This window comes from Aegilops tauschii, chromosome 4 (assembly GCF_002575655.3).
Source record: "Aegilops tauschii subsp. strangulata cultivar AL8/78 chromosome 4, Aet v6.0, whole genome shotgun sequence".
NCBI lineage: Eukaryota > Viridiplantae > Streptophyta > Magnoliopsida > Poales > Poaceae > Aegilops > Aegilops tauschii.
The window spans coordinates 32,340,463-32,410,839 of record NC_053038.3 but is presented as its reverse complement, the minus strand read 5'-3'; the positions used below and the strand labels follow the sequence as shown (position 1 = coordinate 32,410,839).

At 48.4% G+C, this 70,377-nt stretch overlaps 4 protein-coding genes and 1 long non-coding RNA gene across 6 annotated transcripts; all 5 read left to right on the top strand.

Moving 5' to 3' along the window:
• The first annotated feature begins 11,890 nt into the window (after positions 1-11,890).
• On the top strand, positions 11,891-15,698 carry LOC109773180 (protein NRT1/ PTR FAMILY 8.3). Its single transcript, XM_020331881.4, has 5 exons — positions 11,891-12,262; positions 13,099-13,204; positions 13,292-13,509; positions 13,840-14,396; positions 14,612-15,698. The coding sequence occupies exons 1-5, from the start codon at positions 12,209-12,211 to the stop codon at positions 15,432-15,434; spliced, it is 1,758 nt and encodes a 585-aa protein (XP_020187470.1). The 5' UTR covers positions 11,891-12,208; the 3' UTR covers positions 15,435-15,698.
• Positions 15,699-16,739: 1,041 nt separating this feature from the next.
• LOC109773234 (probable protein kinase At2g41970) lies at positions 16,740-18,522 on the top strand. The gene is made up of 4 exons (XM_020331939.4): positions 16,740-16,922; positions 17,010-17,791; positions 17,864-17,950; positions 18,234-18,522. The coding sequence occupies exons 1-4, from the start codon at positions 16,841-16,843 to the stop codon at positions 18,351-18,353; spliced, it is 1,071 nt and encodes a 356-aa protein (XP_020187528.1). The 5' UTR covers positions 16,740-16,840; the 3' UTR covers positions 18,354-18,522.
• Positions 18,523-31,268: 12,746 nt separating this feature from the next.
• LOC109773192 (phytochrome A type 3) lies at positions 31,269-36,213 on the top strand. The gene is made up of 5 exons (XM_020331892.4): positions 31,269-33,330; positions 33,553-34,369; positions 34,746-35,042; positions 35,152-35,404; positions 35,896-36,213. The coding sequence occupies exons 1-4, from the start codon at positions 31,269-31,271 to the stop codon at positions 35,366-35,368; spliced, it is 3,393 nt and encodes a 1,130-aa protein (XP_020187481.1). The 3' UTR covers positions 35,369-35,404; positions 35,896-36,213.
• A 5,711-nt stretch (positions 36,214-41,924) lies between these two features.
• Positions 41,925-49,491, top strand: LOC109773213 (uncharacterized). The gene is made up of 7 exons (XM_020331911.4): positions 41,925-43,765; positions 45,248-46,541; positions 46,735-47,014; positions 47,714-47,821; positions 47,940-48,218; positions 48,621-48,764; positions 48,872-49,491. Exons 1-7 carry the CDS (start codon positions 42,733-42,735, stop codon positions 49,058-49,060), a joined length of 3,327 nt encoding a protein of 1,108 aa, XP_020187500.1. The 5' UTR covers positions 41,925-42,732; the 3' UTR covers positions 49,061-49,491.
• Positions 49,492-50,029: 538 nt separating this feature from the next.
• On the top strand, positions 50,030-55,165 carry LOC109773221 (uncharacterized). 2 transcript variants are annotated; one of them, XR_012181282.1, is made up of 7 exons: positions 50,030-50,639; positions 50,806-50,933; positions 52,191-52,293; positions 52,676-52,782; positions 53,124-53,284; positions 54,753-54,862; positions 54,938-55,165. It is a non-coding gene; the product is annotated as an uncharacterized lncRNA (long non-coding RNA). The 2 variants fall into 2 exon arrangements; XR_012181281.1 differs by lacking the exon at positions 50,030-50,639 and having other exon boundaries at positions 50,663-50,933.
• The last annotated feature ends 15,212 nt before the right edge of the window (positions 55,166-70,377 follow it).

Genomic DNA, 70,377 nt, shown 5'->3' with positions numbered 1-70,377 from the left:
GTAGGAATGCTTTGGGTGTACCAAATGTCACAACGTAACTAGGTGGCCATAAAGGTGCACTACAGGTATCTCCGAAAGTGTCTGTTGGGTTGGCACAGATCGAGACTGGGATTTGTCACTCCGTATGACGGAGAGGTATCTCTGGGCCTGCTCGGTAATGCATCATCATAATGCGCTCAATGTGACCAAGTGATTGGTCACGGGATCATGTATTACGGTACGAGTAAAGTGACTTGTCGGTAACGAGATTGAACGAGGTATTGGGATACCGACGATCGAATCTCGGGCAAGTAACGTACCGATTGACAAAGGGAATTGTATACGGGATTACTTGAATCCTCGACATCGTGGTTCATCCGATGAGATCATCGAGGAGCATGTGGGAGCCAACATGGGTATCCAGATCCCGCTGTTGGTTATTGACCGGAGAGTCGTCTCGGTCATGTCTGTGTGTCTCCCGAACCCGTAGGGTCTACACACTTAAGGTTCGGTGACGCTAGGGTTGTAGAGATATTAGTATGCGGTAACCCGAAAGTTGTTCGGAGTCCCGGATGAGATCCCGGACATCACGAGGAGTTCCGGAATGGTCCGGAGGTAAAGATTTATATATAGGAAGTCCAGTTTCGGCCACCGGGAAAGTTTCGGGGGTAACCGGTATTGTACCGGGACCACCGGAAGGGTCCCGGGGGTCCATCGGGTGGGGCCACCTATCCCGGAGGGCCCCATGGGCTGAAGTGGGAAGGGAACCAGCCCCTGGTGGGCTGGTGCGCCCCCCATGGGCCTCCCCTGCGCCTAGGGTTGGAAACCCTGGGGGTGGGGGGCGCCCCACTTGACTTGGGGGGCAAGTCCCCCCTTGGCCGCCCCCCCCCTTGAGATGGGATCTCCAAGGGCCAGCGCCCCCCTAGGGCCCCTATATAAAGGGGGGAGGGAGGGTTGCGCACCCAAGCCCCTGGCGCCTCCCTCTCCCTCCGTAACACCTCTCCCTCTCACTGAGCTTGGCGAAGCCCTGCCGAGATCCCCGTTGCTTCCACCACCACGCCGTCGTGCTGCTGGATCTCCATCAACCTCTCCTTCCCCCTTGTTGGATCAAGAAGGAGGAGACGTCTCTCCCAACCGTACGTGTGTTGAACGCGGAGGTGCCGTCTGTTCGGCGCTAGGATCATCGGTGATTTGGATCACGACGAGTACGACTCCATCAACCCCGTTCTCTTGAACGCTTCCGCTCGCGATCTACAAGGGTATATAGATGCACTCCTTCCCTCTCGTTGCTAGTAAACTCCATAGATTGATCTTGGTGATGCGTAGAAAATTTTAAATTTCTGCTACGATCCCCAACAGTGGCATCATGAGCTAGGTCTATGCGTAGTTTCTATGCACGAGTAGAACACAAGTTGTTGTGGGCGTTGATTTTGTCAGTTTACTTGCCGTTACTAGTCTTATCTTGATTCGGCGGCATCGTGGGATGAAGCGGCCCGGACCGACCTTACACGTACGCTTACGTGAGACAGGTTCCACCGACTGACATGCACTAGTTGCATAAGGTGGCTAGCGGGTGTCTGTCTCTCCCAGTTTAGTCGGATCGGATTCGATGAAAAGGGTCCTTATGAAGGGTAAATAGAAATTGGCATATCACGTTGTGGTTTTGGCGTAGGTAAGAATCGTTCTTGCTAGAAACCTATAGCAGCCACGTAAAAGTTTGCAACAACAATTAGAGGACGTCTAACTTGTTTTTGCAGCAAGTGTCATGTGATGTGATATGGCCAGAAGGATGTGATGAATGATATATGTGATGTATGAGATTGATCATGTTCTTGTAATAGGAATCACGACTTGCATGTCGATGAGTATGACAACCGGCAGGAGCCTAGGAGTTGTCTTAATTTATTTATGACCTGCGTGTCAACTGAAACACCATGTAATTACTTTACTTTATTGCTAACCGTTAGCCATAGTAGTATAAGTAATAATTGGCGAGACAACTTCATGAAGACACGATGATGGAGATCATGGTGTCATGCCGGTGACGATGATGAACATGGCGCCCCGAAGATGGAGATCAAAAGGAGCAAAATGATATTGGCCATACCATGTCACTATTTGATTGCATGTGATGTTTATCATGTTTTACATCTTATTTGCTTAGAACGACGGTAGCATAAATAAGATGATCCCTCGCTAAAATTTGAAGAAAGTGTTCCCCCTAACTGTGCACCGTTGTGAAGGTTCGTTGTTCCGAAGCACCACGTGATGATCGGGTGTGACAGGTTCTAACGTTCGCATACAACGGGTGTAAGCCAGATTTACACACGCAATACACTTAGGTTGACTTGACGAGCCTAGCATGTACAGACATGGCCTCAGAACACAAGAGACCGAAAGGTCGAACATGAGTCGTATAGCAGATACGATCAACATGAAGATGTTCACCGATGATGACTAGTCCGTCTCACGTGATGATCGGACACGGCCTAGTTGACTCGGATCATGTAACACTTATATGACTAGAGGGATGCCTGTCTGAGTGGGAGTTCGTCAATAATTTGATTAGATGAACTTTATTGTCATGAACTTAGTCTAAAAATCTTTACAATATGTCTTGTAGATCAAATGGCCCATGCTAATGTTGCCCTCAACTTCAACGCGTTCCTAGAGAAAACCAAGCTGAAAGACGATGGTAGCAACTACACGGACTGGGTCCGTAACCTGAGGGTTATCCTCATAGCTGCCAAGAAAGCATATGTCCTTGAAGCACCGCTAGGTGATGCACCTGTTTTCCCAGCAACTCAAGACGTTCTGAACGCCTGGCGGTCGCGTAGTGATGATTACTCCCTGGTTCTGTGCGGCATGCTTTACAGCTTAGAACCGGGGCTCCAAAAGCGTTTTGAGCAGCACGGAGCATATGAGATGTTCCAAGAGCTGAAAATGGTTTTCCAAGCTCATGCCCGGGTCGAGAGATATGAAGTCTCTGACAAGTTCTATAGTTGTAAGATGGAGGAGAATAGTTCCGTCAGCGAACACATACTCAAAATGTCTGGGTTGCACAACTGCTTGTCTCAGCTGGGAGTTAATCTCCCAGATGACGCGGTCGTTGACAGAATCCTTCAGTCGCTCCCACCTAGCTACAAGAGCTTTGTGATGAACTTCAATATGCAGGGGATGGAAAAGACCATTCCTGAGGTATATTCAATGCTGAAATCAGCGGAGGTGGAGATCAAAAAGGAACATCAAGTGTTGATGGTGAATAAAACCACTAAGTTCAAGAAAGGCAAGGGTAAGAAGAACTTCAAGAAAGACGGCAAGGGAGTTGCAGCGCCCGGTAAGCAAGCTGCCAGGAAGAAGACAAAGAATGGACCTAAGCCTGAGACTGAGTGCTTTTATTGCAATGGAAACGGTCACTGGAAGCGGAACTGCCCCAAATACTTAGCGGATAAGAAGGCCGGCAATACCAAAGGTATATGTGATATACATGTTATTGATGTGTACCTAACCAGCGCTCGTAGTAGCTCCTGGGTATTTGATACCGGTGCGGTTGCTCATATTTGTAACTCAAAGCAGGAGCTGCGGAATAAGCGGAGACTGGCGAAGGACGAGGTGACCATGCGCGTTGGGAATGGTTCCAAGGTCGATGTGATCGCCGTCGGCACGCTACCTCTATATTTACCTACGGGATTAGTTTTAAACCTCAATAATTGTTATTTAGTGCCAGCTTTGAGCATGAACATTGTATCTGGATCTCGTTTAATGCGAGATGGCTACTCATTTAAATCCGAGAATAATGGTTGTTCTATTTATATGAGAGATATGTTTTATGGTCATGCCCCGCTGGTCAATGGTTTATTCTTAATGAATCTCGAACGTGATGTTACACATATTCATAGTGTGAATACCAAGAAATGTAAGATTGATAATGATAGTCCCACATACTTGTGGCACTGCCGCCTTGGTCACATTGGTGTCAAACGCAGAAACTCCATGTAGATGGACTTTTGGAGTCTCTTGATTATGAATCATTTGACACGTGCGAACCATGCCTCATGGGCAAAATGACCAAGACTCCGTTCTCCGGAACAATGGAGCGAACAACCAACTTATTGGAAATCATACATACTGATGTCTGCGGTCCAATGAGCGTTGAGGCTCGCGGTGGCTATCGTTATGTTCTCACCCTCACTGATGACTTGAGTAGATATGGGTATGTCTACTTAATGAAACACAAGTCTGAGACCTTTGAAAAGTTCAAGGAATTTCAGAGTGAGGTTGAGAATCAACATGACAGGAAAATAAAGTTCTTACGATCAGATCGTGGAGGGGAATATTTGAGTCACGAATTTGGCACACACTTAAGGAAATGTGGAATTGTTTCACAACTCACGCCGCCTGGAACACCTCAGCGTAATGGTGTGTCCGAATGTCGTAATCGCACTCTATTGGATATGGTGCGATCTATGATGTCTCTTACCGATCTACCGCTATCATTCTGGGGTTATGCTTTAGAGACTGCCGCATTCACTTTAAATAGGGCTCCGTCGAAATCCGTTGAGACGACATCGTATGAATTATGGTTTGGAAAGAAACCTAAGCTGTCGTTTCTTAAAGTTTGGGGATGTGATGCTTATGTCAAGAAACTTCAACCTGAAAAGCTCGAACCCAAGTCGGAAAAATGCGTCTTCATAGGATACCCTAAGGAAACCATTGGGTATACCTTCTACCTCAGATCCGAAGGCAAGATCTTCGTTGCCAAGAACGGGTCCTTTCTGGAGAAAGAGTTTCTCTCGAAAGAAGTAAGTGCGAGGAAAGTGGAACTTGATGAGATGACCCCTCTCGAACCGGAAAGTAGCACAGCACAAGAAAATGTTTCTGTGGTGCCTGCACCGACTAGAGAGGAAGTTAATGATGACGATCATGATCAAGTTACCACTAAACTTCGTAGGTCCACAAGGACACGTTCCGCACCAGAGTGGTACGGCAACCCTGTCCTGGAAATCATGTTGTTGGACAACGGTGAACCTTCGAACTATGAGGAAGCAATGGCGGGTCCAGATTCCAACAAATGGCTTGAAGCCATGCAATCCGAGATAGGATCCATGTATGAAAACAAAGTGTGGACTTTGACAGACTTGCCCGATGATCGGCGAGCGATAGAAAATAAATGGATCTTTAAGAAGAAGACGGACGCGGATGGAACCATCTATAAAGCTCGACTTGTCGCTAAGGGTTATCGACAAGTTCAAGGAGTTGACTACGATGAGACCTTCTCACCCGTAGCGAAGCTGAAGTCCGTCCGAATCATGTTAGCAATTGCCGCATTCTACGATTATGAAATATGGCAAATGGACGTCAAAACGGCATTCCTTAACGGCTTCCTTAAGGAAGAATTGTATATGATGCAGCCGGAAGGTTTTGTCGATCCTAAGAATGCTGACAAAGTATGCAAGCTCCAGCGCTCAATCTATGGGCTGGTGCAGGCATCTCGGAGTTGGAACATTCGCTTTGATGAGATGATCAAAGCATTTGGGTTTACACAGACTTATGGAGAAGCCTGTGTTTACAAGAAAGTGAGTGGGAGCTCTGTAGCATTTCTCATATTATATGTGGATGACATACTATTGATGGGAAATGATATAGAATTCTTGGAAAGTATAAAGGCCTACTTGAATAAGTGTTTTTCAATGAAGGACCTTGGAGAAGCTGCTTACATATTAGGCATCAAGATCTATAGAGATAGATCGAGACGCCTCATAGGTCTTTCACAAAGCACATACCTTGACAAGATATTGAAGAAGTTCAATATGGATCAGTCCAAGAAGGGGTTCTTGCCTGTATTGCAAGGTGTGAGATTGAGCACGGCTCAATGCCCGACCACGGCAGAAGATAGAGAAAAGATGAGTGTCGTCCCCTATGCCTCGGCCATAGGGTCTATTATGTATGCCATGCTGTGTACCAGACCTGATGTAAACCTTGCCGTGAGTTTGGTAGGAAGGTACCAAAGTAATCCCGGCATGGAACACTGGACAGCGGTCAAGAACATCCTGAAGTACCTGAAAAGAACTAAGGATATGTTTCTCGTTTATGGAGGTGACGAAGAGCTCGTCGTAAAGGGTTACGTCGATGCTAGCTTCGACACAGATCTGGATGACTCTAAGTCACAAACCGGATATGTGTATATTTTGAATGGTGGGGCAGTCAGCTGGTGCAGTTGCAAGCAAAGCGTCGTGGCGGGATCTACATGTGAAGCGGACTACATGGCAGCCTTGGAGGCAGCACATGAAGCAATCTGGATGAAGGAGTTCATTGCCGACCTAGGAGTTATTCCCAATGCATCGGGGCCGATGACTCTCTTCTGTGACAACACTGGAGCTATTGCCCTTGCCAAGGAGCCCAGGTTTCACAAGAAGACCAGGCACATCAAGCGTTGCTTCAACTCCATTCGTGAAAATGTTCAAAATGGAGACATAGATATTTGTAAAGTACATACGGATTTGAATGTCGCAGATCCGTTGACTAAACCTCTTCCACGGGCAAAACATGATCAACACCAGAACTCTATGGGTGTATGATTCATCACAATGTAACTAGATTATTGACTCTAGTGCAAGTGGGAGACTGTTGGAAATATGCCCTAGAGGCAATAATAAAATGGTTATTATTATATTTCCTTGTTCATGATAATTGTCTATTGTTCATGCTATAGTTGTGTTATCCGGAAATCGTAATACATGTGTGAACACATAGACCATAACATGTCCCTAGTGAGCCTCTAGTTGACTAGCTCGTTGATCAATAGATGGTTACGGTTTCCTGACCATGGACATTGGATGTCATTGATAACGGGATCACATCATTAGGAGAATTATGTGATGGACAAGACCCAATCCTAAGCATAGCACCAGATCGTGTAGTTCGTTTGCTGAAGCTTTTCTAATGTCAAGTATCATTTCCTTAGACCATGAGATCGTGCAACTCCCGGATACCGTAGAAATGCTTTGGGTGTACCAAACATCACAACGTAACTGGGTGGCCATAAAGGTGCACTACAGGTATCTCCGAAAGTGTCTGTTGGGTTGGCACAGATCGAGACTGGGATTTGTCACTCCGTATGACGGAGAGGTATCTCTGGGCCCACTCGGTAATGCATCATCATAATGAGCTCAATGTGACCAAGTGATTGGTCACGGGATCATGTATTACGGTACGAGTAAAGTGACTTGTCGGTAACGAGATTGAACGAGGTATTGGGATACCGACGATCGAATCTCGGGCAAGTAACGTACCGATTGACAAAGGGAATTGTATACGGGATTACTTGAATCCTCGACATCGTGGTTCATCCGATGAGATCATCGAGGAGCATGTGGGGGCCAACATGGGTATCCAGATCCCGCTGTTGGTTATTGACCGGAGAGTCGTCTCGGTCATGTCTGCGTGTCTCCCGAACCCGTAGGGTCTACACACTTAAGGTTCGGTGACGCTAGGGTTGTAGAGATATTAGTATGCGGTAACCCGAAAGTTGTTCGGAGTCCCGGATGAGATCCCGAACATCACGAGGAGTTCCGGAATGGTCCGGAGGTAAAGATTTATATATAGGAAGTCCAGTTTCGGCCACCGGGAAAGTTTCGGGGGTCACCGGTATTGTACCGGGACCACCGGAAGGGTCCCGGGGGTCCACCGGGTGGGGCCACCTATCCCGGAGGGCCCCATGGGCTGAAGTGGGAAGGGAACCAGCCCCTGGTGGGCTGGTGCGCCCCCCATGGGCCTCCCCCTGCGCCTAGGGTTGGAAACCCTGGGGGTGGGGGTGCCCCACCTGACTTGGGGGGCAAGTCCCCCCCTTGGCCACCGCCCGCCCCTTGAGATGGGATCTCCAGGGGCCGGCACCCCCCCAGGGCCCCTATATAAAGGGCGGGGGAGGGAGGGCTGCGCACCGAAGCCCCTGGCGCCTCCCTCTCCCTCCGTAACACCTCTCCCTCTCGCTGAGCTTGGCGAAGCCCTGCCGAGATCCCCGCTGCTTCCACCACCACGCCGTCGTGCTGCTGGATCTCCATCAACCTCTCCTTCCCCCTTGCGGGATCAAGAAGGAGGAGACGTCTCTCCCAACCGTACGTGTGTTGAACGCGGAGGTGCCGTCCGTTCGGCGCTAGGATCATCGGTGATTTGGATCACGACGAGTACGACTCCATCAACCCCGTTCTCTTGAACGCTTCCGCTCGCGATCTACAAGGGTATGTAGATGCACTCTTTCCCTCTCGTTGCTAGTAAACTCCATAAATTGATCTTGGTGATGCATAGAAAATTTTAAATTTCTGCTACGATCCCCAACACATGTTGCTCCAATCAATTTTGGAGCCGTGGCTGCTCGGCGGGGGTTCTCATGAGGTCGCGACAACGTCCGGGTTTCTGGTGTCCCATCACCTCGCCTTCCATGGCTAGAGTCTGGACCGGGAGGGGGGGTTATGTTCTCTTTCTTCTTTTCTTTTTTTGCATGGCAATACGTATCTCATTCATATCATAAAGAACAAAGTACAAGTCACGTAAAGACCGACATGACAAAACTGAAAAGATAGCAGAACATCTCTGAGCTTGACACCAACGCCCGTCACCTGCCTCCGGCACCACCACAGCAGCCACCGAAGAAAAGAATGACGAATCACCTCCACACCCGAGCTCGACGCGGCTCCATCGCTGATGTGCAGCTTTGCGGACCTCCAAGGTGGCTCACCAAAAGTGAAGCCCTTACCGTTGAACGAATCAGACCGGGGCAACACTCCGGACACGCCATCAAACTTCAGATCTGGCACCCCACCACGACTAAAACGCCGAAGGAGGAAACCATATCTGCCATCCACGAACCACGAGCCCAGCACATGCTCCGTCTTCCAGATGTCGTCGATGCAGACCACAATCTGCATCCGCTCCTGGACTACCTCCCAAGCTCCGCGCCGACGCTGGAGCAAACGTCGTCGCAACGGCGGAGCCCGAGGACACAGGTCCACCACGAGGATGTCGCCGCCGCCACGCCATCCTTGCTTGAACGGACTGGTTTCCAAATCCATCCCCAACCATAGGACTGATGGCCTCGTTAGGGAAGGATCCGAAGAATCTTTATTCGGCATTGTCATCGTCGCCGCCAAAGCAAAGACGATGAACAACCTAAAAACCTAGACTACGAGAGAGTAAAAGCAATCCACACACGTGAATCCGGCGACCCCCCTCACCACTGACGACCGAGGTCGCCGGCGGAGGGGAGCCGCCGGAGAGCGGCGTTGAAAGATCGGCTTCCCCTGGCGGCGGCTAGGGTTCCAGCCGCCAGGGACGTGGTAGCTAATCTGATTACGTATAGCCAAAGCGTGCACGGTTCCGTTACATGTTCTCTTTCTTCTATCAATGAAAAAATAGATAAGCTTTGTGTATTCGTGAAAAACATACATGCGTAATTTTTTTACCCGATTCCAAAATTCTCAAAAATTACCCTTCATCTACGGGAAGATGGCCTTTCCCATAAAAGTGCCTCATCAGCTAACCACCACTATATTCCGTCGCGCCGCTGTCACACCCACCATGCCATCGACCGCGGCCTTCACCGACCACTGCCACCGCTGACCACTGTTGTCGGCTGTCAGCCGCCGCCGGAGTTCGCCGTCACTGTCGTGCCACCGCCAAAAACCACCTTTAGGAGAAGTTTTTACGACAACTATGAAAAACACCCCCACCTATCAACTTCCCCTAAATTTTATGAACAACCCGTAGCCCGTAAAATCACTTTTACAGTGAGTTTTTTACCGGAGCTGTCAGAGATGGTCTTACAAGAGAGCCCGATTTATGCCGTGCGCTGATCAAGGCCGTGTATCTTGGTCACATGAGTGAGTTCTCAACCCTAAAAAAAATTTAAGTGAGTTGTCTGGTGGCTAGAAAATGGCACTATTAATAAAACTAAAATGCAAACAGTGATTACAAATACATGCATAGTTTTTATTGCTTAGTGGCGAGAGCTTGACATTGCCGTTCCAACCGACGGAGCATCGAAGTGGGACTCACAAATGCAACCACTACTTTGGTTGGCATCAAGAATCTGATGAATCAAATAAGGCCAACTCCACCGCGCGACCCTATCCTGTCCGGCCCCGTCCGTTTAGGGTAAAACGGACAAACGAGGCGGCCCAACGCGCGACGGTCCGTTTTATGTCCGGGTCGGCCCATTTCGAGCGCAAACTTGCGCCGGGTTTGGGTCGCGGCGGACAACAAATGGACGCGCGCCTCGTCCGCGTCGGGGCCGCGTGACAGGCGGCCACCTACCTCCCACCCGCCCACATCAATGCGCACGCGCGGGCGGCCCCGCCTGTCATCCGCCCAGGCGAGGGGTCGCGGTCCTTTTTAAATGGAAACCGTGGACCGGTCGTCATCCACACTGCCCCACGCCATCCCGCGGCCTCCTCGAAATCCGACAACCCCAATCCCAAACCCTAGCCAAGAACTCGCTGGCCGGCCGCCCGCAGCCATGGGGCTATGGAACTACGGCCGCAAAGGCAAGCACGACCGCGAGGCTGGTTCCTCGTCGGGACGCCGCCGCGGCTCGGTGAAGAAGGAAGAGCCCGCGTCGCCATTGCCACCACGCGCCGCCCGCGTTCTCCATCGCGCCCACGGCCACCGGCGAGCGCGACCGGCACTACATCGAGGCGGCCGTCTGCCGCCGTTATTGGGAGACGAGGACGCCGCTGCCCTGGAGCGACGTCCACCTCCCCAATAACTGGCACCTGTCGGCCGACCGCGTGCCGATCCCGCCCGTCCCGCAGAGCGGCCGTGCGAGCCGCCAGGAGATCCAGCGCCACCGCCGCCTCCTCCCGGACGACCTCTACTACGACGAGAGGTACGCCCCCGACTCGCCATTGTGGGACACTTGGCTCCGCGATGAGCACGACGTGCGGCGGGCGTCGTTCTTCGCCGGCACGTCGACGGGGCCGCGACGGCCACGTGAGCCCCGAGCGGCTCCCCAGGCGCGCAGGCGTACGCGGGTGCGCGGCCTGACGCCCACGCTGTCGCCGTCGCCATCTCCATCGCCACCCCCACCTCCTCGCATGACGGCGGAGGAGGAGGCCCGGCTCATGGCGCGTGTGCTGGAGGACTCCATGCACACGCACGACGAGCGTCAATGGGAGGGCCTCGAGGAGATGACGGCCCTCTCCGCGGCCGGCGACGTCGCCATCCCCAAGCTGGAGATGGTGCCGAAGGAGGAGGTGGTGGAGGAGCCGCCGGTGGCCGCGTTCCACCCTGACCTGGTGGGCCAGGGGTGGAGCTGGTCGTGCTCCGCTGAGCAGATGGCGGCCGCCCTGGGGGCCGTGAACTGGTGCCCCACGCTGATGCGGTCGCCGGAGCGGGAGGCCTCGCCTCGGGAGGAGGTGGTGCAGGCACCGGCCACCTTCTAGCCCGCCGCCCCCGTGCACCACGGACCGCCGGCCCACCTGTGGACGCCGCCGGACTACGTCGACCTCGTCAGCGACGACGACGACACCGGCGGCCAGTGAAGACGGCGACGGCCACGGCATCGACGGGCGCGGCATGAGCGCGCGAAAGGCGTTTTTTTATTTTGGTTTTAAGTTAATTATAAAACTGGACCATTTAAGTGGACTAAGAAACTGGGCCGTTTTGTGGCCGTAACCCCTATATATGTTTTATGTTTTTTTAACTACGTTTATTTACTTTTTTAGTCATTTCAATTTAAGTTTTTATATTTTTTTATTCACGTCCATTCCGGACAGGTTTTTGGGTGCGGCCGTGCGTTGGGCGAATCCATTACCGTCTCAAAAGAACAGAATCTGATCAAACCGGACGTCCGTTTAGAGTCGCGCGGTGGAGTTGGCCTAAGCGATGGGAGGAATCCTTAAACATTGCCGAGACACGCAAGTGGCACCGATCCCTTCCTTCGTCCCCTTCCCCTTGCTTGCTTATCCTCTTGTGCTCCTCGTTCCAGTCGGTCGTTCTCCCAAGAACTCCAACCACCACTCCGACTCCAGATTCCTTCTCCAAACTAACTCAACTCCCACCCCGAAGACTAGCCGGTGCTCGTGCCGTGCCCTTCACTGTTTCCGGTTGGACTTTGGACCCTACGTATCCAGATCTACAAGTTTCCCTCCATATATTCAGCTTCCGAGCAGAGTATCCCAGCCCCAACCTGCCGTTCTCTCGCGCGCCGATCGGACCGGAGGCTCGCCGTTCCACCATGGCAGAGGCGGGCGACCCCACCCTGGAGCAGGGGCTCCTCGCTAACCCGGAGGTGAGCAGTTGCTCTGTCCGGTCCTGCCGTCTCGTTTCTTGAGTTTTTGTTTCGGTTGGTGCCTTCCGTTCCGTGCGATCGGAGGTCGCGTGCTTAGGCGGGATCCCTAGTCTTACAACAGATCATCGCATCTAGTTGCAGGTGATTCTACAGTTTGGTTTAGTTTAATCAACATCAAAGGCTAACCAGAGGTAGCTTCATAGGCCACCGGCTGCGCTGAATTTGGATTGAGATATTTCCCTTTTATCTGTATCTATTACTCCATATGGAACACCAGATGGAGTATCTAGGACCTGGTATCTCGGTTATGGTGTTCCATATGAGATATGACCATCCGTTTAATGTCTCAGATTCCAATCGTGAGAGATTCGTGTTGTTTCAGTTTAGTTTCAGTAAACGCGATTTGAGGGTGTTCTCTTGGACAGTATCGGATTTCTTGGCCAGGATTTCTGGTGATCAGTATTTATGTATGTTCCTATAATGAAGTTTTCCTAAGCTGGACGTATCAGCCTATGGTACCAGCATAATGAAACATTTGCTACATTTTGCATATATCAAGTTACTCTGAATTTTGTTTTGCTTGGTCTCTCTTAAGCATTATCCCTACGTTGAAAGACAGAGATATTTTCCTCCCCAAAGCCAAAGATATCTTCTTTTTTTTGCCGAAGCAAAAGACAGCAATGCTTTACTGTTGTAAAATGGAGTAACGCAATTCTATCTGTCAATGTACATTGACTCCTACTTTGATTTAAATCACTCTTCAGTCATGAAAAATTGCCCACTAATTAATTATGTGATAAGTTATAACACAGCACACTAAATACTCCCGGTTTCAGGAATCCAACCAACTTACATACACTGGAGACGGATCCGTCGACTTTTCTGGAAACCCTGTCGTGAAGGAGAAAACTGGTAGATGGAAGGCATGCCCATTCATCTTAGGTAATTTTTTGCAGCAGTCTCCAAGTGCATTCTTTTGTTTACAACTAACTATATTTATGCGTAATAACTATTGTAACCAACCTGTAGGTAATGAATGCTGCGAGCGGTTGGCCTATTATGGCATCTCGACAAACCTTGTTACTTACTTGACGAAAAAACTGCATGATGGTAACTCCTCTGCTGCTAGAAATGTGACTACATGGCAGGGAACTTGCTATTTGACTCCCCTTATTGGAGCTATCCTGGCTGATGCATACTGGGGGAGGTATTGGACGATCGCAACGTTCTCCACAATATACTTCATTGTAAGTATTTTTTACTGAAATTTTGTCTAAGTCATGTGTAAGTGCTTATAGATTCCTCAAATTTAAAGGACGTGCACTGTATGAGCTATGAGAGTATAAATTCTCACCCTCCTCAACAGGGTTAGAACAATAGCATACTACTTTGATATGGTGTATGTCCTATGAAATAGTTATGCTTGTGATGCGTCGTTTTCACAATAGATGTCTTGATACTCTCTTAACTGCTGTATGCATTACTGTGAAAGGTGCATATAGTTCTTGTGTACCAGCTGTTGGTTCATATCTGACTGCTAAACTCAATTCTGTCTTAACCTCATGTTGTAATTGTAGGGGATGTCAGTACTGACTCTTTCAGCATCAGTTCCTATGCTCATGCCTCCATCTTGTGAAGGAGCCATTTGCCCAGAAGCCAGTCCTTTGCAGTATACCGTATTTTTTCTTGGTCTTTACCTGATTGCGCTCGGTACTGGTGGAATCAAGCCATGTGTCTCATCTTTTGGAGCGGATCAATTTGATGACACAGATCCAGCTGAGCGAATCCAGAAGGGGTCTTTCTTCAATTGGTTCTATTTTTCAATAAACATTGGTGCTCTTATATCAAGCAGTTTTCTGGTTTGGGTGCAAGACAATTTAGGATGGGGATTAGGCTTTGGCATTCCGACAGTATTCATGGGTCTTGCCATCATAAGCTTCTTCGCTGGCACCTCACTCTACAGATTCCAAAAGCCAGGTGGCAGTCCTATCACACGAGTATGCCAGGTAGTTGCTGCCACTTTGCGCAAGTGGAATGCACATGTTCCAGAGGACAGCTCTCTCTTGTATGAGCTACCAGATGGGGTTTCAGCAATCGAAGGGAGTCGGCAATTGGAGCACACTGATGAACTCAGGTGAGCATAGCAGTACAGCACAGCACCACAACTCCAATCAGTTTATTGACCTGTAAAGATCTAGGGCAAATAAGTATTTGAACTTTATTAGTTTCTGATTCTTATTAACATATAGTTTTGATAAATTCCAACTTAAAAAACTAGATACAGTAGCCTTTTGCTTTCGTGAATCTGTTCACCTTATTTTTCCAAATCCTAACTAGCATTTATTTCAGATGTCTGGACAGGGCAGCTACAATTACTGATCTTGATGTGAAAGAAGATAGCTTCAACAACCCATGGCGGGTATGCACTGTCACCCAGGTGGAAGAACTGAAGATATTGGTTAGGATGTTCCCTGTCTGGGCAACGACAATTGTCTTCTCGGCTGTCTACGCTCAGATGTCCACCATGTTTGTGGAACAAGGGATGGTGCTTGATCCAACAATCGGCTCATTCAAGATCCCTCCAGCATCTCTATCCACCTTTGACGTGGTTAGTGTCATTATATGGGTTCCTATCTACGACAGCATCCTGGTCCCGATAGCCAGGAGGTTCACCGGCAAGGAGAGGGGCTTTTCAGAGCTGCAGCGGATGGGCATCGGCCTGGTAATCTCCATCCTAGCAATGTCAGCAGCCGCGGTCCTCGAGATAAAGAGGCTGGCCATCGCCAGGGAGGCGCACCTGGTGGACCAGAACGTCCCGGTTCCGCTGAGCATCCTGTGGCAAATCCCTCAGTACTTCCTGGTCGGCGCCTCGGAGGTGTTCACCTTCATCGGGGCGCTCGAGTTCTTCTACGACCAGTCGCCGGACGCCATGAGGAGCCTCTGCAGCGCGCTGCAGCTCATCACCACCGCGCTCGGGAACTACCTCAGCGCCTTCATCCTCACGATGGTCGCCTACTTCACGACCAGGGGAGGGAGACCCGGGTGGATCCCCGACAACCTGAACGAGGGGCGCCTCGATAACTTCTTCTGGCTGCTCGCGGGGCTCAGCTTTCTCAACTTTTTGGTGTACGTGCTGTGCGCCAACAGGTTCAAGAGCAAGAAAGCGGCTTGAGCTTTGATGGTCAGAAAAGTTCGATGGCGTCAAGGCAGCTTGCCTGAAGGTCTAAAAGAAAAGACTTGGGTGGTGTCATCGTGTACATGTATACTTCGAAATCTGTATATACGTTTCTCAGTACATGATCCCTCTGTTTAAGCACGTGTTTACTTTTTTAACAAGCTGTAATTCTCTCTGTGTTAGAAGAGGATCCAGTGCGGGTCATGGATCTCCTTTCATGTACATATATTTTATTCACTTGAAGTTGGCAAGTTCAGCCCATCACGGAGCTGCAGTCTCCTGTTTAGCATTCAGTTTTTATGTCTTCTTATTAAGATGTGTACTGATATGTTAATCTTTCGACTCATCCATAACGTTGGATCAGCATGCATGTTGGAGCAGTGATGATTTAAAAGTGTTGAATGCTTAGAAGAGGATCTCCCCACCTTTGCCTGGTGCTGGAGAGGTCTTTTTTTGCTGGTTATATGTTGTTTGTGCCTTTTGACTCCGTTCCTGTGATTTGTTTTCTAGCATTGCTCGTGTGGGTCTTTTGCTTGTCAACACACACAATTGCATGTCAAAACTTCAACTTGTTGAACTTATTTGGGTACATTCGTTCCTGCATGACCGACAATCTGAAACCAACCCTGCATTCCATGAATTGGAGTTGGAGGACATGCATGCATTGCATGGGCATTTTCTTGCAGTTGCAGTCCTGTCCTGCGGTTGGCGGGTCAACAACTTGTGATTAGAAAACAAAAATGATGCAAAGGCAGGGTGGGTCAAAGGGCGGGCGTCGCCATGGAGACGAGACGTGAATGGTGCACGCGAGACGCGAGCACGTCGGGAGTGAGCTGCGGCGCACAAACGTGGGCGATCAGTTTGACCACAGTTTTCTTCTGAGTTTCTGGACCTTCTGATGCATGCATCACCTTAACTAATTTGGCAGTCCCAAACTCTGCCCAGAAGAAATTCATTTTGTTCCATAGATAAACTAAACAATCTCTTCGCCTGGAGACCAGACCACTGTGTTTGCCTGTCAGGGGGTACGCACGCCACGCTTATCCGCTGCCACACATGACAGGAAAAAGGGACGACAGTGGCATCTATGTTGCTGGTTGGCTCGGTACAGAGGGACTAGAGAGAGAAAACGAACGTGTGCGACATCAACTGCGCAGGCCGCACGTAGCCCAGCGGATGATTTGCAATCGCCCGCGCCTTCTCAGGTCGCAACTCATCATCCCCTAACCACCACCACCACCACCCACCCCGCGCAGTCCAGCCTCTGCCATATAGGAGGAGGACGGACCGCCTCAATCTTGTCCAGTTGACATAGCCAGCGGCAGCTCATCATCCAGACGACCAAACCGCCCTTCGGGTTGCTCCTGCTGAGCTTGCCGCCGTGTGCATTTATTGGATCCAGGATGTGGTGCTGCGCCGGTGAGAAGGAGGAGTACCACGGCCCGCCGGCCGGCAACCTTGCCACGCCGCCCCCGCGACCACCAGGTTCTTACAATCTTCGTTCCATTCCTGCACCACACGCATTCGCATTATCACGCCTGTTAGTTTGATCGCTCGATCTGATTCTTGCAGCGCAAGCGCGAGGCCCTAACGCGCCGAGAAACGGCGTGGGGCCAGCCAAGGTGCTGCCCATCGACGTCCCCGCGGTCACGCTGGCGGAGCTCAACCGCCTCACGGGCAACTTCGGCGCCCGGTCGCTGGTCGGGGAGGGGTCCTACGGCCGTGTGTACCGCGCCAAGCTGGTCACGGGGGAGACCGTGGCCGTCAAGATGTTCGACAACAGCGGCTCCGGGCAGTCGGAGGCGGAGTTTTGCGCGCAACTGTCGGTGGTGTCGAGGCTCAAGTGCGACCACTTCACGCAGATGCTGGGCTACTGCCTGGAGCTCAACAACCGGATCGTGCTCTACGAGTTCGCCACCAACGGCTCGCTCTACGACATCCTGCATGGCAAGAAGGGCGTGCAAGGGGCCGAGCCTGGCCCCGCGCTCACGTGGGCCCAGCGCGCCAGGGTGGCCCTGGGCGCCGCCAGGGGCCTCGAGTACCTGCACGAGAAGGTGCAGCCGTCCGTGATCCACCGCGACGTCCGCTCCAGCAACGTGCTCGTCTTCCACGGCCACGAGGGCAAGATCGCCGACTTCAACCTCACCAACCAGTCCGCCGACACCGCCGCGCGCCTCCACTCCACCAAGGTGCTCGGCACCTTCGGCTACCACGCGCCCGAGTACGCCATGACGGGCCAGCTCACGCACAAGAGCGACGTCTACAGCTTCGGGGTCGTCCTCCTCGAGCTCCTCACCGGCAGGAAGCCCGTCGACCACACCATGCCCAAGGGCCAGCAAAGCCTCGTCACCTGGGTACGTATTTCTTCTTTGTTTGCTTGTACTCCCTCTGTAAAAAAATATAAGAGCGTTTAGATCCTGCTGCAGGCCACGCCAAGACTGAGCGAGGACAAGGTCAAGCAGTGCATCGATCCCAAGCTCAACAACGACTACCCGCCAAAAGCAGTGGCCAAGGTGCGAAAATCCAGCTGAAGAAATTGATCGATGATTCCATTCCCCATTGATATATCTATTTTAACCTGTGAAAAAAATAGCGCCCTATAACGTCGTTAATAGCACGCCATAGCATTCTCAGAAATGTCTCGCTAAGTAAATCAGTGTACAATTCCTTGCTAATAGCATGCTATAACACGATATAGCATGCTAATAGCGCAATTTAAGGATCACGCTATTTTTTTCATACCACATTATTTGTTTTCATTGGTTTTAACTGATGAATCTCTTGGCTTGTGTTCAGCTCGCGGCGGTGGCGGCCTTGTGCGTGCAGTACGAAGCAGACTTCAGGCCCAACATGACCATTGTCGTCAAGGCTCTCCAGCCACTTGTCGGTGCCCGTCCGGGAGGAGGAGATCACTAGCTTAGAGAGATATCCATGTCATGCATGTCAAGCCCTCTCCTGCAGCTAGATTTCTTTTGGTGGAACCGTATTCATATGTTTAAATCATACTAGAGTGCTCATATTTTTTCTTAATTTATTCAGTGTACAATCATGTGGGTGCATGTATGCACGTAAGTGTTTACATCTTTGTTGTGTTTCTCCAAAAAAATAGATAGGGTCTTGAACCTCTCGAAATGGGCAACAGAACTTGGCAAAACCAGATAGGATTTTCGAGGGAAGGTATAGCAGTGGCAAATCTACTAGATGGGCTTTTAACAATTAACAGGCTCAAGGACCAGCCTGGCCAATTGTATCCACTTGCTTGTCATCAAGCCCACACAACCACTGCTCGCATGAGGTAGTTCCTTCGTTCCATAGAGGCAGAGACCACATTGGCACAGTGCACGAGCCGCCCGCCAGTGCCCGCCATGTTGCCAGTGCCCTAGTCGCCGTCGACCATCGGAATCTCTCCTTCGCGTCGTCCTCAACAAAGACCAGCCAGCTTCCTCAACCAAAACCAACGTTGGACCTCCCCTAGTCAGCTAGCCTCTTGCTTGTCCCCTCTCTAACTTTGTGTCTGGCTGTTGGAGAATGAATAGGCTACGCTAGCATAAATTAAAATTTTCTACCACGTTCATCCCAAAAACCCCTACAAGTGTAGCGGAAGACTGTCGAGCTGCGCGTCGATGCTGATGTAGTCGTACTGCTCCTCGTGGTCCTAAATAAGACTTCTCGCTAACCCATGAACAATTCGTTGAAGCGTCGGAGGTGAATGCCTCTAAGATATCCACACGTACAAGCACCGAAACATCACGCTCGGGGTGCTAGCTTCAAATGCTTCGATCTGGGTGGAGAGTTTGTGTCCCACACAAGCATTCAGGTTAGGGAGGGCCTTTGTCTTGCTTATAATGAGACGAAAAAACACATCGTCTCACCCCCCCCACCCCCCCCCAAAATGGGTCGGCCCATCATGGGAGGGAGCGTTGGCTCCTAGTGCATGTTTTTTTACCTTTATCTATATTTCTGAAATAGGTAATTATTTATTAAAATCTTAAAAAAAAAATTGCTCATTTAAAATTGTCCATGTGCTGTAAAAGAAGTTGGCGCAACTTTTATGAAACGTTGATAGCATTTGAAAAAAAGTTCGTGACATTGAAAAAGTTCTTACACAATTAAAAAAAAGTTAGTGACATTTCAAGAAAAAAGTATACACAATGTAAAATGTTCGCATAACTAAAACAATGTTCGTATCATTCAATGAATGTATGTGCCATTTCAAAAGAAATGTATGTGATATTTTTTTTGAAATGTTTATACGATGTAAAAAAGTATCCACATGTAGTATAAAAATTGTTATGAACCATTAAAAATGTATGTAATATTTTATATAAATATTCATGTGTTTCAAAAAAAAATCTTGACAGATTAAAAAATGTTTATACAACGTAAAAAAATGCTCACGTAGTTTAAGAAATGTTTAATGCCAATAAAAAATGTTCAACATGTACAGAAAATGTTCAAAATCTATTATAAAGTTCAAAATAGTTATTTTGAAAAAAAAAGTGCATCATGTATTTGAAAATGTTCAATGTGTATCAAAACAATGTTCCACATGTATACTAAAAATGTGCAATGTGTTTTGAAAAAAGAGTACACATGTGTTGAAAAAAAAAGAGAAAAGGAATGAAGAAAAATAGAAAACCGCAGAAACCGGTGAAGAAATGCTTGAAAACCAAAGAAAACCGGTGAAGAAACGAAGAAATCCGATAAGATAAACAAAGAGAAAGTAAAGGCAAATAAACTCGAGCCAGCGGCGCTACAGTGCTGGGCTGGCTCATTCCCTCGCACCTAGAGACAAGACCGAGTTACGTCTCACAACATGCATGAAGTAACCGTAATGTTCACGCTAGCCCTAATGCTACCCACCTCTCACTTGCATAGACCTCCTAATGGGCTTCTACCTTAGAGGCCCATTAACACTATAAATCCAATAAAGAATGAATCACATCTAAACTCTCTGTTCGAGGTCCCTTAAGTATGTGACCCTATAGATTCACGTATACTTGGACAAGACCCAAGTACACCTACTCGACTAATAGTCGGTAGCGGCCTCTCGTAAGACGTGTGGACTCCCAAATACAAATAACGATCATATCAGAAAAACCTTTTGCAACTCCATCGGCCCTTTTGGATGAACTTTGTGGATGTCCGGTGACCGAAATGCCATGTTCTATTTTTTCTCGTATGATCTAGGTACTTTGCATGTGTTTGTATGAAAAAGAGATGGCGCATTTAAGGTCCTTGGTTGTGGAGGGGGCAAAATAACAACTGCTTGGATACTGTCAGCAATTTGTCAGTCCTGGTTGTAGATGCTCTAGATGCCCTCCTATTATCTACCAAACCAGATCATCCGACAAGCGATACGAGAGTGTGTGGGCCCGATCGACACCTACAGGCCGTGGTTGTTGGCGTATAAATGCATATCCCACCTTTTCCTATCGGGCTGGCGCAATTAAATTGCATCCCAGTTTTGATTCACGTTTGGGCATGAGAGAGCCACACGTGAGAAAAAGTGTTGACGTATGAATGCATAGCCCACCTTTTCATCAGCTTGAGCTTTTGAATAAATTGGCCGATAACATGCAGTTCTACCATAGCCTCTCCCTCTCCAACCATTTCTTTTGCTTTGCATCCCTTTTAGCCCAGTAGGGCAGGTCGTCGTGATGGAGGCCACGATTTGAGGCCATCTTTGGATGCCGGGCGCAGCGGGATATCACCGATCGGAAACCTGCACTCCACGTTGTGGCCTTGGTTGAATATATACAAATAGTGGCACTTGTTGCATCATCCATCATGGCTGGATCAATGGCAGCACCCTTGTATATATGCATGAAAAATATATTCGTACAACAAATCGGGTAGGCCAATGGAATGTCTTCTCCCATCACTTGTTCAGTTCGATGCCTAAAGTGAGTTTACAGAGGTGGCGGCATCAATCCTCGAGCAGGAAATTCACCTGAAATGTCAGTGGCGACTTATTATAATAATAAAAATGGACGCGCCCAGCGGCCTCTGGAAGCCAAATAAACAACGCACGCAAGTTGGCCATGAACATTACAATAGCTAAGCACTCGTGTACTGGGACAGGAGTCACTGACTGACAGCGGGGCCCACGTCGCAGAAGGCGCCACAGGTCAGTGAGGCACGAGCCCGGGTGCCGACATGGTCCCCCATCCCTCCGGTGGCCAGCAGGCAGAAGCCATGCAGCTCCCATGGATAAAGCATTGAAGGTTCTAGCCCCCATATGGGGAGGCCCATCGTGGCCACGTGCCGCTCACGTGCCCCTGTCCGCAAGTGGCAAGCCCAAGGGCCACGAGAGACGCCACGCGACTCGGCCAGACCCAGAAAAGGAAGAAAGAAGGATCTCGAGAAAACGGAAAAGGCAATGGCGTCGCTGCCCCGGCCGGGACGTTGCCGTTGCCGAGCCGTTGCCGCCGCGTGGCGTGACAGCGCGCGCAACGCACGCACGCGTGCTCACCTCGCTTGGTTTGCAGCCCCGACCTCTCGGCCCCCGGTGGGTTCGTCTCGTCGTCGGCGTCATCGCGCCCACGGTTATGTGCCATGTAAGAGCATCTATAGCCGGACTTGCAAATCCGCACCCTCAAACACCAGCGGTCGTGTCTAAGGACACTGACCGAGCACTTTTATAAAAATGCAATTCATATCCGGACACTTTAATTATCATATCTCAAATCCATACAAACTCATGCAACTACGTCGACGCACACGCATCGTCCGGCTACTCCATCACGCTACATTAAACATGCCATCGGACTATCAAAATTTGACATGTTTGGCTATGGTGGAGTTCATCCACGGCTGCCCTTGTCCTTCTCGTGGAAGTACCCGTCGAAGACGCAGTACGGATCGAGCCGGATCTGCTCGTCGTCGGTGTTGTCCTCTTTATCCTCCTTCGGTGACATTCCGGCCATGGCACAGATCGCCCGATTCTGCTCACGGGCGAGGACACGCGTGTTCCTCCGCTGCCGTTTCTTCACAATGCGGGCGCGGATGGCTTCCTCCTATGCGGCCGCCCGCGCCACCGCATCGGCCGCCTCCGCCGCCGCGAGACGAGCCTCGGCGGCCTTTATCCTCTCCTTCCCACGGCGGGCCGCCCGTTCCTGGGGGGACTCATACTCTGCCCGACCGATGATGGGGAAGGAGAGGTGTTCCGGCCGGGACCGCGAGGATCCAACACCAAAGGACCCGAGCACCCGGTGAGCCAACGCTATATGTCGCGGCGGACGGATCCGTCCGTCGGCCGGGCATTGTCCTCCCGGGAGCGGCGGAGTGCAATGCGGACTGCCATTGCCTCCTCCAAACCACACGGGACGACACCCCAATCGACGGATCCGGACTGGTCAAAGTCCGATCCGCTGCGTGCCATGGCGGAAGCGGTTGCAAATCGCCGGAGGTGAGCTCGGGTGGCGGAGGAGTGGAGGGGAGTGGAGTGAATTGGCTAGGGTTTGGTCCAGCGAGAGGATGAGGACGAATATAAGTGGGGTCGGGTGGACCAGCGTGGGTCGGGTCCGACCTGGCGGATGTGCCCGGGTGCCCCCATATCCGCCCCATATTTGGGCTGGATATGGGGGGTGCCGGTCAGCCCGGGCGTTTGAGGGGCCCGTCTGGGTCTAAATTTCATGACTGGGCAGCGACCGGGCGGCCTGCCCGGGCATTTGAGACGGGTTTGAGGGGTCCGGTTGTAGATGCTCTAATATGTACGTGCACAATGACCGGATAATCATTAAATCGCCGCGTGCACAGCCTTGTACCTTATATTCTTTTTCTAGAAACTATTAATCTATTCATCTTCAATAATGGCAGAATAACGAACACCAGAAATAATAATAAAAATTATCCATATTTGTAGACCATCCAGCGACGACTACAAGCACTGAAGCGAGACGAAGGCGTGCCGCCGTCATCGCCCTTCCTCGCCGGAGCCGGGCAAAACATGTTGTAGTAGACAGCCGGGGGTCGTCATGCTAAGGCCCCCATAGGACCAATGCACCACAACAAACAACCGCCACCGATGAAGAGAAATTTAGATCGAAAGGATCCAACCTGAGGACACAAGAACAAAAATGAACAAAGACCGGATCCGAGCAGATCCACCAATGACAATCACCAACCGAATCCCGTGAGAACCGCCGGAGACACACCTCCACACGCCCTCCAATGATGCTAGACGCACCACCGGGACGGGGGCTAGGCGGGCAGAACCTTATTCCATCTTCAAGAAGTCGTCGCCGTCTCGTTTTCCTAAGCAGGGCACAAACCGTAACAAAACTTGAAGAAGCACCTAAAACGGAGTTGTCCCACCGGCAAGGGCCGGGATCCACTGCGCACCTATGGCACTAAGGCCACAGGAGACGTGGCAGATCGGCGGTGCCGCCGACGGGAGGCAGTAATCCTAGCCGCCTTTCCTCATATTCAGAACCCTAAGGCCAACTCTAACCGATCTCCTAAAAATAGAGGAGCAAATCCGCAGAGTAAATTTTAGTGGAGGATTTTTACTCCACTAAATTTTGTTCGTACCTAGCCGAACTCCTAAATTTAACGGAGTAAAAAGCACGTTTTCATAAGTTCAGCATAGATTCAATTTAAACAACCGACATTCGACACATAATGTACATAATCACTCGTTTTAAACATAAAAATGAACTTGAACTTAAAACTGAACATGAATTTAAACTAAAACTAAACATCATCGCCGCCCTTATAGAGGACAAGCCAATCCGGGGAAGATGCGCCGCCATTCTTCAACGTTGAACTCATCCTCGTCCTTGCCGCCATTGTCGGAGATGACGATGACCTCCCGTTGACCCTACACTCCAAGAAGATCGTCCGCTCCGCCTCCGCCAGCTCGGTGTACTAGTGGCAGAGGACCGCCATGTACTCCTCATCGACGGCCTCCGCCGCAATGCTCTCCCTCGCCTCCCGGACCTTCCTAGCCATCGCCGCACTCACCACCCCCGGTGGCGGTGGGTGGAGCCCAACGCGCCTCCCCCCACGAGAAGTTGAGGCGCGCCGCTGCGCCGTGCAACCGGACCTGCCACCGGTCGTACTCGAGGGCGGCAAGCTCAGCCGTGTGGAAGGAGCCGAGCCACTTCTTGGTGTGGGTGTCGCGGTCAGTTATCTCCGCCACCCACGTCCCCACTGCCGCTGGCGGGCGCCGATGTACTTCCTCTGCGACTGTCGCGGCGGAGGGAGGTCTGGGAAGTCGGAGAGCCGTCTGGAGGGGGCCGCATCGGCGCGGCGGCAACGGCTTGAGGACTAGCATCCACGCTCATGGCGGCTGGCATCCACGCTGCGGATGGGTGGCGGGGAGCGGCGGCCATGGGATCTGGCTAGTGGGGCGGCGGGGGGCGGTGTCGGAGGCAGGGATTGGGGAGGAGGAGAGGCAGAGAAGGGTGCAACTTTTTTACTCCGCTACCGAGTGGCCGAGTAAATATAGGCACCGGATAAATGGTGGAGGATTTTTTTTGCTCCACTAATGGTTTTAGGGGTTCGGCTAGGTCCCGGTTAAAGGAGTAAAACCGGATTTTTACTCTTCTAATCGGTTATAAGGGATCGGTTAGAAATGCTCTAAAACTATAATATGCATGCAACGTGAAAAATACTGCGTCGATGATCAATGAAATAAACAAACATGGAACAAACACACATAGAACGAAACCCATATCCAGATAATTCGGACCAAAAGAACATCAAAATTCAGACGGCAGACAAAGTTCTAAACTAAAATTACTAAAAATGCAAACAAATACGGAGAGGGTCGAGGATCTTTACCACTTCCTCGCCAGTTCTTTACCCTTCTGGTCACCGCCGTAGCCCTCCGTGTAGGCGTCGACGGCAGGAGGGGTTAGTCGAAATTGTCGGACGAGGAGTCGATGTAGCCGGCCATCCTTCGGACGGCGCAGTTCTGCTGGCTCACCAGATTTGCTGCTCTCGCTTCCGCCACCGCCTTCTCCAGCGCTTTGCGCGTTGATTGCTCGATACCGAGCCTGAGCACATTGGCGTTATTTCGACGGAGCCGGTGGGCATTCGTGTCTGCTGTCGTCAGTGAGCGGTTGTAGACAACCGTGAGGAGCTGCTCCACCTTATCGGGCACCGCAGGCAATTCGTGTCGGAGGCAGGAGGAATGTATGGCTGCCTTCGACGCCGCCGCCCTATCCCTAGCCCTCATGGCGGGCAACGCTCGCCTCCGACTCCGTTGCGTCCTTGGCATGGGCACGAGCGCCCATCGATACCCGTGAGGAGTGGAGAGTGAAGTGAAACTAGGGTTCACTCCGGGCGGGGAATTTTAATGTGGTCTATGCGGGCCATGGTGGGTCAGCTTAACATGGCAAATGCGTCCGGGCCTCCCCATACATATCTTAAATTTGGGCTAGGTTTAAAGGGTGTCGGTTTCACTGCCATTTTGAGAAGCCCGATCGAGTCATTTTTCATGGCGAAGCACTGATTGAACTGTTAGTTTGAAATGATCGGTTGTAGATGCTTTGAGGTTTTAGGGGAACGCCTGGTTGGATGCCACGGCGGTTTTGCCCGGATGGCTTCTTCTGGCAAAGTGTGACAACCCCGTCTTTCTCGTGACGACCGTCGTTATTAGGGAAGTCTTTTGGACCGTTAGCATGTGTGTCCATGGCGATCACCCTGAATTTTGATAAAACATGCATGATTTTTGTGTGGGTGCATTATACTTGTACATAGTTGAAAAAAAAATGCTCGACGGTCAGATATAAAGAGAAAACAAACGAGTCCTTACTTTTTTTACTAGAAAAACCTACGTAAGCTTAAACCGCTTTGGAAAGGCATTCAACAATGCACTAAAAAGTAGGCAGCGAGACGAAACGACTCAACCGTTTGGATACTGATTAGAGCCGTGTCTCAAGCTTGACAAGGTGAGATATGATGTCTCGTCGTTCCAGGTTGCTATGCGGGGTGCTGATTTTTAAAAAAACCGTTTTTTTAACACAATACAATCGTAGATACGCATATGTATGATCGTTTATGTCTATATTGTATTAAAAATTAAAACAATTGCAGATACTCACACACACGTACATACATCTTTTCGTATGAATGCACGCACGTGAACCCTATCTCTATGAACACATCCGACATAACCCTGGTGAATTGGTTTCACCACAAGAATGCTAACCATCTGAGCAACGCTCAATTCGCAACACCGGCTCTTTTTGAAGTACAAACTTTGTAGGTTTTCGTCAATAACTACTACAAGAACGTAAAAGTTAAATTCTGTGAAGTAAATCACATATGGTTTGTATTCAGATGTAATTTCTTATTGTTGTGGTATTTTAGTATGAATAATAACATGCTTATCGCAAAAAAAAAAACATGCCTCTTGACATCGCCTTCTCCACCCGTGTCGCCTTGGTAAGGCTTGCGCAATGCCTGGTGTCTTCCATTCACTTTCCTGAAATCACCACCACTGCCACTTCACCTTCCATTTCCTTCACCAACATCTCTGTAAACCTATAGCACGATGTTGTAACAACTACAACCATTTTAATATTGGCCAAAGTGAGGGATCGAAGGCTATGATCTACACTGCTGGTGGTGGGCGGGTGGGGAGGGAGGGGGTGTGGATAGACTTAAGTGAAAGTGTATCTATCTTTTTTTTACGGGATGAAAGTGTATCTATCAAGGTTACTTAAGAGCCCTAATCATGCAAGTCTACAACAAGATAAGAGCGCGGAAACAAAACTTGCAACAACATAAGAGTAAGAGTAGTGAATGCAAATACAGTGACATGAAGATATTTACCTGAAGTTCAAATAGTTGGTGCTATCCTACTCCCCATTAGTGGGGGTTTGGATACCAAGTCCCAAGAACAAAGAGGTCTCAGTAGCGTCACCCACAAAGAGTCTATACAAGCGACATCTACCTATCCTACCACGACTTGCCACCATGAAGGTCAAACCCTCCCTCACGCTTGATCTTGCATGAAGAAGGTGACCACTGAGCCTTGTACAAAGTCGTAAATCCTTCACAACACTTGACAACTCTCAAGTGACTCCTTGTCGCCTAGGAGTCGCACACCCTCAAAAGATCTTCAATAAAACTCTCTCAAGATCCCATGGGATCTCTCTTACACGAATATAGGCTTGAAACAAAGATAAATGGAGCACGATGATGAGATTCAAGAAAGCAAGGAGCTTGGCCTACAAAGATGCAAGGATTCTGCTTACAAAGATGCAAGGATTCTGCTCTCTAGGCACTAAAAAATCTGTAAGAGCATCTCCAGCCGTTCGGCCCCCCAGGGACTGGAAATAGCGACGCCCTGGGGGTGAACCGGCGATAATTTCGACGTGGGGGCGATCGGGTTCCCAGACGTCGCCCCCAGGTCGCTCCTGTCGACGTTTTGTAAATATTTTTAAAAACATACTAGGCCAAAATTCGGCAAACACGACATAGATTCGACGATATTTAGGCGTTCCATAGTATTTTTTATATTGAAAACAAAATCTACTAAAAGGAAAAAACGGCTATTGTCGCGCCTACAGGCCGAAGAGCTTGCTGAAGGTGTCATAGTCGCCGCCGTCGTCCTCCTCCTTCTCCTTCTTCACACCGCGGCCATCCCTGCTAGACCCCTGCCCGGGGTCGCCCTGGTGGACTGGTTTGGCCAGCGGCGGCGCCTCGTCGTTGCTGTCTTCAAGGACGATGACACCTCCCTCGTCGCGGCCATGACGTCGAGCGGCGATCTCCTCTAGGGCGCGGCGCTGGAGCTCCATCTCCAGCCGGGCCCAGTCCTCCCGCGCCCACTTCAAGGCGGCCCCGTCGTCGAGTGCGGGCATGTCATCGTGCTCGCTCTTCACGGGGACGAGCCCCTGCTCCGTCTTCGGCTTGATGAGGCGGGAGGTAGGAGCCGACGAGGCATGGCCGCCCTCATTGATGACGAGGGCGACGCCGCGGCTGCGCCGACCGAGCGGCGTCTTCACGGGCTCGGCCTTGACGCTCTGCGCCGCCCGTGTGTACACGTGGCGGGAGGGGGAGCGTCGCCGCACTGCGCCGCCCGTGAGGAATCAATGAAAGGCTGACTGGCGGCAGCCTTGGCATTGATTCCCCACGAGAAACCGAGGCGATGAGGACGACGATGCGCGGGGGTCGCTGACTCGGCGGGCCCGCCGTTCTTTCGCGCCAAAAATGATTCCCCCGGCGCCCCCAGACGCCCCACAGCGCGCCAGGTTCGGCCTGAGTCCGCCGGCACCAGTTTCGAGCCTAACCGGCGAAAATTAGGCTTCTGGGTGCACGACTGAACCGTTTTTTCTACGCCGGCCTTAATAAATGGTCTGGGGGGCCTGTTGGGGACGCGGCAGGAGATGCTCTAATAAGTCTCAAGTCATCTCATACAGGGATATGATGATGCATTAATATAGAAAGCAGAAATCTAGCTGAAAAGAGAAACTAGCTCGGAAATGCTAGAGAAAGATCTTGGGCACTCCTCCTTCCGTTCCAAAATATAAACAAAAACGCTCTTGTATTATGAGACGGAATAGTACCAAATAGCATAAACGTTTGAAAAAGGAAGAGAAGTCAGAGTAGCACAGATCGAGCAGCTAGCTCGTTGAGGAAAGGGCAACGGATATCGCGTATCGTCTGCAGTTCCACAACGGGTTAACCCCCGATGGGAAGCAGGTGAAGTTATTAGGTTAATCAAGTCGACATGGAAAGGCTGCGGCCAATTAAGCGTCGACAGCTCCCATCGCTCTCCCATCCGCGCCGGTCATGGGCGCGGCGCGGAGCAAGGGTCGGCGCGCCACGCCGCCACTGCCAGTATTTATTTGCTTCGCGTCCACCACCCACGGGCCTCACTCACTCCGCTACTCCACTCCTCCCCTCCACCACGGCCCCGTCACCTCACCTCTCCAGTGGCTCGCCGCCGGGTAGCAGGTACCCTCTCCTCTCATTCCTTCCCAGCTCCCCCCTCCCTTGTTCCACCTGCGTGTATGTATGTATGCTTGCTTGGAGCTTGGATTGAATGCTTCCTTCCCAGTTTGACTTTGGATGCGTGATAGTGATACCAGAAGCTAATTCGATCCTGGGAGGTTAGAGAGGGCGACGTTCCTGCTCTGTGTCCGGTGATCAGGGCTCAGCATCATGCTACTCCATGAATTTGTGGCGCTGGGAAAAGGTCGAGAGAGTGACGTTCCTCTTCTGTAGGAGTAGTAGTAGTGGTGGTATGCAACTGTGGCGATGCAGAATCCCCTTTCTAGTTGACCAGTGAAAGCAGAGCATCTCTCTGCTCAGTTGATTTGGGACCGAGGGAGGCGTTCTGGTGCTGTTGTTCCTTCCACTTATAGGCTTTCCGAGCGCCGGGTCGTTCTTGATTTCCGTCCATCCATGTGCCATGTCAATGTCACCGGAATGACAGAATCGCCGAGCGGTTCGTCGATCCCCGGGGGCGCTTTCCTGAGACAGAGACCCTTGTAATCTGCTTTGCTTGGTTGTTTGCGGTGATACATATCTCGATGGTGGTGCCGTTGCTGATTTTTTGTTGTGCAGGTTCTTCCTGTTGTCTTGTAGGGTTTTTTTTTTTGGTTGCGCTGAGTCTTGTAGGTTTAGTTGCCTTTCTGAACTTTTTAAGCTTTCAGTCTTGCACAGCTAGAAAAGCAGGAGATTTTGGTATGTGAAAACTCAAAATCCACACCTCTACAGTCCGTAAAAGAGTGAGTATATGTGAAACGGAAGCATCACCAGGGAAGGCATATTTACTGGAAGTACCAACAAGTGTTGGCCGTGCCTTGCTAGTGTTTTTTCCTTCTGAATTTTGGCATGGGGGTATACTGTATTGTTGAAATAATACAAGTACACTCTTCGCAAAAAAAAAGGAAAAGAGAAATAATACAAGTTTTATCTTTCGAAAAAGGGGATAACCCCGGCCTCCTCTGCATCAAGAGAAATAATACAAGTACACAACAGAAAGGCCAGAACTAACCTTCCCAATATTGTGGCCACATTCTTTTTCTCCAGATGAGATAATTGACTCTCCTATATAAGAAATTACCAACTGTTCTACTTTTTATTAAGCCATACAATTTGTTTGGAAAAAGGATCATCTGGTTACAGTAATGTTGAGAAGAGTGATCCTGACCCAGCTAAATCACATCCGACTGATCGCTTTGAAAATCTTCAAGTGATGAATAGGATAAGTTACACCGTTGCAGATACAAACTAGTGAGCTCCTTCCCTATGGTTAGCATGGGAAGTCTCTTTACTAGTACCTTTTTGGGTTTGCAGGAGATGTGGTACTTTATGGATCTTTATTCTTCTAGTGTCTGTCAAATTTGTTCACGCTTCTGAAACCAGGAAAAGAAACACATCTTTAGTACCACTAAGCAAATATATTTAGCCATTATGATCGTCCCTGCGTTTTTTTGCAAGCTGTTAATGGTTTACCGTACTTTTATGTTTTACTACTAATTAGTGTTTGCCGCTTCTCATTTATTTATGTCTTTACAGTAGGGCGCCTGTACAGTTCTTTTGCTTCTCTGTATTTTCTTTCTGTTCTTCTAATATACAAAGACGCACACTTAGGTGCGTGTTCGATTAAAAAAAATGCCTGTCGAATTTGTTCACGCTTCTGAAAACAGGAGAAACGCGTATTTAGTAGCACTTCATCATACTAAACAAATATATTTAGCCATTACGATCGTCTCTGTTTTTTTTTTTGCAAGCTGTTAATGGTTTACCATACTTTTATATTTTACTACTAATTAGTGTTTGCCGCTTCTCATTTATTTATGTCCAGCAAGAGTGGCACGCAGCAGATACCGCTGCTGAGAGCGGTTCGAGTACTCGAGGCAGGAGATGTCTTCCTCAATGCCTGCCTCCAGTTCTTCCAGCAGGAACCGCCAGAGCACCCAGGAAAGGGTGTTGGCACAAACAACCCTTGATGCTCAACTCAATGCTGAGTTTGAAGAATCTAGTGACTCCTTCGACTACTCCAAGCTGGTCGAAGCCCAGCGGGACACTCCAACCGTGCTGCAGGAAGGGCGGTCGGAGAAGGTCATAGCCTACTTGCAGCACATTCAGAGAGGGAAGATGATCCAGTCGTTTGGTTGCTTGTTGGCCCTTGATGAGAAGAGCTTCAATGTCATTGCATTCAGTGAGAACGCGCCAGAAATGCTTACAACTGTCAGCCATGCAGTGCCCAGTGTCGACGATCCCCCGAGGCTCGACATCGGCACCAATGTACGGTCTCTGTTCACTGACCAAGGTGCCACGGCTCTGCACAAGGCGCTAGGGTTTGCTGATGTTTCTTTGCTGAACCCTATCCTGGTTCAGTGCAAGTCCTCAGGCAAGCCTTTCTATGCCATTGTTCACCGAGCAACCGGTTGTTTGGTGGTAGACTTTGAGCCTGTGAACCCCACAGAATTTCCTGCCACTGCTGCTGGGGCCTTGCAGTCTTACAAGCTTGCTGCCAAGGCAATCTCCAAGATCCAGGCACTGCCAGGTGGAAGCATGGAGCTGCTATGCAATACTGTGGTCAAGGAGGTCTTTGAACTTACAGGGTATGATAGGGTTATGGCTTACAAGTTCCATGAAGATAACCATGGCGAGGTCTTTGCCGAGATCACAAAGCCTGGCCTTGAGCCTTATCTGGGCCTGCACTATCCGGCCACTGATATCCCTCAAGCAGCCAGGTTTCTTTTCATGAAGAACAAAGTGCGGATGATTTGCGATGTCCGCGCAAGATCCATAAAGGTCATCGAAGATGAGGCACTCCCCTTTGATATTAGCTTGTGTGGTTCAGCACTCAGGGCAGCACACAGCTGTCACCTTCAGTATATGGAGAACATGAACTCGATTGCGTCCCTTGTCATGGCTGTTGTGGTTAATGAGAATGAAGAGGATGATGAGGTCGGATCTGAACAACCAGCACAGCAGCAGAAGAAGAAGATACTGTGGGGCCTTGTTGTTTGCCACCATGAGAGCCCCAGATATGTCCCTTTTCCGCTGCGCTATGCTTGTGAGTTCTTAGCACAGGTGTTTGCTGTCCATGTCAACAAGGAGTTTGAAGTACAGAAACAGTTACGCGAAAAAAGCATCCTGAGGATGCAAACAATTCTCTCTGACATGCTGTTCAAGGAAGCCTCTCCCCTGACTATCGTATCAGGGGCACCCAATATCATGGACCTAATCAAATGTGATGGTGCTGCTCTTTTGTATGGGGGCAAAGTGTGGCGTCTGGGTAATGCTCCAACCGAGTCACAGATACGCGATCTTGCCTTGTGGTTGTCGGAAGTTCACATGGACTCCACTGGCCTGAGTACTGAGAGCCTCCATGATGCTGGCTACCCAGGAGCCTCTGCTCTTGGTGATATGGTTTGTGGGATGGCAGTGGCTAAGATCAATTCCAATGATATTCTTTTTTGGTTCAGGTCACATACAGCTAAAGAAATCAGATGGGGAGGTGCAAAGAATGATCCATCGGACCAGGATGACAGCAGAAGGATGCACCCTAGGTTGTCTTTCAAGGCATTCCTTGAAGTTGTCAAGATGAAGAGCTTGGCTTGGACTGATTCTGAGATGGATGCTATTCATTCATTGCAACTTATACTTCGAGGGACAGTGGATGGTGTCGTCAAGCCAACCGGAAAAGCTAGCTTAGATGAACAGATTGGTGATCTAAAGCTTGATGGGCTTGCTGAATTGCAGGCAGTGACCAGTGAAATGGTTCGTCTAATGGAAACAGCAACTGTTCCAATCTTGGCGGTAGATGGCAATGGATTGGTCAACGGGTGGAACCAGAAAGCGGCAGAATTGACTGGGCTAAGGGTTGATGATGCCATAGGAAGGCACATACTTACCCTTGTGGAGGAATCTTCTGTATCAGTTGTCCAGAGGATGCTATATCTAGCTTTGCAGGGTGAGTAAATTTATTGTATTTCTTTTCTCTATCTATTTACCTCCGCGCCTACTTTGCCTTCCTCCTTAGTCAGAAACTTTGTGTTATCTTCATTTATTGATAATTTGTGTGTTGAACCTAGCTAACTGGTTATTGCGTCAACTGCTTACACAATTTGCGATTGATAACTTAGTAATATCGATCGTTCATGGGTCTCTAATAAATATTTCGCTGATCAAACAGGCAAAGAAGAGAAAGAAGTTCGATTTGAGGTAAAGACTCATGGCCCAAAGAGAGATGATGGCCCTGTTATCTTGGTTGTGAATGCTTGTGCCAGCCGGGACCTTCATGATGATGTTGTTGGGGTGTGCTTTGTAGCCCAAGATATGACTGTCCATAAGTTGGTGATGGACAAGTTTACTCGGGTTGAGGGAGACTACAAGGCGATCATTCACAACCCGAACCCACTTATTCCTCCTATATTTGGTGCTGATGAATTTGGATGGTGTTGTGAGTGGAATGCTGCAATGACCAAGCTGACTGGGTGGCACAAAGAAGAAGTGCTCGATAAGATGCTTCTCGGTGAAGTGTTCGACAGTAGAAATGCTTCCTGCCTTTTGAAGAACAAAGATGCATTTGTAAGCCTTTGTGCTGTTATCAACAGCGGGTTAGCCGGCAAAGAAACGGAAAAGGCTCCATTTGGCTTCTTCAACCGAAGCGGGAAGTACACTGAGTGCCTTCTGTCAGTGAACAGAAGGCAAAATGAGGATGGTCTCATCACTGGAGTATTCTGTTTTATTCATATTCCTAGTCATGAGCTGCAACAAGCACTGCAGGTGCAGCAAGCCTCCGAGCAGGCGTCACTAAAAAGGCTGAAAGCTTTCTCCTACATGAGACATGCAATCAACAACCCTCTCTCAGGCATGCTTTACTCCAGAAAAGCACTAAAGAACACAGATTTGAATGAAGAACAGATGAGGCAGATCCATGTCTCAGATAATTGTCACCACCAGCTAAACAAGATACTTGCCGACTTGGATCAAGATAGCATCATGGAAAAGTATTCTTCTTGCCAAATCTTCTGAATTGTTCTATTACGTTCTCATGTTTACTTATGGCTGTCCCTGTTTTTTGTCAGTTTGCGGACCTCGTATGTTGATGTCGTTGTTCGTTGTCCTAATTTGACCTGCTTTCTAGTATATGCCTACTTATGTGATTAAAATGGAACAACAATTAAACATGGTTACATTTACACAACTTGTTGAACTAATTGTTGTTATTATATTTGTACTGCTTCCGGAAAATTTAGCCAGTATATATGGTTTCACTTACTGCTCGAGCTTACTTTTATATTTGAGAGGTATTATGTGCATAATAGTTCACTGTTATCATCTTCTAAAAATAACATAATTGTTTTCTATCATTTGTGGTCACAGATCTAGTTGCTTGGATTTGGAGATGGCTGAATTTGCGTTGCAAGATGTGGTGGTGGCTGCTGTAAGCCAAGTACTGATAGCCTGCGAGGGAAAAGGCATCAGAGTCTCTTGCAACCTGCCAGAGAGATTTATGAAGAAACTGATCTATGGAGATGGTGTTCGACTCCAGCAGATCCTTTCTGACTTCCTATCTATTTCTGTGAAGTTCTCTCCTGTTGGAGGTTCCATCGAGATCTCAGCCAAGGCGACGAAGAACAGCATCGGAGAGAATCTTCACCTTATTGACCTTGACCTTAGGTAGTACATCGGTCCTGCAATATGCCTGCTAATTTCTGGAAAGGAAGTTTTGAGGTCTTCTTTTGGGAAATGCTTAGTGATGGTTATTTTGGTCTCTGTATGTTTTCAGGATCAAGCACCATGGGTTAGGAGTCCCGGCAGAGCTAATGGCGCAAATGTTTGAGGAGGACGACACGCAGCAGTCAGAGGAGGGCTTGGGCCTCCTGGTCTCTAGAAACCTGTTGAGGCTCATGAACGGCGATGTTCGTCACCTAAGGGAAGCTGGTATGTCAATCTTCATCCTCACCGCCGAACTTGCTTGTGGTCCAACGGCAATGGAGCACTGATGAAGAAGCCAGTGCAAAACGTATGCTCATCAGATGGTATGTGAAACAACTCTAACGTGCACTAGTTCAGTGTGTTTCTTTTGTCACAACTGCTGGCTTTGCATCTTTCCTTGCTTTCTTAATTCATACTCCATCAAAAGAATACTACTTATGGAACGCACGGCTGAAATCTGCAGCCTTCCAAATTAATTATTGATACAAAAAAGATCATTGTTTCCCTAACACATTAGCTACGGATAAGACGCTGAATGAGGGAGTATGGATAGCATTTTTTTTTTACCTAGAAGCTCATTCCAACGGGTGGCAGAAACTTTTATCGCTGAAAATTAAGAAGTTTTCTTTGGATCCCACGTACTATTTTCCGTAGAGTCCTTATTTTAATTCAGAAGAGTGACAAACATGGCTGATTCAGTTTCTGCACTAGACCTTGTTCCATGTGTGACCTTGTCTTTAAAAGAATTTTGGTTTTCAGAACAGCTGATGGGAGTGTGGCCCTTTTGCTAAAAGAATTTTGTTTTCCTTTCCAGCTTCATTTTCGAAAGAACCATGAGCGAGGGATGGTGACGTCTTTGCGGGGAAGATGCGACACGGTTGCAGCAGGCTGTGGTAGAGTGTTAAGTGAATGCAGAAAGAAAGAAGCAAAGGTTGGCTTGTAGGATCGCTTATCAGTTCCAGGATAAAGAAAGGTTGTGTGGCACGGTTTGGTCATGTACTATGTTCTTTTCGTCCGTCCTACTATGTATGTGTAAGGTTCAAGTTTGATGCCTCATTATCAGTTTTTTATTATGGCTGTGCTATGTACTTTTATAAACTTGGTTATGAGATTATTCAAGTATGGTTATCTACTTGTGCTGTGTTACTATAGCGTTGGTCTTTTATGGCTTTGCTGTTTGCCGGCGTGATCCCGGTGTGCGTGTTAGTGTTGGTTGGGTGCATCCTGACCTCGGTTGTAAAATGTCTGTACAAGAATCTGCTAAAAAAAATGAGCTCGGTTGCGTAGTTGTACGTACTCTACTAGAGAAAATCTTCGGGCAGGAGAGGCGACGAGACACTGCGAGCTGTAGAAAATTATGGCTGTAGCGGTGCCGTGGATGAATCAGCATGGGCGCGAGAATTGGTCGAGCACATCAGTAGAGTCTGTACAGATATACGATGATGATTCGGAGGCCTAAGACAAAGGGAAGAAGAAGGGTGACGTTTGAAGCAAAGGGGAGTCACCGATTAGAGCCTGGGCGTGAGCTCCCCACGCGGCGGCGGTTGCAGACGCCTAGGGCCGACGAGAGCGCCGGCGGCGGCCGGGATGGGGGTGGGCGTGCGGGAACAGAAAGGGCAGAATGGTCTGTGCCTTCTCTATCGAGGAAAGTTGGGTCAAAGTTCTGGTCTGCAACATTTGCCTCTGTTCCCATATTAGTTTTGGCGGTGGCACTTAAATAAACCTTAAAAGATCCGTTTTAAAATTTCATTTTAAATCCTTTTCTATGAAAGAAATTTTTAACCTATCCATCAATTATGGCAGTACAGAGAACACAAGAGGTAATAAAAATTACAATCGGGTCTATGGACCACCAAGAGTCGACTAAACCCGGGCATGGACAGCTCGGCCCGACGACCCGGGCCGGGCTTGACATTCGGGGCGGGCTCGGGCTTTATTTTGCAGCCTGAAAGATAGTTTGGGCCGGGCTCGGGCTTTCCTTTTTCTATCTTTCGGGCCGGGCTTGCACGTGCGCATACTAAAAAACAGCATTCGGGGCGGGCTTTTGGGCTTCGGGCTTGATTTCGGGCCGGGCTTTTGGGCTTCAGGCTTGATTTCAGGCCGGGCTCGGGCTTGAAAAACAAGGAGTATTTCGGGCTTCGGGCCCGGCTCGGGCTTGAAAAATGAAGGTCGGGCTTTTATAAGCCCGGCCCGGCCCGACGTTTGCCCGGGTTTAGAGTCGACTACAAGCACTGGAGCGAGCCGATGGCGCGTCGTCGTCATTGCCCCTCTCTCACTGGAGTTGGGCAAACATTATCGTAGTAGACAGTCGGAAAGTCGTCGTGCCAAGGCCCCAAAGGGCCAGCGCATCAGAGCTACAACCATCGCAGATGAAGAGATTTGTATATCAGAAAGATCAGACCTGTAACCACGCGAACAAAGACGAAAAAAAGGGTCCAAATAGATCCACTGAAGACCAGCACCGACCGAATCCCACGAGATCCGATGGAGACACATCCTCTCGCACCATCGGGACGAGGATAGGACGTGGGAGACATTATTCCTACCAAGGGACATCGTCACCGCCACATAGCCCCAACCTAACAAAAACGAGAATGGGGTCCCTCCCGCCGGCGGGTGCTAAGATCCTCCGCACCACCAGGGCCCAAAGGCCATCGGAGGTGGGGCGGATCGGCAACGGCGCTGATGGAAGGGGGAAGGAGACTTTTCTTGAGGAAGAGGAAAGACGACTCTGCTATAGTTTTAAGCCTTAATAACTCTCAAATAATTAGTTAAGAAAAGTGTGGTGCTAACAGAAAAACAAAATTAACATTAATTCCTCAAATAATCAGGAGATAAAAAATGTGGAGCTAACAGAACCACCAAACTTAACTCCTCAAAATCAAAATTGTGCACAAAATCATTTCAAACTCGGAAAATTCATTAGACCACATAGTGCATAATTATACATAATGGTTCATAATTAAATATCATACTTCTAAAATTAAGCTAGATAGAACATTAATTATTGATGAAAACAACCTAATTAGAGCTAACAACACGCTAAACGAGCTACTCCTCCTTGTTGAAGAGGTTGTAGATGACCGGCGTTGTTCCAAAGCCTGATGCCTCTGCCGTCGTGGGTGCCCCCAGGTATCTTCGGCACCGGTTCTATGGCGGCGGTGTCACAAGGTTCGCGGAAACCAGATGCACGACGCTCGGCGACACTCGAGATGCACAGAATTCCCGGCGCTCGGCGACACTTGTAATGCACAGGATGCCCAACACTTGGTGACAGTCGAGATGCCCCACCCTCGGCGACACTCAGGATGCCCGACGCTTAGTGACACTCGGGATGAAAAGGATGCCCGACGCTCGACGCCGCTGCTCCACCACCACCCGCAGGGTTTGCTAGGAGGGCGATGCTCCACCACCACCCGCAGGGTTTGCTAGGAGGGCGACGAGGACCGCAGCATCGACGTGCTCCAACCCCCCCCCCCCCCCAGTGCACGTTTGGAGGGGCACCAGGACGTTGCGGTCATGCACCATCACGCAGGCGTGGGGCTGCTCCCCCTCCTCTTCTAGCGATTCAGCTCTAGCGGCCTCCTCCACGTCGTTAACATCGTTAGAGCTCGGAGAATTGACCGACACGATGGCGGGTGGAGGTGCTGGCATGAGTAGGCAAACCGGTGGGTCGGAAGCAGCCTCAACATGGTGATGTCAGGGGCGCGGCCTTGGTAGATTGATCGGCGCGAATATCCCGGACCCTATTCCGGCACGATTTGGGAAAATAGGAGACCGCGGAAAGAGCTAAGGTTTGGGATGTCAAGGGCACAGGTGGGAATTTATAATTGTGGGGAGGTCAATCGGGCAGTGCGTGGATGATTGTGCCATTTTTTCGAATGGGAGAAGTACACAGGAGATTTGTGGAGAATGAATGTTTCCTGGTCAAATTTGAGCAGAAGAAGAAGAAGAAGAAGAAGAAGAAGAAGAAGAAGAAAGAAAGAAAATATTTCGAGGCTCAACTTCTTAAATCTCTGAGGAGTTCTGAGTTTGAGGGTTAAGTTAGCTGATGTTTAATAAGTCCCAAAAAATGTCAACACGAGGAGTTAAGAATTTTTTAGAGTACGATCAGAGAGTATACTACTACTACTTTGCTATCTGGCTTTTATTTCTCGTGTTGCCGTTAAAGTCCGGTAAGCGCGTACCGATTTGTGGCGCAGGACGATGCCCCGGCTTTGGTCTCATCTCATCTATCCTGCATTGATTTGATATTTGATTTGATTGTGGCCGGTACACCTAGTCCAGCCAGGAAGAACAAGTGCTACTCCGTAACAGTGGGCAGCAGAAAATATGTAGTCTCTCCTGCCATCACTTTGCAGAAGAAATGGGACAGTTCAACCGTTACCGTTGTCCCTAACGATATGCAGGACTGTCCAACACGATGCTTTGACTAGACGCATCGCTCAACGAACAACAGGTAGGACGTCCGGACAGCCTTTTTTTTAATATGAACACACCTATTTTAAATATATATCTAGGACCACAAAAAGAAAGAGAGTCTTCACATAATTTTGGGGTTACTATGCGTCGGCCGGTGTTTTTTTTTTAAAACATCGGCCGCTTCATGAGTCGTTGCATCTGCTCATCGTGATTTTCATCATTGCAACAGCACACAGACCCTTGTTGCAAAACCTTTTTTTCGAGGCTACACATAGGACCCTTGGTGAGCGTTTTCTACCGTAAACTTTGCAACAAAGCTCGTGCTGTAGAAAACCTTTTGCAACAAATGACGTGTTGAAAAATGTTGCCACGTCTGCCGGCGATTTTTTAATAATATGGTTGTATGCATCGATTGATGTAGAGGCCGGGGGCTTCCTTCCTTTCAAAAAAAAAAACTGCCGGCAAACTCGCCGGAGAAGCACGCCGCTGCACCTTCCTCTTCCTCTCTCATCTCCATCTCTCTCTCCCCCCCCCCCTCTCTCTCTCTCTCTCTCTCAACACACTATGTAGAACGCGGCATGCATGTCGACGTGCTTGTCGGCGACCTCATCAGCGTGCTTGCCGGTGGCGCCGGTTGGAGAAGCGCAGGCAAGCGTCAGCTTGATGGGAAGCTAGGGAGGAGCATGAGAGGTGACTCCTCGTGCTTGCAGACGACCTCACCAGTGTGCTGCCGGCAGCCTCGTCCGCATTCTGCCGGCATCGAGCAACGGTTGCTGCGGTCGGGGCAGCGCATGGAGGCGTCAGCTTGACGGGGAGCTCGGGAGGAGCATGAGAGGTGACTCCTCGTGCCTGCAGGCGACCTCATCAGCGTGCCGCCGCCGGCCTCGTCCGCGTCCTGCTGGCGGCGAGCAACGGTGGCGGCAACCAGGGCCGCCTATGGAGGCGTCAACTTGATGGGGAGCTCGGGAGTAATGTGAGGCGACTGCTCACAATGGAATCCAGATCCCGCAACACACCAGATGTTGCGGTGGGGGAGATTGCAACCATGGCTCAGTTGCAAAATCTAGTATAGGTAATACGATGCTCCCGAGCCATCTGATTAAAATCAGACCAGGCGGCCACAGAGGTGACAGACGCATGTGTCATTATCAGTCGGGTGATTCGAATCATTTCCCTAATGTTATTCTCTTCTACACCACACTCCACCGGTTTCTTTCTCTCTTTTAAGGAAAACATTAAGGTCCTCGCAAAAAAAGGAAAACTTTAAGGGCTTAAGGAAAACATTAAGGTCCTCGCCAAAAAAAAGGAAAATGATGAGGGCTTAAGGAAAATGCCCATCAGAAAAAACAAGGCGCCGCAAAAAAGCGATGATCATTCACGAAGCTAAGCGTGCGGTCATCATCCCTCCCGCCCCTCGACACTAACAACTTCATCACACCTATCGTGACCTGACAGAAGGCACCACTTATAGTATCATGATGCTTTGTCACCATGTTTCACAACTTTCTCATAGGCTAGATCTCCATCGACAAAAGGGAGAGGGTGCGACAAAAGAGGGATGCTCATTTCACAAAGCAAAGCATGCAGTCATCACCCCTTACACACATACTAGAATGTCCGTCGACAAAACGGAGAGGGTTCGACAAAAAAGGGATGCTCATTCACAGAGCAAAGCGTGCGGTCATCACCCCCTACACACATGCTAGAATGTCCGACGACAGAAGGGAGAGGGTGCGACAGTGGAGGTGGCTTCACAAGTATCGCAGGGAGTCTGGATAGAAACAAATAGCGTGGTGCCGCCACTCAACCCCACCGAACATGACTTGCCTAGCCAAGCCATGGAATCCGCCGTCCACGATACTTTCTACGTGTTGCGAAAGGGTTTTAATTTCTCTTTTTTGGTGTCTCGACTTTTTTTTTCCGAGGAGGATTTAATTTTCTCTCCATAGAGCTTTATGTGAAATCCTAACATAGTAGACACAAATCCCTCTGATGCAAAAAAAGAAAAACCCGGGCATTCACGATATTTTCTGCCCAAAAGAGCTCCCATTTTCACTTTCCCACGGTCTATTTTTTCCATGGAACTTTTACGCGGAGTCACAATGCATCAGATGCAAATTATATAGACGCGGACAAAAGTCCCATTCATGGAAGGGCTTGTATTTCTACACAGCCCTTTTCATGTGTTTCACATAGAGAACGTTGCATGGGATCTCAATGAAGGGGCACATTCTTCTTCACTTTACACATAGCCGGAAATAAAAAGCCGCACATTTCGTAACCTCTATACTACTAGTCCAGAGTCCAGAGTATCAAGATGCACTTTACAGCGAGATACCTGGGATACCTTTTGCTTAGGGCAATCCATCAATCCATCCCCGCGAGACCAATGAAAGCGCCGAACGGTCACAGCCGCCACACGGAACGCAGGAGGGACCGATTTTGAACGGCCGCCCAATCGCCCAAGAGAAAAGGAAAAGGATTTATTATCATCATCTCCCCACAAATCCCTCCTCGATTCCCCGTTCCCCATCGATTCGATTTCGATCCCCACCCCGGGCCGCAAACCACACACCGCAGCCGGAACGGGCCGAGGAAAAAAACCATTTCTTTCTTTTCGCTTCTCGCCACACCACCACCACTGCGAATATGCTGTCCCCAGCCACGCCGGCCGCCCCCTGATCCCCAATGCCCCCCGCGCCGCCGCGCCGCCGCCCCGCCCTCGATCTGCCCCGCGCCGCCCCGCGCTGACCGCCCGGCCCCGCCTCCCGCTCCCTGGCCCCTCCCTCCCTTCCTCCTCCGCCCCGCCCTGCCCGGTCACTCCTCCCCGCTCGCGCCCGACCCGGACGGGGTTGAGGCTGGGGTCCAGGGGACGGCTAGGGTTTTCCTCCCGCGACTCGAGCGCCGCCGGGCTCCCGCGGATTCGTGCTTCCTCACTCACTCGCTCGCTCTGCGGAGCGGCGCCCGCGGTTCCGCTTCGCCCTAGGGATTGGCTCTCGCTCTTCTTCTTGCTGCCGCGGAAGCGCGGCTCCGGGGAGCTCCGGGGCTCGATTCGCGAGGCTTTCGGCGGCGGGGCGGCGCATTCTGTGGCCCCGCAAGTCCCGGGGGCTCGAAGCTTCGATTCGGCCGATTCGGCCGGGTCCGGGCTCTGCAAAGCGCGGCCTTTTAGCTTGACGGCGCCTCCCGCCAAGCATTCCGCCAGGTCTCGCTGCTGATATTGGAGGGAACCATGGCGGAGAACATCGATCTGGTGCTGGAGTTCCTCAAGAAGAACCGGTTCGCCAAGGCCGAGGCCGCCCTCCGCGGGGAGCTCAGCGCCACCACCAACGGGCAGACGCATAGGCGTGCGCCCTCGCCCTCGCCCAAGGAGGAGGACGAGCGGGAAGGCTCTGAGGCGGGCTCCGCCGCGGGGCCGAGAGGCGCCGCTTCTTCCGTGAGAAGCGCCGACTCGTCCAGGGAGTTCATTGTCAAGGAGATTGACGTCGGAGGCCTGGCAAATGGATCTGATGGGAAGAAGGGGCTCGGGATTGGCCTGCCTCTGGAGAACACCAACACAGGGGATCTGTACCCGTGGAACTTCAGCATTGCCAACAGCACCGTGGAGCAGCTGGCCGAGCTTCTGGTGTCTGAGGAAGTGCCAAGGCATCGCCGCACATCGTTACCTGAGAAGAGGGACCGTGGTGTTGGGACCGAGCAGCCTGGTCCGGTGCTGGAGCAGAAGGTGTCGTTTGGAAGAGGGAAGGGGAAAGTTGATACTGCAGGGAGAAGTGAAGTCAGTGAACCAGGACATTCGAGTGACAAGAATCTGGTCCCAGAAAAGGAGGAGCCCTTGAATGGCTATGCAGTCAAGACGGTGCTTCCGTTTCCTACGGAAATCCCGTCGTCTAGTTACCATAGTGCGCACCAGGATGGAAACGAGAGGAAAGATACGAAGAAGAGCGTCAATGCCGATGGTTCGGGAAAAGCAGCAAAGAGGCAGCCTGATGAGGGGAGCAGGCAGTATTACTCAGGGAAGTCCCAGAGTAATGTGGATCACGTTGCTGACCGTTGCTTCGACCTGCAGCTTATGGGAAATAGCCAACGCGAAGAGTTTCCCAAGTTGCCTCCTGTGCGGCTCAAGTCCGAGGATAAGCTTGTTAATATGAACTGGGAGGAGAAGATCGATCATCATGGATCTGGATCCAATGACCCTAGTACTGACCATGTCTTTATGATTGGGTCTTATCTTAATGTTCCCATTGGGCAGGACATTACATCATCAGGTATGTTGTTTACAAATTTGATAGTGACATGGCAACATGATCATCTTTAATTACAACAGTAGCTGCAAATTGATTCTACCTTACTCTTGAGCCGCGCAGCAGATTGCTCTGTGTACATATTTACAAAACCTACTATATTTTTTTCTACAGAACTGCGACTGTGTAGCTCATACCTACCACAGGAAACTGCAACTTTTAGACAATTCAGTACATTTGGCCCTTCTTTATGTGAACAACTGAACATTACAAAGATTTGTAGAAAATTGTGCACATTACAGCATCACAATTAGGAAGATGACTATACAGGCACTAGTTCGAGATATTTGTTCCATTTTATTTTGTGTTGAACATGAGCATATGACAATAGAAATTGTGAAGTCTCTTATGACTTGAATGGTTTTGTTTAGAGTTTTAATGAACTTGTAACAGTTGTCTTGTCCACTTTGCTTCTTCGGTAGTAATTGTTCTAGAGTCATTGCCATTGCCCCCTTCTGTGAACTCTGCAGCTTTATTTTATGTCGGTTTGTGCCAAACTTGTTTGTTTATCCTTCTAATTGTCTATTGAGAGAATAACAGCTCTCCTTGACCTAGAAGTTGTCCAGACCAAATCACCACAATTGTCATCTTGGTTCTGTGGGACAGCAAGCTTCAGAATAAGCTAACATAAACATGATTTGTATTGTTTATGCCTTTGTCAGAGTTCTTGTGTGGAGAGTTTTTTGTGACAAAATAAAAATCACATTTTCTGACAAAACTCTGCTTTTGTTGAAGTTTCTAGAAAGACATATTAACTTGTATCTTTGCTATGCTACATACTACATACACATAGTTACATGTATCTTTGTCTCATCCTTCAGTAATCATGCATAGTTTGACGGCATTATCACATGAGCCAAATAAGAGACCTTTTTTACATTTCAAGGACACTTGCCTTTAAAGCATATGATCTTTAATATATTTTGGCAGCACTATCATATGCCATACTTTTATAATTGTGTTCTGTTCCTTCTTTTTCCCAAAGGAATATTTAGTGGTCATTTCCCATTTGCTTGTTGATCTTATGTGAGATTTTTAAAATTCAAAACTCAAGTCTTCTGGAAACTTTGATCTTTGATAGTATCAGTAGGCAAATTGAATCTTCGATGGTAAGTCTTTTTCTTTGCATTTGAAGGGCACTTGTCTTTTAGAGTATATGCTCTTGTAAAGGGATATGTGCCGCTCATTTCACATTTTCCTGTAGATCTTATGCGAGCTAAAAGATAACCCAGGACTCAACCTGCGTGAAAATTTCATGTTTGATAGTATGGATATTCAAATTTGCAACAGTGAAATGTTTCTTGCTCTAAGATGAAAATACTGAAACTATATAGGAGAGTTTTCCCATGCTTCAGAGCTGCTATAGTGCTCTACTGTATGTTCACTTATCTGAGTTTGGCTAATCTTTTGGCATTTAACACTTGACCTACATGTTAACACATTCAGGTGGAAGACGCACGGTTGGCAGTAGTTGGTTATCCGTCAGCCAAGGCATTGCAGAGGATACCCCTGACATGGTTTTTGACACACTTGGTGATGATTTGCTTGAGTATCCAAATGAGTATTGGGACTCTGATGAGTATGACGATGACGACGATGTTGGCTACACCCGACAACCAATTGAGGATGAAACTTGGTTTCTTGCACATGAGATTGACTATCCTAGTGACAATGAGAAGCCAACTGGTCACACAAGTGGAGCTGATCGACATGATCGTCCTACAAAGGATGATGACGATGACCAATCATTTGTTGAAGAGGATTCTTACATATCTGGTGAGCAGTATTTTCATGGGAAGAACATTGCACCAATAGGTACTTCGGAGCGGCCAATAGGACATGGGATTCCTGATAATGATATGATAGCTCAGTATGATGGTCAACTTTTGGATTCAGAAGAACTAAATTTGATGCATTCTGAACCAGTATGGCAGGGTTTTGTGTCACAGAATAGTGAACTAGGCATGTTAGGAAATGGGAAATTCCTTAATGATTCTGCACGACCTCATCCCGATGACCCTTTTGTTGAGGATGATCAGCACGGTTCAGTCAGGTCAATTGGTGTTGGTATAAGCAGTGATGCTGCTGACATTGGCAGTGAGGTGCGTGAAAGTCTGATTGGAGGAAGCAGTGAAGGAGACATAGAATACTTCAACGAAAGTAATCTGAGTGTTAGTGGAAAGAGACACTCTCAGCAAGAAACAGAAAAGAAAAAGGTTAATGCGAATGGAGCAAAACAGGACCAAATAAACTATGATATCCAAAAGGGCAATATGCCACCAGGAGCAGCTTATGGTGATGGTGGATTTTCTTTTCCACCGCCACTGCATTCTGGAAAAAATACCGAATCAGATGTTAAGTCTTCATGGTCAAAGAAGGATGATTATTCAATCAATGATCCCGATGACTGTCAAAATGGCACGGTATCAGATGATACACTTGCCACATGGAAGAAAAGGAATAGTGTCTCTTCCCTAAGGAGCTCTCGAGATGAAATGACTTCTGATGTTGTTAGATCAAGAAACTCGAGCGCATCGTCTGCTCTGAATAATACTTATGATGAAGTGGAGGAAACAATGAATGCTCGCCATCAGAAACTAGATGATGCACAAGAAGAGGAGACCGGTACCACGTTAGATGACGAGGAAGCAGCAGCATTGCAAGAACAAGTAAGGCAGATAAAGGCCCAGGAGGAAGAATTTGAAACTTTCAATCTGAAGATTGTGCATAGGAAAAATAGGTATCTTTTTTAGTCCTTGATTCCTCGATCCCTCTTTTTGATTCCTGATTTGTGTTAAAGCTTGAAAGGAAATGAAATGCCTAGCTCTCTATTTGTGCTTGGTGTTTACGTTTAGAATGGAACAATATCTATTTGTTTTTGTGTAAAGATGCTTGTTTACTCTGACATTTATCTTCTGTAAATGTTAAAACAGAACTGGTTTCGAAGAAGATAAAAATTTCCATGTTGTTCTCAATTCTGTTATTGCTGGTCGTTACCATGTCACGGAGTATTTGGGATCAGCAGCGTTCAGCAAAGCTATCCAGGCACATGATTTACACACAGGAATGGACGTGTGTGTTAAAATCATTAAGAACAACAAAGATTTTTTCGACCAGAGCCTTGATGAGATCAAGCTTCTGAAATATGTAAACAAGCATGACCCTGCGGACAAGTACCACCTTCTGCGTCTATATGATTACTTTTACTATCGGGTAAGTATGAGTATTTTTAATCTTTCCCTGATCCCTTCTTGGTCTCATTTAGTTCTCATTGAGCGTATACATTTTTCAAGTTTAGGGTTGATATATATGTTCCCAATTATTTTACTGAAGCATTTTCCTTTTTTTTTTACTGAAGATGCATATATGAACAGTACATTATGGTAAATTTGAGATCTTGATTATAAGCTGTTAGTGTTAATTTTGTTGATACATTATTTCGTTTGTTCAACAGTTTTTCGCCTTCTCTTTGTAAACAATTCCTCTCCAGTTATCGTGGCATTGATTTCTTGTGTAGATTAGCATTTATAGTTCCTACGCATTAAGGCTGGGTTGGAGATCCTCGTGCCATTTAATCTATTAGAATTGCCACATTTGTTGGTTTTTGCAATCATTCACATTTGCCAAATGATCTAATCCTTTATCCTCAGTCCATTGCATCTTGTAATGAAATTTGCCATGTTTGGTGTTGCACTTGTTTCAAACACAATTGGAGGATTACTTGTTGATACTATGAAGGTCTAGGAGTTGAGTTTATTTTGTAAATAAAAAAGGCTTTGAGATTCTTTGTCAAGTCGATTCATTAGAATGATTGGGTTGCTATCTTTAGTCATTGTCAAATTTAGATTAGGGCGTCCTGTGACGAAGTCAGCTCTGTTTCCTGTCGAACTTACTCGAAGTATTTGTTTGCAGGAACATTTGTTGATAGTTTGTGAACTTCTGAAGGCAAATTTGTATGAATTTCAAAAGTTTAACAGAGAATCAGGAGGCGAGGTTTACTTTACGATGCCAAGATTACAGGTATCATTAAGCTTTATCACCCATTAATGCTGATTCAGTGTTTTCGCTAAGCAATTGGACATGAATCAACTTTTCATGCTGGTAATTGATTTATTTCTTTGATGGATCCGTTTTGCAGTCAATAGCCATTCAGTGTCTGGAGTCACTGCAGTTTTTGCATGGACTTGGTCTTATTCATTGTGATCTGAAGCCAGAGAACATATTGGTGAAGAGCTATAGTAGATGTGAAATTAAGGTCATTGACCTTGGCAGTAGCTGTTTTGAGACTGACCATCTATGCTCATACGTTCAATCGCGATCTTACCGTGCACCTGAGGTTATACTGGGCCTACCTTATGACAAAAAGATAGATATATGGTCACTTGGATGTATTCTAGCAGAACTTTGCACTGGAAATGTAAGTGGCTATTGCATGCTGATGATTACTGTTCTTAACAGTTTCATTAATTGTCATTCTTTCATTGTTTGTTTTTGTAACAATCTTCTAGCGACATATAATAGGAAGAGCCTGTAATGCAAACACACAGTTTAATCAGATAAAAGGAGAACTTTTCTTTCAGTGCCTATTTCTTTAATGTCTTTACCATAGCAAGGTACATACTCGCTGGTCTGTACTGCTAACAGTACTAGTATGGAAATAAGGCAATTAGAAACTATATACCTCATTAACAGAAGCTATTTTTATTTTTTCTTTCTCCTATGATATGTGTTTAGTTGTCAACAGTAAAATATATTTGGTGTTTCTTCTTACACGTGAAGAATGTGTTAGCTGATCTTTCTATTGATCTATGCTCTTCAGGTTCTATTTCAAAACGATTCTCCTGCGACATTACTTGCACGTGTGATGGGCATCATTGGTTCCATAGAACAACCCATGCTTGCACAGGGGCGTGATACTTATAAATACTTCACAAAGAATCACATGTTGTATGAAAGAAATCAGGTTTGAACTCTTCAGCCATGTTTCTTTTTCACTCACGCGCACCTCTTTCAGATTCCTCCTTGAAATATTTTCATTTCTAAAATAAGTTGCAATTGGTTGTGCTTCAGGAGAGTAGCAGGCTAGAATACCTGATTCCAAAGAAGACATCATTGCGGCACCGCTTGCCCATGGCTGATCAAGGTTTCATCGAGTTTGTTTCATACCTTCTCGAGGTGAATCCGAAGAAGCGCCCAAGCGCCTTGGAAGCATTGAAACACCCGTGGCTTTCTTTTCCTTACGAGCCAATATCGTCATGACACGGTTGCTGCTGTTGGATCATCATGTTTGCACCATATTGAGTGCCTTAATCATCTGTCTTGGCACCTAAGCAAGCACCATGAAGTTTTGATGGAAGATCAAGATGATGAAATCTGTTCTAGCACGAGCCACCCATGGAAACAAATGTTCAGGTTTAAGCGCGATCCTGATTCAAATCGATCACGATGTGGCGCCTGCCTCTGGGATGGTCTTTTGCTCCCTGTACTAGAAATGCCCTGTGTTGTGGTGTAATATAACTCTGGGTTTTGTCTATTGTCTGGCTCCAGTATAACAGGCCATTTGGTTAGGTACATTTTGAAAACCCATTTTTCTTGTAGGAATAGGGCTGTCATGTTGTACATGGTGTGATTATTACTGTCCAACCTTGTGGTGCCATGCTGTGCACGTCTATTCTTATGGTTCTTCTGTACATCTCGCGCCATCAGGTGCTTGTTCTGCAGAGAAGCATGATGCCAGGTTTTACACATGCTAAATTTAGTCTTAGGATTGGGCCAAAATCGAGCTACCTTCTTTTTAACATGCCGGGGATTCGCAGAAAATCGAGTTGTGAAACTCATGCGAAGTTCTTATTTGATCTTTTTGAAAAACTTGAGTTTTGATTCTTTAGTTCTCCCGTAGTTGATTTTCAATCTTACCTGAACCATTCAGTTTCCATCATCTGCAGCATCCAGATATAAGTTAGTTGGGAGAACATGAGGCTTCTGAGAGCTCAGCGACTCTCGGCTGTCGGATCGTTTTGCTTGATGCGTTTGGGACCGTCAGATCGAGCCCTCAGGCGCCCCCAGCCGCCGGATTGAACTGAAAACACAGTTGCAATGAATAGTTTGCTTCCCAGCTAAAATATCTTGTTCCACCGCCGTTATTACAATGCTCTGCCGAGGGCGTTTTCGTCTTTTCACATGTTGGCCCATGACGCGTTGATCCCTGGTTGGCCCGTCAATGGATGAGACGAGGGAGGGCGTCTGCCTCGCCTCTTCGTCCTCCCAGTCGCCCCCACCATCCCCGCATTCGCCGCTGCCGCCACCCTTCATCCCCCGTGCTCCGCCTTCTCCCCTCCCCTCCCGTCGCCCGAATCACATGCCCGCTGGCCGGGCCGCGGTGGACGGATTCGAAGACGGCCGGGCGGCGACCATTCCCGTGAGGCCCGGCGGCGAGCAGCGCGCGCCGAGGGGTGGAAGGGCGCTCTGGATCCGGGCGCGATGGCGGCCATGGCCGAGCTCGAGCCCAGGCGTGTGGGTGCGTTGGTGAGCGCGGCGGTGGTCGGGGCCGAGCTCTGAGCACGGCGGCGGCCATGGCCCCGTCCTCCCGCATCCCAGCCCCGCTCGCCCCAGCCCTCTCCCCGACCTCTCCCTCCACCAGACCTCTCCGCCCTGCCCACTTCGTCGCCACCAACGCCCCGCAGACCTCGCCGCCGCCGACGCCCCTCAGACCTCGCTGGCGTGGACCTCTCTCCTCGTCTCCCTCGCACCACGCCGCCCGCAGCCTCCCCCGCTCGTCATCAGAAGGGAAGGGAAGGGAAGAGAAGAGGGAGAGGGAGAAGGGCAGGCGGCGGCCAAGGTGCTCACAGATTCGCCGGCTATGTCGTCCGACCTTGGCCTTCGAGTGCTTGTGCTCTGCCTGCTCCGGGCCCACGCAATGGCCTGCTCGGGATGCCACCCTCCCCCCTGCTCCAACCCTAATCCCCTCCCCTCCCCTCACGATGTTGCTGCTTTTGGTCACGCAGGTGCACGCACGCGTCCCTGCTCCTCTGGTGGACAAGGTCGGTTCCGATCTGGATGAGCAGCAACTGTTGCAGGTGGACGAGGCACGATCCCTCATGGCTCGTCCCTCCTCCTACTCCCCCTGAACGTGGTGCGCTCCACCCTCTCTTCCTACCCCTGCACATCTATCTTATCTAGCCAATTTGATTGCAATTTATCACAAAGTGCCAAGCAACAGGGCTCGAACATCCGCTAAACATCTATTTGGCATTTGTGCTTCTCTTATTGTTATACCTGAATGCTTATTGCCTTCCAGCTCTATGTTTCATGTGCCAATGGCCACTGGTGTTAATTGTTTGGTCAGTGTGCGCTTTAATTTTCATAAATCGCGAAAACAATATATGTTTACCTATTTTGGATTTTGTATCCTATCAGCATAAGGGATAATATTTGTCATCTGCTCTCAAATTCTGATATACTTCCTATGTTAGTTTGCACTTCCTCCAGTCAAAGTGTTTAATGTATGCTTGGCTGCATGTTACTTGTATTGAACGTAGATGAATGGCTGCAAGGCGTAGTAGCAGTAGGTCGGTTCAGTCCTAGCCTTGGATCTAGGACGATTCATCCAAAGTAGTTTTTTGTTGTCTTCCTGGTTCTATTTCTCTGTCAAGAAAGGGACAAACTTTTGTTTCTTTCTGTCCAGGAGGAGCTTGGATCTAGCTACATCCTTGGAAGGATATATTTCTGTCCTATGTTCTTTGGTTGGTATTTCTTTTTTCCTATCCTAGAGTATAAAGCACGAATCTCGAGTCTGTGCTATGATGGTTAGTGTGGCTCTTGCCAATTGTTTTTTGGATAAACTAAGTGGATCTGGTTCAAGATTAAGGATAAAATAATTTTAGAGATCTCAGGTTTGGTGTCATTGCAGACTCCACTATTCAGCCTTAGGTTAATGTTGGTGGGTGGTACCAAATTAGGTGCACACTTGTGGCATGTTATATGGTCTAGGTAGGTTCTAAGGAAGGGGATTGTTGGACAGATGGTTGTGCAAGCTTGCTCTTACAATTAGGTTTACTTCATGTGTCTTGTTGTATGTTGGTGCCCCATTATGGCTTCAGGATGAATCTTCTTTTCATATTGGCCTACATTATATGCTGGCGCCCCATTATGGCTTCAAGATGTGGATGCTTGCTTAGGGTCAAATTTACTTCTAGCTTTGTCTTGGCCTTTTCCTGAATCTTGTTCAACTGTTCATTGCAATGTGGGATATACCGTGTCTCTCTTCCAATGCAACCTGCAATTTTTTTAGGAAAATTGTTCTAATACTCTTTTTTCCATTTCTAATACTCTTTTTAGGCCCACATATGCTGGTTTCTAATGCTCTTTTTTCCTTCTTTTCGTGTTCAAGGAAAAAATCGAGTGCTGGATTGAATCATCTAATTCAGGGACGAAACACAAATCAGATTGTGCTTATGTCGCTACCTCCTACGTCTACAGCAGTACAATTTCAGGTCCGTATATATGGATCAACCTGTTATTTGTACCATGTCACTGATTCATACTGGTTGTTAGAATTTAGTTGCTTGTCAAATGTTCATTGTATTAAGAAGTATGATGTAGCGTCTGTATCCAATGCAACTTGGCTATAGCTAGCTCTGCCTGGTGAAAGCATTCTTCCATGCTAAGTAGCCAGTCATTTTGCATTTAGTTTTGTCGTAATATTAATTCAGGTTCTACAGTCTGCTAGGTCATGTTTTTTATTTACTTAAGTTCCCATCTAATTGACTGAATTAGTCACGTATGGGAGAGCAGTCTGAAAGTTATAACAGGGTATGCAATAATAGTGTGATTTATGTTGCTGGAAGTACTGCCAATGCTTTTGTCATTTTTCAGGTTTGCTCCCGGTTCTGTTGGCAAGGGATATTTGGTCATGCATCAATTGTAGAATGGCAATAGTTGAGCATCAAGGGACAACCGAAATTACTATGATGATATTTCAGGTAGTAATTACTCGAACATAAACTTTTCCTGTTCTTCTTTTTTTTCTCCTTTATTTTGGTATAATGATGTGTTGATGCCCCCTGTCATGTAATTATTCCAAGATAGCCTGACTGTAATATTTCTGGGAGAAATATTATTATGAATAGAGAAAGCTTTATTTCAGGCATCTTAATATTTCATATCGTCCTAATATTACAGTCAGGCTATCTTGGATGAAAGACATAGTTCGTGTGAATCATGACCTTCTATGCAATATTTCTTTCTGTGTAATCATTCATGTGTGTATATGTGGGTATGTTTGTTGGTATCTACTCACTATATTATATACCGTGTTATTCAGAGATCCCGGGCCCTGTGGGGAGATCAGAGGCTGGCAGTGCATGCAACAGGGCATGTTAATCAGGCAAATTATCATTCAAAGACAGGGTCTATGATGCTTGGGGCGAATGTCCTATTTCTCTCATTCCTCCCTTCCAACCCTCAACTTTCTGGATCATGGATGTAAGCTGTGCACAGTCACATTTTTTTGGTAAATGCACATGAGCAATGAACTTGGGAGCATTTTTATTCTGGTGTTAGTTTGCTTGATCTAAATATATGATGTATTGATCTGTACGCTGATGAACAATTTGGCTGATGCATATTGTTCCTTAGCTGATCTGTCTGACCACTACAGTTATGTGGCTTGATTGGCTTTGTGACTTGATTACATATTGTGGTTCGACCAGATTGGCTTGTGAGATGCGATATTATGCAGGGTAGTCCTATTTTTATTTCAAAAGCTCAGTATTTTTTTACAATGGATAGCACAACTTAGGCACGCTTCACTTCTTTGCCAACCTGTTCCCAGAATCTTTATTTTAGTTCCTTCCTGCATCAGATCTTTTTTATCTTTAGGCTGAATGATAGAGTGGAGATGTTAAACTCCTTCATGCTTAGAACATGGTGATAAGGAGAACATCTTTTTTTAGTTATGATTTATTTGAGATGTTTAAACAATGATTGCTACTTTTAGTTCAATTGGCATGGCCTACTGATGTGTGTGCTGGTCCTGCGTGTCCTGTGTCATGCCAGTGGCGTCAGTTTGTGAGGATTGTTTGATAGAACATGCTCGTCATAGTGTGTTGTCAGGAAGGTGTGGATGCAATAAGACATGTGCCCTTTAGTTTAGTCTCTTTTTTTCTGGTACATTTGAATTAGTCTATTAGTCCGTGTCCATGTATTCTTTTGTTTTTGGTTGGCACTTTCAGGTTTGTTTGCCGAGAGACAGAGAGTTGTTTGTCCATTCACACATGATAAACAGAGGGTTGGATTTTTTTGTGTTGGATTGATGCTTGTGAAAGAGTGTGGAAAGGATAGGATGTTTATTGGGTTCTTTTGTTGGATTCGGTCTCCCGATGGTGCCATTGTTGGTCTGGTTTGGTTAATCCTTGCTTATTCATTTATCTTAGGGATTGGATCGCTCACATGGTTTGTTAGGAAGTAAATGGAGGTTGTACACCTATTGTGGTTGCAGTTCTGTTAATCAAAGTGCTGTTTAGTGGGTTTTTTGTTTGGTGCTAACTTTTTGGTAGGAATTTCACTTCTGCCCTGAAAAAGCAACCTGCAAATGTCCAATTGATAATAGTTCCAATGTGCATTTTCTTTCTCAGACCATGAAACCTCTTACAACAGCGACAATGTGAGAGATAATCGTAAAAATAAACAGAAATACCGGGTGAATCATGTATGTTCATACTATGGCAGTTATCTTCAGTCAGTGAGCGAGAATGGACCTGAGCTACAATCCTTGCTTTTTTCTATTCCTTTTATGAAATTTCATTCATGGTGAAAATGTTCTCTCTTAATACTGTTGTTGCATCACCATATGAGATAAGTTACTCCAGTTGTACATAGGTATCCATCCTTTTCCAGCTCAAGTATCAAGTGGATGATATGTTGCTCTCACCTACATCATCTTTTCTTGCAGGCACCTTCTTCTTTCAGCTGCAATATTTATTTGGATCTCTCGGTTGTGAAGTGCCATATTTTCTACTTATACTCTACAGGCACAATGTTACAGATTTATTTTCAATCTCAGTATGCCATCTATCCGAATTTTGTATAGCTTGCATAGTGCCTAATATCATGAGCTAATGCTAATATTGTTTATAGAGCTTTCATATTATCATGATGACACCTTGGACCTGCTTGGCAGCAAAAAGATGAACCAAACCCAATGTGGTTCACCATGTAGGCTTTTTTGGTGGAGCAAAATGACGAAGGTTCTGAGAATCAGAGGTAGTGTAGTATAGCTTATGACTACAAAGCTACCTTGTGGATATGTTGGCTATAGAACCAAGTGTACAAACATGTTTCCTTGTGATTGTTTTGTTTTGGTTATGTTCTGGTGCAAATGGTTTTTCCATGTGAGTTGCTCGCTATGAGGCGGGCAACGCGCGGCAAGGCGCGCCACTTATCTAGTGCTAGTGTATATAGAGACGTGATTTGTACTATTGATATTTAGGGACGTGATTTGTATTGCCGTTGATATGTAGGCACGTGAATAGTTTGGGCTAGTATCGGACTCGGAGAACGAACACGACGTTTGTCTGGAATTCGACACTCAGAAGCTGTGTACGGTACGGTTCTGATGCTCCAAAGTTCTGCTTGATTAGACGGAGAATATAAAGGATTGCGTCGAACTTCTCGAATGGAAACACAGGGCTACATTTGGCAGCTCAGTTTTTTTCTTGGAGTTTCAGAGGAATACCGTGTTTTTTTAGAAACCACGGTTCAATAGAATAATTTAACGTATTTGGTATCAACAAACACTGTAGTTCCATACGTAATTGTTGTGTTTTATACTAGTATTTTACAAAGAGGTCTAATTTTTCTAAACCAAACTGAAAAAAGCTGCGGCTTTTTAGAAACAGAAGTATTCATCGTTTTATACGTGGTTCTGTGCAGTGTGCAGCACCGCAAGTCACCACCTGCTGATCTAGCCGCCGCCACGAGCCAGGCGACTAGGGAGGCGGATCTTCTTCCACCGATCTCCACCGGCCAGGGCGCTGGCCCCCTCTACCTCCGGCTGCTGCTCCGGCGGCAGGAGGAAGGGGGGGACCCCGTTCCTCTGCTCTATAGTTAGGGTTTGGATTTGTAGCTCGTGGTGCACCGTTGGGGTGGTGGGAGTGGCGCCCGGGCGAATAAATTTGCCTCAACTCCACTCCCAGACCGGCGATGCTCATCATGGCGGCGTCTCGCAGTTGATGGCATCGTGTATTTGCCGATCCTTCAGATCGACAGCGTTAGGGTTCATGGATGGTGTCGGCGAGGCGGCGGCGGTGACTCCATTAGGTGTGTCTCTCCTTCTGCTCTGTCCACGTTGCTGCGGCGTTGTCTCCAACGTCATGATGGAGCATGGAGGTTTTGTCGTCCAGGAGTACGTGCAGATGGCTGTCTACGCAAGTGACAGCTGAAAGATGGAGCATCTTGTGCTAGGTTTGTGGTTGAAGGCTGACAGTTCTGGTTTCCTCCTCCGGCATCGTAGTCGTGTGGGGGTGTCTGTTCTGGACTTCGATGGCGTGTCCGGGGACAATGTTGCCCCGATCTGATTCTTTCAACGACAATGTTTTTGCTTCTACTTTGGAGGTTCGTAAAGTTGTTGATTAGGGATGGAGCCGCGTCGAGCTCGGGTGGAGAGGTGATCTGTCTCCTTAGTGGAGAGGGACAGGCGCTGTTTTTTTTTTGCATATGATTATCCTATCTTTTCAGTCCTGTAATGTCGATGTTTACGTGACTTGTAACTAAATCTTTATTTTATTAATGAGACACGTATTATCATGCAAAAAAGTCACCACATTTGATTTTTTTTCCGCACATCTCACAAAAAAATCGTTTTGGGACGTGACATTCCAAACAGTTTTCTCGTTCCGTCTCAGAAAGGTTCAGTTTTGGGACATGGCATCCCCAACAGTTTTGGGGTTTGTTCGAACTTATACATATGTTAATCTAATCACAATAGCCGGATGTCAGTCGTCTAACTTCCGTTTTTGGTCGGTCGATTTTGAAGTTTGCCGGAGGGAAGGAAGGAGCTCGCCGGAGGGCTACCCATCATCTATCTTAGGGTGGGGGTGGGGGCCCGAAGAACGGCGGTGATAGTGGGGGGCGGTGGTGCAACTTCGCTGGAGAAAATCTCTGTCGGCGCCAAGGCTAGAGGGATGGCGGTGCGATGAGGCTGCGCGGGAGCGCCGCCGCCCACAGACGGTTAGGACGGCGGCGGATGGGCGGTTCGAAGGAATGAGATGAGCTGGAGGAAGAGGAAGAGCTGCTCGCCGTTGCATCTGCATCCAACGTTCCAAAACGGTCGACTGACCCAAATTCGAAAATCAGGCGACTTGCATGTAGCCATTCTTTAATATTCCAAATGCAGTTTTGAAATCCCACTGGAAAATGAAGCACAATAGATGTACAACAGTACTGCTCTGAACTTCTGATGCTCCAAAGTTGTTTTCAACGTGAAGACTAGGAAGAGAAGTGACCATTCTCGAATGAATGAAAACAAGGTTTCACAAGGGGATCATCAGGAGCAATAAAGCAATTAATAGAAACAAGGGATAAAAAGCAAATACAAAAACAAGTAACTCTCACGCCATGTGGACTTCCATCGGAAATTACACCGTGATGGTTGTACCACAATATTTTTTCTGATGCTCCAAAGTAGTTTTGAAGGTCAATGCCTCCTAATTTGACAGAAGAGTGACGATTACTGAATGAAAACGACGTTCGACAAGGGGGTCATCACGAGTAATCAAGCAATGAATATCAACAAAAAAGAGACTAGCATCAACTACTGAAACAACATAAACAACAAAGGTGCCCCGCCGGCGCGGAGATTCCCGGCGGCGGCGTCTTGCAGCGGCGTGCGTGGGCGCCCAGATCCATGGCATGCGGGTCTCCGGGCGGCGGCGGGGTCGGGCAGCGGCAGGCTTGCGCGACGACATGGGCCCCGTGACAGCGGTCCGTGTCCCACCGGTCCTCGCGGAGGAATCTGGACCCGGGGTGGCAGCCCCGGTAGGCGTGGCGGCGTCCTCGACGGGCGGCGCCCGCGGGTGGTGGATAGACGGCTTCTTGACCGCGTGGACGGTGAGTTGCCGGTGGATCTCCTCCTCGTTGCATCCTCTCTCCCACTGCACTTGGTGGCTTGCAGTCTTGGCCGTCGGCCTGGTGCGTTGGCGGGAGTTGGTAGAGTTGGCTTTGGATCGGAGGAAACTCTGGATGGCCCACTCGTCCCGACGGTGGCGACGACCACGGTCGTTGCTTTCCTTCTTGCAGGCGCCATCGAGGTCCTCTCCTCCGCTCCGACACCATGCCCGGGTGAAGACCCCAAATCCCCTTGGATTGGGCGCCGGCGGCACAACATGTGTGGTGTCCTTCTTGGAGGTGTTGGAATTTATCTAAAGGCCCAACGAGCTGAGAAGAAAAGATAGCATTAAGGGGAGGGGTCACACACCAACGTACGTACCCCTCTGTGATATCTTCCCGTGAGTTCCTGATCTTGATCGTACACATTTGCGTGCATGATTAGTGTACGGTCAAATCGGGGGCGTCACAAGTTGGTATCAGAGCCGACTGCCTGTAGGAATCCCCCTTTCCAACTCTTTGGCCGAAGTCGAGTCTAGACATTGCAAAAACTTTTACTAACATGGTTGTGTGGCTTACGGGCCCACGTCGCCATTGGTGGTATTAGGATCTTTTATTCCTCAACCTATACTCTGGGACTCTGACATCTCTTCTATTCGGGTTAAATGAATTTTGCTAAATCTAACATTAGGATCTCGTTATCACTTTCACCCGGAGAGCCCCTTATTACGGATGATCGTCTGCTGCACGTGAAGACCCTGAAGATACTCTCCGCTGATAACCCGAGAACTTGTGTTCATCGCTTTTGCAATTCCCTTCCATCGATAAACCCATGTGGATAACCACGTATACTCGCCATTCATACATTGCTCCCCAGTTGATCTTGTTATTACAAGGTACCCCGAAATTCTCTTTGCTGCTCCGAGAATCCTTTGAGCTTACTGCCTTGCTGTTCTTTGCCACATGAATACCACTATGTATAATTTCTAGCACTCACCGGATATTTGCTCATCCCCAGTTGATTCATGTATTTCACAAAAGTCTTCAAAATACTATATGAACTTCCGAAATCCTGAGTAGCCTATTGCTCTTGAAATTCTTACTTGCTTGCATTATGGTTAATCCCATAAGTCAATAATCTTATTGGCATCTCTTGTCATTATCATTTTGAGTCCGTTGATTCAAGTTGTTGCGAATGCTCGCCATCCTCAATCAGATCCTAGTATTCATCCTTCCGGCTCAGACGTCATTTTAAACGTGAGCTGGATCTCGACCAATCAAATTTGCCATCGATTATACCCGTAAGTTTACTCGACTTATCCATCCTCAATCAGAGCGTTTGCTTCTGATCCCTTGAATTTGAAATTATAATTCCTTTGCCTTTGAGCTTTGAGTTAGTCAGTTGTTTCTATAATCTGATCTCCTTGCATTCTTATTCCTCTAGTGAAGTACCGTTGCTCACGTCAGATCCCTTGTGGACCACTAGATCCTTTGTTGGATTTTATCCGATAGCGTCCTTCATATTCAATAAGCCTGTGAGCTTTTCCTCGGATACATAATGCCTTTGGTAAATTGTATCCTCTGTTTTGTCAACCATGCTCTACTTTCGAGCTTGTATTATTTACTCCGAAGTTTGTGGTATATGTTCCTAAGATGCCCTGATGGGTTGAACCTACGCCTTCCCTATTCCGTGTGAACCCGAAAGATTTCACGGGTCATACTTATCTGGTATTGCATCAGGTAAAAAATTTCAACAACTAATGTCATCTTCGAAATACGAGAGGTAAATGAAAGGTTATGCGTTGAACAAGTGGGAGTCGACCTTGAACCCTGTGTTCATGCCCATGGACACGATGTATACGTTATCATGGAAGCTTCTCTTAAAATAATTATCCCCTTGTAATAAGTTCATCTGGTATCCGTGGACGTGGTTCCGACCATGTTCTCCTTTAAATACCATTTCTCGTACAAGTTTAAGCACTTGTCTTCTGTAAGAGCAGTACCCCAGTCCAACCTCTACTTTGGTTTGTCGTCGAGTATTACCCCCTGGTATCTCAAGATTATCACGGAACTGCATAACTTCTTATGAGTTCTCCATCAAGTATTACCTTCTCATTGATTCCAATTTTTCACAGGCTCCGAGTTATTAAACACTCAAGGACATCGATAACTGAATCGAGTCCGCATCACGATTAAACAACTCTTAGTAATCTCCTTTGCTTACGAGTTTGTACCCGATCACGCCATTCCTAGCCTGTTTGGCTATATCATTATCTTGATGATTTTAACTGTGCTACCTGGTCCTTATTCCCGGAGCACCACTTTCGACGATGAGCTAAGCTTACGTCGATTTTCCTCGTCATATCGTTTCACCTCGAACAACAAACTTGACCCCGAGTTTGTGTAGTATCTGTGGCTCCAATAATCTTTTGTTGCGTCAGTCCTTTTGCTTGATGCAGTCGCTGATCAATTGCTTCTTCGTGGATCCCCTCGACAACAAAATGTCGTGATCATCATCAAAATTTGGACTCCTTCCAGGATATCAATGGAATTCTTGATGATAAGTGCCATCCTCGTTCCTTGGTAATTTGAGTTACCATTGACAACATCCTTACATTCCTTTCATCACAAACTTGATCATGTTATGGAGCTCCTTGCTAACCAGCTTATGTTATGTTCTACCTTGGAGTATTACCATCTTTTATGTCAAGGATATTGTGAGAATTTCTCCACCTCTTGAGAATTCTTGATATAGTAATACTTCTCGCCATCTCCATTTGTTTTCTGATCCCCGTGTTGTTTCTAACCTGAATACTGACAATTGAACTATGATGCGTGAATTCAAAACTTCTAGCAATCCTATTGCTTTGGAGTTAATGGTCGATAGTTCATGCTTAGACTATTGGTTATCGAATCACCGTTCCAACATTGATCATGCTACCTAAGCCCATATTTTGGGTGCAGCTTTCCACCAATGTTTAGTTGGGTATGTTTTCCTCGAGCATACCTCATTATATCATTCGATCTAGCTAATGTTATCTCCTTGGTCACATAGTTGTGGAAATCCATCTTTTGGAAATCTCAATGGATTGTCGCTGAGTCAATCAGTCACCTCCTCACCTCCCCTTGATTTAATGATGAACCCTTGTTCAGAACTCGCTTCCATAGTTCATTTCCAGAGAATCTTACAATGTCGTCTCGTCAATTTGTTTTGCACCTTTTCTTCTCAGGCACCCTGAGTCTGAGGTATCCAAACACCGATCATATCTGAATCTCGGTCATATATGATGGTTGGAACATTTTTCCAAGAGTTATAACACTGGTCTATTATGACCCAGTAAGGTGATGATACCCAGCACACCTGGCGGGAGGACATATTGTTATAAGTTTTCCTTTTTAGCAAGGTTAGCTATTCTTCCATAAGGAAATTGTAAGACTTATTCTATAAGTTGTTCCTGATGGATCCTTTTTGTTTCCAAATTCTGATCTTCACCTGTTGACCATGTCAATGCTATCTCGAAGCATGTCTATGATACTCCGATTTTCAACAGGAACATTTGAAGCCCAAAGCTAATTGTTTCCTGCTCAATTATCCAAACACCGTTGTATGGGTAATGTCATGAAATTTCTCTCCCCTACCTAAAGAGTTTTCTACCTTATATCCTGACATGGATATCATGCTCAGCTTGTCCTTGGGAAGGATATACCCTTAAAATATGTGTTTAAACACATTTTCCTTTCCATTGTTCTGTTTAATCTGATGATCACCCTTTTCCTTTCCATTATTTTATTTAATCTTTCTTGTGGTCTATATGATCTAAGCAGTAATAATTCACTGCTTATGTAAACACCTCGGTGTACTACTCTGTCAATAAGACCCTGTTACTATTGTTGATGACATTCCGGTAGCCACCGATGGACGAGAACCTTGCCTATTGGTCCGCCTCGTTCAACGAGCAGGAAAATGGTTCTCTTCGTCCCTCGCCCTTGGTATCGATATTGTCGCCAACATAATTGACAGGCTATCCTCTGACATGCCTTGCTTACATGATCATGCAAGATGTCAGCACCCTTTCTAGTTTAACCACATGGTGGGCCCATAACCCACAGTTCCACAGGATCGAAACCTGACTCTCCTGTACACCCCTATTTTGAAAGTTGTCACTTACGCTTGGCTTCGTATGCAATTCATGAGCCACCTTCCTAGTGATCTGTTCTGGTGTCAGATGCAATACTTAATCTCGATGCTCTGAACCCCTTTCACACACTTTTTCAGACATTGAACGATTGCCTATCCGCTTGAAACTTCTTATTGCACCTTCTTACCTAGCTCTCGATGACTTTCTTGAATTTCAACTCGAGAGATGCATCTACGCCTCGTTCACTGAGATAGCCCCCAGGTACCTAGCATGTGTTGAGCTTCGCCCTTCCCGAGTCTTCCCCCTTAACCTTTTCCGTAAGTACGATGGTGGCCCTGAAGAAAGGATGCCGGCTTCATCATGATGAATTCAAGCAGAGAAATGAAGACATCGACATAGTGGATCGACCTCTTCGAGAGGAGCAACCAAGACCGAGGAGAATCATTAGAATTTTGTAACCTAGTCTTTCCCCCTTACCCCACCGCTTAAATCTCGGGACGAGATTTCTTGTAGTGGAGGAGAATTGTGACGCCCGGATAATTAAGCTACAGTAAACCTCTGTTAACGATGCCACGTCACCATGATTACTGTTATTAATCTGGTGTTAGTCCGAAACCGATTATAATTCAAAATTCAAAATCAAGCAAACAATAAAAATTTTCAAATATTAAAACTAAAATGTTCAATAAATAGTAGATAAATCAGAGGTTGTGATAAATTGTAAAAAACATTATTGAAATTTGATAAGTGACATAAACAACCTCAAACAGTGGATGAAAACATTATTTAATAACCTTTTATTATACAAAAGAAATATGAAATGATATTTACCCCAAACTAGTTTTTGGTGGTAGGATATATTGGGCTGTGAATTGTGGGCCAGCTCTCATATTTTACAAAACTCACTTGATGCCCAAACAATTAGCCAAAACAGAAAAGAAATAGAATAATAATAATAAAAGAAAAAAAAAAGAAGAACAAACAAAAAAAAGGAAAATAACCCCCCCCCCCCGCGCTGGGCCTCAGCCCAGCTGGCCATCCAACCAGGCCGGCCCACCTAACCCCTCCATAACCCACCCCACTCCCCGAACCCTAACCTCTCCCGATCCCCACCCCCCACCCGCTCCCCGCACGCCTCTCTCCCCTTTCCCCGCCTGGATCGGGGCAGAGGGCCCCGACCCCTTTGCCACGCTGCCGCCGCCCGGCGCCTCCGGCCACCCCCTCGCCGGCGCCACCTCGCCCCGACGTCGCCCCGCTGCCTCATCCTCATCACTGCGCCGTCCTCGACCTTCTCCTCAACCGCGGCTCCTCCGAGCCTCACCGGCGTTCCCCTGCAACGGGGGTGAGCCACCGTCCGTCCTTCTCTTCCCCCCTGCGTGCCTCGTCCATGCGCGGCCTCCTGCCTCGCGCCGGCGCGCTGACCCGTCGCTCACCGCGCCGCCCCCCTGCTCCGCTGCTGCGGCCTCACCGGCCGTGTGCCCCCCACCGTGCGACCACGCTCACCCGCTCACCCCGCCTCGGCCGCGCCCGTGGCTGCGTCCAGCCGCGCCGTGGCCTCGCCGTCGTGTCCTTCCCCTGCCGTGGCTCGCATCCGCCCCGCTCGCCGCCCCTGCTTCACTCCCCGTCCGCCCTTACGCCACGCCCGTCTCCAGCTGTCGCCGCCTCCTGCCACGACCCTCTAGTGCCGCCCCCCTCCACTCAGCCACGCCGGCCCCGAGCGCGACGGCCGCATCCCGCTCGCCCGGCCTGGCCGCGCCTCCTACCTCCCACTCCCCGCCTATCCGTCTGCGCCGCCGCGACCTTGGGCCCGCCCACACGGGGACTGCACGCGCTAGCCGCTGCCGGCAACCGCTGCCGGCTCCGGTCGCCGTGGCCCTGGGCCCCCCCTCCGCGCCTGGTGCTGGCGCTCGTCGCCGACGCCTTCTCTGTGCAAGAGCGCACAACCAGGACGCATGGCCGTGTGCCACTGGCCAATGGGGCCCGTTCCCTGAAAAGGAAAAGAGACAAAAACAAAAGAGAAAGAAAAAGATTTGGTAAAAAAATAAAAAATAATAAAAATAAATTTAATTAATTAATTAACTAAATTAATTAAGTTAATTAATCCTGTTTCAATTAATCTAATTAATTAGTAATTAGTTTAACTAAACCCTAATTAACCTATCAGAGTATGACACGTGGGTCCCACTGGACCCACGCGTCAGTTTGACCCAGTCAACCCCTATTGACTGCTGACGTCAGCATGACATCATGCTGATTTCATAAATCCAATTTCGAATTAAATTAAATAATTAATTAAATTCCAGAAATTAATAAAATCTTTAGAAAATCATATCTTTTAATCCGTAACTCGGATTAAAATACTTTCTACATGAAAGTTGCTCAGAACGACGAGACGAATCCGGATACGCATCCCGTTCGTCCGCCACGCATCCCTAACATATCGAACTCGCAACTTTCCCCCTCCGTTTCATCTGTCCGAAAATGCGAAACATCGGGAATACTTTCCCGGATGTCCCCCCCCCCTTCGTAGGTATCACCTCCTACCGCGTTAGGGCATACCTAGCACCGCATTTTCCTCCTTATGTTTTGTGACGCTTTGTTTGCTTCGTATTTACTGTTTCTTGCCCCTCTCCTTCTCCGGTAGACTACGAGACCGACGCTGCTGCTGCCCAGTTCGACTACGGAGTTGACGACCCCTCCTTCTTGCCAGAGCAACCAGGCAAGCCCTCCCCCTTGATCACCAGATATCACCTATTCTTCTCTATACTGCTTGCATTAGAGTAGTGTAGCATGTTACTGATTTCGGTTAATCCTATTCTGTTGCATAGCCTGTCATTGTTGCTACAGTTATTACCCTTACCTGCTATCCTACTGCTTAGTACAGGATGCTAGGTTCCATCAGTGGCCCTACACTCTTGTCCGTCTGCCATGCTATACTACTGGGCCGTGATCACTTCGGGAGGTGATCACGGGTATATACTATATACATTATATACATGACACATGTGGTGACTAAAGTCGGGTCGGCTCGAGGAGTACCCGCAAGTGGTTCTGATGAGGGGGCTGAAAGGACAGGTGGCTCCACCCCGGTAGAGGTGGGCCTGGGTTCCTGACGGCCCCCGACTGTTACTTTGTGGCGGAGCGACAGGGCAGGTTGAGACCACCTAGGAGAGAGGTGGGCCTGGCCCTGGTCGGCGTTCGCGGATACTTAACACGCTTAACGAGATCTTGGTATTTGATCTGAGTCTGGCCATTTGGTCTATACGCACTAACCAGCTACGCGGGAACAGTTATGGGCACTCGACGTCGTGGTATCAGCCGAAGCTCTTTTTGACGTCAGCGACGGAGCGACGCGCGCCGGATTGGACTGGAACGCCTGCTAGGCTAGGTCTGCTTCCGGCCGCCCTCGCAACGTGCAGGTGTGCAATGGGCGATGGGCCCAGACCCCTGCGCGCATAGGATTTAGACCGGCGTGCTGACCTCTCTGTTGAGCCTAGGTGGGGCTGCGACGTGTTGATCTTACGAGGCCGGGCATGACCCAGAAAAGTGTGTCCGGCCAAATGGGATCGAGCGTGTTGGGTTATGTGGTGCACCCCTGCAGGGAAGTTTATCTATTCGAATAGCCGTGTCCCTCGGTAAAAGGACGACCCGGAGTTGTACCTTGACCTTATGACAACTAGAACTGGATACTTAATAAAACACACCCTTCCAAGTGCCAGATACAACCCGGTGATCGCTCTCTAACAGGGCGACGAGGAGGGGATCGCCGGGTAGGATTATGCTATACGATGTTACTTGGTGAACTTACCATCTACTCTCTCCTACATGCTGCAAGATGGAGGTGGCCAGAAGCGTAGTCTTCGACAGGATTAGCTATCCCCCTCTTATTCTGGCATTCTGCAGTTCAGTCCACCGATATGGCCCTTTACACATATACCCATGCATATGTAGTGTAGGTCCTTGCTTGCGAGTACTTTGGATGAGTACTCACGGTTGCTTTTCTCCCTCTTTTCCCCTTTCTATACCGGATAGTCGCAACCAGATGCTGGAGTCCAGGAGCTAGAGATCCCGAGGATGATTCTACATGGAGTTCGGCTTCGAGGAGTAGTTAGGAGGTCCCAGGCAGGAGGCCTTGCCTTTTCGATCGTTTCTACTTTTGTGCTAGCCTTCTTAAGGCAAACTTGTTTAACTTATGTCTGTACTCAGATATTCTGGCTTCCGCTGACTCGTCTATGATCGAGCACTTGTATTCGAGCCCTCGAGGCCCCTGGCTTGTATTATGATGCCTGTATGACTTATTTATGTTTTAGAGTTGTGTTGTGATATCTTCCCGTGAGTCCCCGATTTGACCGTATACAAATTCAAAATCAAGCAAACAATAAAAGTTTTCAAATATTAAAACTAAAATGTTCAATAAATAGTAGATAAATCAGAGGCTGTGATAAAATTGTAAACAACATTATTGAAATTTGATAAGTGACTTAAACAACCTCAAACAGTGGATGAAAACATTATTTAATAACCTTTTATTAATACAAAAGAAATATGAAATGATATTTACCCCAAACTAGTTTTTGGTGGTAGGATATATTGGGCTGTGAATTGTGGGCCAGCTCTCATATTTTACAAAACTCACTTGATGCCCAAACAATTAGCCAAAACAGAAAAGAAATAGAATAATAATAATAAAAGAAAAAAAGAAGAACAAACAAAAAAAAGGAAAAGAACCCCCCCCCCCCCCGCGCTGGGCCTCAGCCCAGCTGGCCATCCAACCAGGCCGGCCCACCTAACCCCTCCATAACCCACCCCACTCCCCGAACCCTAACCTCTCCCGATCCCCACTCCCCCACCCGCTCCCCGCACGCCTCTCTCCCCTTTCCCTGCCTGGATCGGGGCAGAGGGCCCCGACCCCTTCGCCACGCTGCCGCCGCCCGGCGCCTCCGGCCTACCCCTCGCCGGCGCCACCTCGCCCCGACATCGCCCCGCTGCCTCATCCTCATCACTGCGCTGTCCTCGACCTCCTCCTCAACCGCGGCTCCTCCGAGCCTCGCCGGCGTTCCCCTGCAACGGGGGTGAGCCGCCGTCCGTCCTCCTCTTCCCCCCTGCGTGCCTCTTCCATGCGCGGCCTCCCGCCTCGCGCCCGCGCGCTGACCCGTCGCTCACCGCGCCGCCCCCCTGCTCCGCTGCTGCGGCCTCACCGGCCGCGTGCCCCCCCACCGTGCGACCACGCTCACCCGCTCACCCCGCCTCGGCCGCGCCCGTGGCTGCGTCCAGCCGCGCCGTGGCCTCGCCGTCGTGTCCTTACCCCGCCGTGGCTCGCATCCGCCCCGCTCGCCGCCCGTGCTTCACTCCCCGTCCGCCCTTACGCCGCGCCTGTCTCCAGCCGTCGCCGCCTCCTGCCACGACCCTCTAGTGCCGCCCCCTCCACTCAGCCACGCCGGCCCCGAGCGCGACGGCTGCATCCCGCTCGCCCGGCCTGGCCGCGCCTCCTACCTCCCACTCCCCGCCTATCCGTCTGCGCCGCCGCGACCTTGGGCCCGCCCACACGGGGGCCGCACGCGCTAGCCGCTGCCGGCAACCGCTGCCGGCTCCGGTCGCCGTGGCCCTGGGCCCCCCCTCCGTGCCTGGTGCTGGCGCTCGTCGCCGACGCCTTCTTTGTGCAAGAGCGCACAGCCAGGACGCATGGCCGTGTGCCACTAGCCAATGGGGCCCGTTCCCTGAAAAGGAAAAGAGACAAAAACAAAAGAGAAAGAAAAAGATTTGGTAAAAAAAATTTAATTAATTAACTAAATTAATTAAGTTAATTAATCCTGTTTAAATTAATCTAATTAATTAGTTATTTTAATTAAACAGTAATTAGTTTAACTAAACCCTAATTAACCTATCAGAGTATGACACGTGGGTCCCACTGGACCCACGCGTCAGTTTGACCCAGTCAACCCCTATTGACTGCTGACGTCAGCATGACATCATGCTGATTTCATAAATCCAATTTCGAATTAAATTAAATAATTAATTAAATTCCAGAAATTAATAAAATCTTTAGAAAATCATATCTTTTAATCCGTAACTCGGATTAAAATACTTTCTACATGAAAGTTGCTCAGAACGACGAGACGAATCCGGATACGCAGCCCGTTCGTCCGCCACGCATCCCTAACATATCGAACTCGCAAATTTCCCCCTCCGTTTCATCTGTCCGAAAATGCGAAACATCGGGAATACTTTCCCGGATGTCCCCCCCTTCGTAGGTATCACCTCCTACCGCGTTAGGGCATACCTAGCACCGCTTTTTGCCTCGTTATGTTTTGTGACGCTTTGTTTGCTTCGTATTTACTGTTTCTTCCCCCTCTCCTTCTCCGGTAGACTACGAGACCGACGCTGCTGCTGCCCAGTTCGACTACGGAGTTGACGACCCCTCCTTCTTGCCAGAGCAACCAGGCAAGCCCCCCCCCCTTGATCACCAGATATCACCTATTCTTCTCTATACTGCTTGCATTAGAGTAGTGTAGCATGTTACTGATTTCGGTTAATCCTATTCTGTTGCATAGCCTGTCATTGTTGCTACAGTTGTTACCCTTACCTGCTATCCTACTGCTTAGTACAGGATGCTAGGTTCCATCAGTGGCCCTACACTCTTGTCCGTCTGCCATGCTATACTACTGGGCCGTGATCACTTCGGGAGGTGATCACGGGTATATACTATATACATTATATACATGACACATATGGTGACTAAAGTCGGGTCGGCTCGAGGAGTACCCGCAAGTGGTTCTGATGAGGGGGCTGAAAGGACAGGTGGCTCCACCCCGGTAGAGGTGGGCCTGGGTTCCTGACGGCCCCCGACTGTTACTTTGTGGCGGAGCGACAGGGCAGGTTGAGACCACCTAGGAGAGAGGTGGGCCTGGCCCTGGTCGGCGTTCGCGGATACTTAACACGCTTAACGAGATCTTGGTATTTGATCTGAGTCTGGCCATTTGGTCTATACACACTAACCAGCTACGCGGGAATAGTTATGGGCACTCGACGTCGTGGTATCAGCCGAAGCTCTTTTTGACGTCAGCGACGGAGCGGCGCGCGCCGGATTGGACTGGAACGCCTGCTAGGCTAGGTCTGCTTCCGGCCGCCCTCGCAACGTGCAGGTGTGCAATGGGCGATGGGCCCAGACCCCTGCGCGCATAGGATTTAGACCGGCGTGCTGACCTCTCTGTTGAGCCTAGGTGGGGCTGCGACGTGTTGATCTTACGAGGCCGGGCATGACCCAGAAAAGTGTGTCCGGCCAAATGGGATCGAGCGTGTTGGGTTATGTGGTGCACCCCTGCAGGGAAGTTTATCTATTCGAATAGCCGTGTCCCTCGGTAAAAGGACGACCCGGAGTTGTACCTTGACCTTATGACAACTAGAACTGGATACTTAATAAAACACACCCTTCCAAGTGCCAGATACAACCCGGTGATCGCTCTCTAACAGGGCGACGAGGAGGGGATCGCCGGGTAGGATTATGCTATACGATGTTACTTGGTGAACTTACCATCTACTCTCTCCTACATGCTGCAAGATGGAGGTGGCCAGAAGCGTAGTCTTCGACAGGATTAGCTATCCCCCTCTTATTCTGGCATTCTGCAGTTCAGTCCACCGATATGGCCCTTTACACATATACCCATGCATATGTAGTGTAGGTCCTTGCTTGCGAGTACTTTGGATGAGTACTCACGGTTGCTTTTCTCCCTCTTTTCCCCTTTCTATACCGGATAGTCGCAACCAGATGCTGGAGTCCAGGAGCTAGAGATCCCGAGGATGATTCTACATGGAGTTCGGCTTCGAGGAGTAGTTAGGAGGTCCTAGGCAGGAGGCCTTGCCTTTTCGATCGTTTCTACTTTTGTGCTAGCCTTCTTAAGGCAAACTTGTTTAACTTATGTCTGTACTCAGATATTCTGGCTTCCGCTGACTCGTCTATGATCGAGCACTTGTATTCGAGCCCTCGAGGCCCCTGGCTTGTATTATGATGCTTGTATGACTTAATTATGTTTTAGAGTTGTGTTGTGATATCTTCCCGTGAGTCCCTGATCTTGATCGTACACATTTGCGTGCATGATTAGTGTACGGTCAAATCGGGGGCGTCACACCCTCACCCCAACTAACACGCCCTGATCGGGGGCACCCTTACCAAGAAGTGGTTTTGGTCCCCTGTCGCTAGTGCACATATATTAGATGGGGGAGCAGCTGACACCTATGACCTCACTAGTTCACGTAATGTTTTCTCCTGCTCCCGACATCCCTAAAACCCTAACCGATCTGGGGGAGCGCTACACGATGGGAAGATCATCTCCAATC

Bases quoted from the DNA above. Each gene is read 5' to 3' on its own strand.
- LOC109773192 (XM_020331892.4), top strand. From the start codon at position 31,269: ATGTCTTCCTCAATGCCTGCCTCCAGTTCTTCCAGCAGGAACCGCCAG. The intron at 34,370-34,745 runs GTATTCTTCTTG...TTGTGGTCACAG, and splicing joins CAAGATAGCATCATGGAAAA to ATCTAGTTGCTTGGATTTGG. The intron at 35,043-35,151 runs GTAGTACATCGG...GTATGTTTTCAG, and splicing joins CTTATTGACCTTGACCTTAG to GATCAAGCACCATGGGTTAG.
- LOC109773234 (XM_020331939.4), top strand. From the start codon at position 16,841: ATGTGGTGCTGCGCCGGTGAGAAGGAGGAGTACCACGGCCCGCCGGCC. The intron at 17,792-17,863 runs GTACGTATTTCT...ATCCTGCTGCAG, and splicing joins AGCAAAGCCTCGTCACCTGG to GCCACGCCAAGACTGAGCGA. The intron at 17,951-18,233 runs GTGCGAAAATCC...GCTTGTGTTCAG, and splicing joins CGCCAAAAGCAGTGGCCAAG to CTCGCGGCGGTGGCGGCCTT.
- LOC109773213 (XM_020331911.4), top strand. From the start codon at position 42,733: ATGGCGGAGAACATCGATCTGGTGCTGGAGTTCCTCAAGAAGAACCGG. The intron at 43,766-45,247 runs GTATGTTGTTTA...TAACACATTCAG, and splicing joins GCAGGACATTACATCATCAG to GTGGAAGACGCACGGTTGGC. The intron at 47,015-47,713 runs GTAAGTATGAGT...ATTTGTTTGCAG, and splicing joins ATGATTACTTTTACTATCGG to GAACATTTGTTGATAGTTTG.
- LOC109773180 (XM_020331881.4), top strand. From the start codon at position 12,209: ATGGCAGAGGCGGGCGACCCCACCCTGGAGCAGGGGCTCCTCGCTAAC. The intron at 12,263-13,098 runs GTGAGCAGTTGC...TCCCGGTTTCAG, and splicing joins GGCTCCTCGCTAACCCGGAG to GAATCCAACCAACTTACATA. The intron at 13,510-13,839 runs GTAAGTATTTTT...TTGTAATTGTAG, and splicing joins TCTCCACAATATACTTCATT to GGGATGTCAGTACTGACTCT.